General features: G+C 38.2%; 1 protein-coding gene across 2 annotated transcripts; it reads right to left on the bottom strand.

Moving 5' to 3' along the window:
* Positions 1-8,710: 8,710 nt before the first annotated feature.
* lingo2 (leucine rich repeat and Ig domain containing 2) lies at positions 8,711-44,877 on the bottom strand. Of its 2 annotated transcripts, none has more exons than XM_033974622.2 (2): positions 44,705-44,877; positions 8,711-11,621 (listed from the first exon to the last, which is right to left on the bottom strand). In XM_033974622.2, the coding sequence occupies exons 1-2, from the start codon at positions 44,720-44,722 to the stop codon at positions 9,768-9,770; spliced, it is 1,872 nt and encodes a 623-aa protein (XP_033830513.1). In that variant the 5' UTR covers positions 44,723-44,877; the 3' UTR covers positions 8,711-9,767. The 2 variants fall into 2 exon arrangements, with proteins under 2 accessions (XP_033830513.1, XP_055080917.1); XM_055224942.1 differs by lacking the exon at positions 44,705-44,877 and adding an exon at positions 25,507-25,600 and having other exon boundaries at positions 8,843-11,621.
* Between the last annotated feature and the right edge of the window lie 27,212 nt (positions 44,878-72,089).

Consider the following 72,089-nt stretch of genomic DNA (forward strand, 5'->3'; position numbering starts at 1 on the left):
AAGCAGTTCTGAGGCTTTAAATGGACACGGCTAGAGTCCGGCCTGCATGTAAATGTTGGCTCTGTGGTCAGATGGCAGCTCCCTCAGGAGATGTTTAAACTATGAGGGCCAAGTTAATTTGACACAAAAGCCTATTTAAATAATGAGAACAGTATTGCCATAACATAAAATAAAGACTTTTGTATTGGCTGGAATTAATTGAGAGACTCCCTGAATATAATGGTAAATAGTGAATATGAGTCTTGACTTGTAGGAGGTAGGTCTAGTCTTGATTGAAGGGGGGTCTTGGGGTCCACTCCTAGGATAAGGCATTATTTCACACCTACACTTTTAACATTGTTTCAGTCAAGATTCTTACAAAATCTTAGTGGAACCCCCAACCCCCTGCTGCTCCCCTGTGCTCCGCCCCTTCTCTCCAGCTCCATGGCAGTGACCGTGTGTGAACCTCACGTAGCCTCACACTGGTTGGACAGTGACACTCGGATAACATTAGAGGCTAAAACTTTTGCAAAAACACATGTTTTATGTAATTTTATAAGAACTCAAATGAAATGTTGAGAAAAGTGTTGTGATTTAGGCCAATTCAGCAGCCAAAAATTTGTCTGCCATGGTTGTAGTTGGCTGCTCTTGTAGCTGACTGCCTGGCACACTGAAGAGCATTTAAACTTTTACAATTTCTTAATTACTATTTGGGGATTTTGACCAATTAAGAATTACAGCTTGTGGAGTTCAAGAGACAGAAGTTAAGGATTATTGGTTTGTGTAATTTGAATGGTTTGTTTTTCCTGTATCCAATGGCAATTCTGCTTGGAGCTAGCTATGCTATCCAGACTTTTTACAACAATGTAACAGGCTTTCAACACCAAATATAGTAGAAGATGTTCCAGAGGAAACATCCCGTCTCATCACCGACCGAAACAGTAGAGCAAAGTCAGGCTTAGAAGAGGCTTTTTGTTGTGTCTCCAGAGTTCACCTGGCTCCCCCTGAAGGCGGCTGTGATGCTGCAGGACACAGAGGACACAGACACTCTCCTGTACTTGCACGCACACAGCCTGGATCACGTCTAGGTAAAAACAATCCACTTGCACATACAAAAATAATTTAAATTGCTGGATTCTTTATTAGTAGAAGTTGGTCCAGAAAAAAAAAAAAAAAAACAAGGTCCGGACCTCGTGAACCTCAATGCAGCATACGGCCGTGCCCCTGACAGGAGGAGATGGATGGTGCAGCTTACACCCTACAGGAAAACACAGCTGCTTCCGTCAACTCTGGGGCTGTGGGCGGGCAGCTCAGGACAAGTGTGGTGTCTGTGGTGTATTAAAAATGTACAACTTAAAGAAGGCACTATATGCTTTTTCAGGTATGTACTGTGTTTTATTAGTTTTGTTCAACTTCAATACTGATCTTTTTTACCTGGAAGTCAGCAGACTTTTTAAAATTTCTTTCTCTTACATAAGTGACCATTTTAAATCTACATCTATGAAAAAGAGTCAGATTTTTATTATTATTATTTATTTATTTTTAATAATTACAAGCATGTTAAGAAAAGTGGGCAGAGATGGGGCATAGGCGAAAACAGAATTCTCTAATAACTCAAGCCTCAAATTCAGGAAAATACAGGATAACTTAAATATGCATGAAGCAATTAACACAACTCTGAGTATAATATGTAGATTTTACAGAATATCTCCCCTTTTAAATAAACTTTTTTTTTTTTTTTTTTTAGAGGAATCCTCAAGTTTTATTTTTTCTTTTTTTTCTCAAAACATGTACTCATTTGATGTAGGTTACCGCTCAAAACATACATCACATTATTATTATTATTATTATTATTATTATTATTATTATTATTATTATTATTATTATTATGATTTTAAATACTTTTTTTTATCTGCTTGGGTGATGTTGACAATAACCAGTTTTGAGCTGCAGAGAGCATCAGAGTAAGGATAAAGTTGATAGTAGTAAAAATACAGTTAAAAACAGATGTTTACAGTACATACACTATATAAAAAAGACTGTCACTGTCTGATATGAAATCAGACTAAATCAGACTTTTCCTGTTTTAGGTCAATTTCGATTATCAAAATTAATTGTATTTATTAAATGCCAGAATAATGAGAGAAGGATTTTTTTTTTTTTTTTTTTTTAGACAATTTTTCATTGCTTCCTTTAAAGTCAGAAGTTTACATAAATTTCATTAGTATTTGGTACCATTGCCTTTAAAACTGTATGACTTGGGTCAAACATTTTGACGTTTAAGTCAAAATAGTTGGCAGGAATTTTTTCCATTCCTCCTGACACAACTGGTGTAACTGAGACAAGTTTGTAGGGTGCCTTGCTCGCACATGCCTTTTCAGTTGTGCCCAAACATTCTCAATAGGATTCAGATAGGGCTTTGTGTTGGCCACTCCAAAACACTGACTTTGTTATCCTTAAGCTACTTTGTAATCAATTTGGCAGTATGCTTCGGGTCATTGTCTATTTGGAAGACCCATTTGCTCCCAAGCTTTAACTTCTTGGCTAATGTCTTGAGATGTTGCTTCAGTGTTTCCACATAATTCTTTTTCCTCATGATGCCATCTATTTTGTGAAGTGCACCAGTCCTTCCTGTAGCAAAACGACCCTACAAACATGATGCTGCCACCAACTGTATTTTCACAGTTGGGATGGTGTTTTCAAGATAGCAAGTTTCCCCCTTTTTCCTCAAAACATTTATGCTCATTATGGCCAAACAGTTCAATTTTTGTTTTGTCAGACCAAAGGACACATCTCCAAAAATTAAGGTCTTTGTCCTGCTTTTGTTCTTGGGTTGATATGCACATTTTGGACCAAAGCGCGATCATCCCTGGGACACAGAACCTGTCTCCTTCCTGACCTGTATGATGGCTGAACATTCCCATGGTGTTTATTCTTGCATATAGTTGTTTGAATAGGTGAACATGGCACCTTCAAATTGCACCCAGTGATCAACCAGACCAGACAACCAGACAATCTCTAATTAATTCAAATGTTGTCAATGAACAGAAGCTTGACAATATCATCTGGCTTTTCCCAAATTGTTTAAATGCATAGTAATATTACTGTTTGTAAACTTCTGACTTGAAGAAAGTAATGAAAAATTGCCTAAATATATATATTATTATTATTATTATTATTATTATTATTATGGCATTGAGCAAAAAATAATTTTGGTAATCCTACTTGAGCTAAGGCTAAAGTTTAGTCTGATAGCATATCAGACAGTGAGGAAAAAAAAGGCTTATGTTTCTTTTACATAATGTATGTAAACCTCTGCTTTCAGCTGTAAGTAATGAAAAGTTTTCCAAGATTAACATGTTTTAAGATGCACTGCATTGTGTCAAATCAAAATTGCATTGCAGGTCACGTACTTTATAAACCTTCTACACTCTGGCTCTTTCACTGCAGCAAACAAAGTGTCCATTACCCCACACAGATGATACTCCCTGGGCCGAGTTTGTGCTGCAGCAGGGAAATATTTTAGCTGTACACCGACTAAATAAATGAGCTACAAGAGGCTATCAGTGACCTGCAGAATTTAACCTTGTTCATCGTTGAAAATAGGGCTAGATTTGGGTACCGTGTGCTTGTTTCTGAAACAGCAGAAGCCCAAGGGAGCGAAGCTAGGAACTAAAGTTACTGGGGACGCTAAATGAGAGCGTACACAGGAGATATTTTGCAGAGCCTGGGTGCAGAGCTTTCTTTCACTTAGGGTTGCATATTGGAACATTTGTAGTCAATACAGTGAGTTAGACGCATTTACCAGAGCTTTGACAGAGCCACTGTATCTTTAGTAATACGTGTCTTAATTCAATGTGATGTTATTGAAATGATAGAGGTAGAATTACTTCAATTTGTAATAAAAAGTGCAGTCTGGAGATTTAAGCCAATTCAGCAACCAAAAATCTGTCTGCTGTCGTTGCCATGGTTGTAGTTGGCTGCTCTTGTAGCTGACTGGCTGACACACTGAGCAGTTTTTAAACTTTTACAATTTTAATTAATATTTGGGGATTTTGAACAACTAAGAACTGCAGCTTGTGGATTTCAACGGAAAGAAGTTAAGGACTATTGGATTGTGTGGTTTGAAAGGTTTGTTTTTCCTGCATCCATGGCAACTCTGCTTGGAGCTAGCTCTGAAATTCTTTTTTGCGACTTTTTACAACAATATAACAGACTTTCTACACCAAATATCGCACAAGATGTTCCACAGGAAACACTTAGAGGCTTTCCTGTTGTGTCTCCAGAGTTTACCTGGCTCCCCTTGAAGGCTGCTGTGATGCTGCAGTTGACTTGCATTGTTGACTTGCATTGTTGACTTGTTGGTCACATGAACATTGAACATTTTACACAAATCAACTTACTTTATATCATATTTTAACTGCAAAACTTCAAATTCTAAATTGAAGTGAATGGGATTCTTGCTTAACAGGAAGTGCGACCACAATGAAAGTGTAGTTTAGTACCATGTAGAGGCAGAAGTGGGCGGGGCAGAATAAGGTCAATATGGAGTCAGGAATGGAATAAAAAATGAAAATGTAGCAGTAAAATGTAGTATCATTGCAGCTCATATGCTTTTTTCAGTAATTTGGTTATTGAATCTGTCATACATAGGTTTAGCCATCACTCAACAAGAAGGTTCCAGGTTTGATTCCCGAGCTAGGTGGAGTCTTTATGTAGAGTTAGTATATTCTCTTTTTGTCTGTTTGGCCTTTCACCTGGTAGGCCAATTCTGGTTGCCCTCATAAACCCAAAACATTCACAAAAGGTTTTAAAAATATCTGTTTAAAAATATCTTCTGATGGATTATTTCTTCACCTGGGATGCTCTATTTAATTAGCACAGTTCCCATTTGAACACTTGTATCATTTACCTGACATCTTGAGATACAAAAATTGATCACATAAACAATCGTTAAAACCTGAAATGTCAAAGATGATTAGCATTGATCTAAATTACTGGTCATCATAGGTAGGTAGTACTCAGTTAGATTTACTTGAGTAACTTTTCAGAGCACTTTTCTAGAAGCATACCTAAACTCTACTTGAGTAATATCTCTATTGAATAACAGTACTCTTACATTTGTGTATTATTTAATGTTTTACCCTTGCAATTATATTAACTTCAGTTTATAAACCAGATTTTACCTCCCAACAGTTATTCTTTAAATTACTCTTAACTTAAATACTTTTTTACTCTTGAGTAATTTCTTGGACAACTGTTTTGTACTTCTACTTCAGTAATGTTTTTAAACTAACTTTTCTGGCTCCTCTTCTTACCCCTGCTAGTCTCTGAATAGTAGGAAAATATGCATTTAAATTTCTGTAGCATATTACAAGTTTATTTCAAAGGGAGTCCTCACTTGAGGAGTAATCAATGAACAGATTTTTTTTTGTAGTGCTGAACAAATACTTCTCCCCCCTTTGGGAATTTGCGGCTTTTATTGTTAAAACGCAATTTATGTAATGTTTTCCCATGAGGCCCCCATTCCCACACATTCATGAAATCCCCTCACTGAAGCCCTTATTAAACTTTGATGAGGTTTGGCTTTGAAATGTTAACCCAGCACACTTCTAATTATACATGTTACATAAGCCCCAGAGCAGTGGGTAATGTGTCTTCACCTGCACGCACATCTTGTAGCTGGGTCACATGGTGCTTTCAAGTCGTTGCTGTTAAAGTGTGTATGACAGGTTTTCATGTATTTCTAATTATGACCCCGTTTGGTGGGATAGTACCTGTGATAAATATTTATCATAGTTTTACATCAGTCCAAGTGGAAATGTGTGGGGAAAACACACTGAAAACAAAGGAACAAAAATACAGGAAGTGGAGCTGAGTTGTAAAATGGAATCCCTTTACCTGTGTCATCAGCACTGAACATTCCATCCAAAATGCAGAGACAACATTATGTAAATTTTAATGCTGTACAGGTTTGCATTTTAAATCGTATTGTGTATATGTAAATTTTAATGTTGACCCCTCCCCCTGAGGACCACAGATGTAAATTAGCTGTAAAGCTAGAATCTGGTACAAGCATCTCTGCCATTGTGCTTAATGTAATTGTACATTGTCCTACTAAATAAATAAATGAAAAAAATAGGCTCTGTGTTCAATAGCGTCCAGCAACCTCACTGTTAGCGTCACTGCTTCCTGTTCAAAAGTATTGTTGTGTGTTTTTTGCCAATTCACCCTAAAATGAATAAATATTTAAAGATAAGGCAGTGGACAGAGAGCTGCGGGTAGATGTCACTGGCAACAATTTTAACACCACACGAATAAAATGAATATGAGAGATGTTTGTGTCTCAATGTTAATGCTAATGCTAATTGTGAGGCATAATAAATATTAAAACAACACTAAAGTATTCTACATTTTTAAATACTGGGTAGTCTTTATTTTAATTTATTTGAATTTTAATGGGTTATTTATTTTGTTTTCCTATTTAAATAAAGGCGACTGCTAGTTTTGTGACAGTGAGCTAGGAAGTGTGTTGCTGTGTACAGAGCCCTATTTTATGAGCAAAGAAGGATTTTAATGTCAGTTTAAACCTTCATTTATCAAAATAAATGCTATTTTTAAAATTTGAATCAGTCTAATCCTATGTATTGTGTAATTTAGTCGCGTTTGGGCCCTTGTTGCATTATGGTTGCTAGGTTAAATTTCTGGAATCATCTCTACATATGTCATATCTGCTGCTCAAGTCTAACCAAGAAGTACAATTAAAAAATAGGCAATTTTGATTGTCATGTTACATATAATGATGTTAACTATGCTTTAGTCAAATGAGTAGTTTAAGCTGTCATGTAGGCTTCATATTTGTATGCAGTGAAGACTTCGAGCAGAGTTGTGGATTGCAGACTTTTCTTGGGATCTACTTTAATGCTACTTTTATTTTCAGGAGCAGTGAGTGACCATGAATAGATTGAAATAGAGTTTGTTTTTTGTTTTTTTTAATTATTGTTAAAAGCTACTCATAAGGTCTAATAGAACATATTGTAATGAGATGATATTTTGTGTTTACTTCAGAGTTGAGGCCTTTAGTTGTTCTTTTAACTGTGTTGTTGTTAATGTAACTGCTTTTGTATGTGACACTTTGTTGCTATGCCGACAAGCTGATGTGTAGATTTTATTTGTCAGTTGCTGGCAATTTTGGAGACTGGCTTGAGTGAGTTGAGACTGCTTTTGTTTTGCTCTTTTTTTGGCGTGGGTTACAGCCTACAGTAGCCCTTGTGATCAGAAAATAAACAACTACAAGAAATTCAGTAGAATATTCTACATAGGCATTACATTTTACAAAATATTTACTAGAAGCACTTGCTGGATTACCAGGTTGTAATAATTCATGTGCGCATCTAGGATTCTGATGCTGTCACTGCTCCTGACAGGTTGTCCCAGTGGCATTGAAGGATGGATCAAATGCACAGATGGACAGATTTCCCAGTAGGGGACAATAAATTGTACCTTAACCTTAAAAGCTGAAGTAGTAGGTGGCGTGCCTTGAATCACTTCGGTAGATTTAAAGGACACATATTATGCAAAATATTATAACATTGTTCCTTAATATGTATCCTTAAAGTATAATTAGCTATATTTGTTAAACACAATGTGATGGATACAGAAAAACCCACTGGACATTGGCAATGGCAAAACTTTATAGAATAAGGCAAGTACTGTTACTAGAAGTTTACCAAAAACGAATGTGAGTTGTGATTCAGCAACTGCAGTGCGGCACTCATGGGACACTTTTCCAGACCTTGTGCTATATCCCTGGTAAGGAAGGGTTGAAGAAAGAAACCAAAGAAGCATCGAAAGCAAATTCATTCAGGGAGAAAATGAAAACTCGTCACACATGACAGTAGCTCAGGTGGTGGAGTGTTTGTGCACTGATTTGAAGGTTGGAGGTTCAAATCTCCCTCCCAGCATTAGCTCAGATGGTAGAGTAGTCACATCCACTGGCCCACAGGGAGGCAGTCTGGTTCTCTGATGGGATATTTTATAATTGTATATCAAAGTCTATTTAGTTTGAAAAGGTAAGTCAGAGTGGGGTCGCCTCTCCACAGAAACAGATGGGTGGCATCATCTGCTTGTCTCTTCGGAGGCAGATATATTTAAAGCCATACTGTGACACATTCTTAGCAAAGCAATATCATCGTCATGAAGACAAGCAGAGTGGTTCACCTGACCCTCCACCAGAAGAGTTATGCAGTGCACCTTTAATTTTATTTGATCATAGTTTATATTTACAATTATTATTCATTGTTTTATGTTGCACCATGTTTCTAAAGCAAGTTCCAAGTTTGTTAATTTTAGAATTTCTTTACACCATGCACAATCATTAAAGCAGCTAAATAAGAATTCATTTGAGACTATAATATATGATTTATGCATTTTAGAAAACCAGCTAAAGCTACTAATAGGGGCACACTCTTAGTAACAATGTGCCTGATTAGACAAAGTGTTGTGCGAAAACAACTGCCTAATACTATCCTGGACACTTGATTCTGTGTTGTGCTTCAATACCTGAATTGCAGAAAGTGTTAAGTGGGTAGGGCTAGCGATTCAAACTAAAACTTAATAAAAAACTTCTAAAAATGTAAATATAAAACAATCTCTTCACCTCCTTATTTTGGGCGAATGAAAAAACAACACACTGTCCCCGCTTCCCATATAGATAGGAAACACACCTGTTACAAATACATCTCGATTTATTTCACATACATTTTTAAACTTTAACTTTTTTGAATTTTTTTTTCACAATCTAAATGATTCAAACAACAAAATGAGAAACTACCACAACAAAGTTAAATTTTCCTACCGGGGGAAAATGATGCAAATGTCACTAGTAAAATTGACACATGTAGTTTGCCAACCAGTAACGATACAGTCAAAGGAATCAAAAAGACAAAAAAAGAGGACGAGAAGGTGTTTCGTGTGGGTACTTCGACCAGCAATGGGTCACTGTTATACAGATCCAAAAGTTATACGAATCCTGAACAGTGTTGGCAAGATTTTAAAAGAATTCTCAACTCCTTTACATATAAATTACCTTTTCTATATTTTCATTGATAAATAATATATATTTATTCATATCTATAGGTCAATTGGGAGATAGGGACAGAGAACCATCCATAGGAGCCCTTTCCGGTATCGTTGGAAAAGTCAACAATGATCACCAATTTTGGCTAATGCATCCCATATATTGCTATGAAGGTATTTTGAATGTTGCACGTACATGTACATAATAAAGCATTAGGTACACATATGTAAAGTACTAAACATAGGGATTTATGGTCTGCTCTGTTGATTGGTTGGTTGAATAAGCATGGCGCAAGACTAAACAAAGTAGGTTAATAGTTAGATACAAATTTTTGCCTGTACATGGTCGAGTCCATAGATCCTGCCCAAAAAATGTTCTTTTTTTGGGCATATAAATTTTAATATATCAATTTCAAAGCTCATAACTGACACTTATTCACGTTAGGTTCTTTGCGGTAAAAGTTCCATTGTTGCTTATCCATTCGAAAATAGCCTCCTAGAAGCTATTTAAAAGGATGTCTCACTGGCTATTTTTATATCTCCACATGAGCGAAAGGTATTGTTAATATCCAACGATTTAGGATAAAGTCTTTCCCGTGAAGTTCACCTTCAACTTTCTTCCATCCAGAAGTTCAGTAATCCAGTTCGAACAAAAAAATACATTGCACTGTACTTTGGGCTTTGTTAAAATCCACAGTTATAAAATAAAGTCACATCATTTTCATGTTGAATCGACGCCCGGCGGCTTGTCCCTCTGCTGAATCCACATTGGTACCGTTGGACTTCGAACGTGGAACGTATTCGACGTCAATGTTATTTTTATGCTTTCCTTTCCCTCTGCTCCACACGAAAAGGAGGAGGAAACAAAACAAAACCACTCCAAGGAACGTAAAACACCCCATGGCCGTCGACACCAGAATAGTCTTTAGGTCTAACCCCAAGGTGACACTGCTGGTTGCGTTGGCGGTGGAGTTGCTAGGGTCTGTGTAGTAGAGGGTCCTGTTTGCGTACAAGGAACCGAGGCTCTTCACAGCTAAAGAGGCCATGAGGGTGTCATTCCCTGCGGTGTTGGATGCTAGGCAAAGGTACACACCGCTATCCTGTATCTCTGCTGATTTGATCTCCAGAGTGCCATTATTGTGGACAGTAACCCTCCCGTGATTCCTACTCGTCAAGACTCTCCTACGTGGGGAAAGCCAAGAGACTACAGGCCGTGGTGTCCCTTCGGCGCTGCAGCGTAGGATAGCTTGCTGGCCTTCATCAACCGTAACCGTTTGCGTTTTATTCTCGCGGATTTTTGGCTTGGTACACGTCACGTAGTAAGACAGCAACGTTTCCTTAAATTCCTTAAAAGGACGTCCTCGGATTCCTTCAGGCGTGCTGCATTCCGGTTGTGATTCTCCGAAGAAAATAGAATGTCTTTTCTGCAATATCCACATGAGACGGCAATCGCACACCAAGGGGTTGTTATCGATCAAAAGGACTTCAAGGGTCTCCGGAGATTGGAAAACTCCCTTCTCCAGTGTGTCCAGACGATTATGGGAGACGTTGAGGACTTTAAGTTGACGCAGTCCTTGAAAAGCGTATGGTTCTATCGCGGTAAGCTGTGCCCCAACCAGGTGTAACTCCCGCAGGCGAACCAACTCCGAAAGCATCCCGCCTTCAATGTGACGAATTCGATTGTAAGATAAGTTAAGGTGGGTCAGAAATGGAAGGTGTTTCAAAGCTTGATAAGGAAACGATGACAAATTGGTGTTGGTAATAAACAACGTGGTAAGGTTGAGACCGTGCAATGTATTCACGGGGACATGATCCAGGGAAGGCCAGTTGTCGATCTCCAAATGCCGCAGTCGGAATAGTTTCTTGAAGGAGTAGGGATGCAAAGTGCTGATGCTGAGGTAACGAAGATGAAGGCTGACCAGGTTGTGCAGGTGGGAAAGCGCTTCAGTCGGTACAACGGTCAAATTGCATCGCTCCAAGGTAAGAATCTCCAAACTCATGAGTCCACTAAACGCACGGTGGGAAATGTAGACCAGATCATTGTCGCCAACTTCCAAAAACTTAAGATTGTGCAAGTCCTGGAACATGTAATCCAACAGTATGACGATTTTGTTATCGCTTATATCCAACCGGGTCAAATTGGTCAGTGCCGCAAAGACGCCCAATGGAATGAGCTTGATTCGATTGCTCTTCAGACTGAGGGAGTGCATGTTATACAACGCATTAAAAGCTCCCGGTTCTACATAACTGATAATATTCCCACTGAGGTCCAACTCTTCCAGTCCGGGAAAGTTCATGAAGTCATCCGGGTTGATCATGGTCAGCTTGTTCTTGCTGAGGTCGAGGATCCTGGTTTCTGTGGGGATGCCGTCAGGTATGGTGGGCATCCTCTTGCGGTGACAGACGACCGCCTTGGTTTGGGCGGAGCACTCGCAGCGTGAGGGGCATCCCAGCGTGGAGCCCACGAACACAGCCACCAGGGTGAGTCCCAGGAATGGTTGCCAGCATGAGACGACCGTGTGCAGCATGACTTTGCTAAAGCAGTCGACCATTCTGTCACGGTTCTGCAACAGACACAAAGAAGAGATACAAATTTGTATTAATGGAATGGTTATATTAAATGTGGTACATGCATGCTTGAAAGACCGCACACAAGCAAAGCAATGTGCCATTAAAGGTATAGTATATAATTTAGATGGCAAAAAGGATAAAAGTTTGTACATGGCAGTTTGTAATAAAAGTTAGCATGAACATTTCAAGATAAAATCCATATTTAACGGTTTGAAATCATGTAGAAGCAAATAAATTAATTAAATAATTAAAAGGTACAGTTTGTAACTTTATTGAGGTGGAACAACATCTCCATGGAAATTTAGTTAGAGTTAAAACCATACTTTGAAACATTCTCCATGGAGATGGATGAGCTTTATGTAATACTGCAGTATATTATATCCAAAGGAACAAGAACAAGAACATGCATGAGGAGACCCTCCTCTAGACCCAAGTAATGGTGGTTTTCAAAAATGTGATGATGTCATACTCCCAGATGGGGGGCAAGAGACAGTTTCCCCTATTGATTTCATTGTACTTGACCATGAAATATTCAAAAGGTAATTTCACAAAAGTTGAATCTGATCATTTCTATCAGTGACTAGACCAAAGAACTCAATGTATCACAACAAAAATCTGAATTTGACCAAGATTAATTTTACCTGTCCCCCATCAGTATTAAATAATATTGGTCAATAGAATGTTGATGTCATCTAAAACCCAGCAAAAACACAGGTTAGTTGAGGGGCAAGCATGCTCCAGAAACGTGCTATTTACAGTGCATTGTTTGCTACATTCCATACATGTCTATTCATAATTTTGATGCTTTCAAAGAGAATCCACAATGCAAATAATCACGGAAATTAAGAAGAAACATAAATGAAAAAGTGTTCAAACGTATGACTGGTAGTTTATGTATTTAGGAAAGCTATATGGGCAGTAACTTGACTACACCAGGGGCAATCTTATCTTGTTTTTTTTTCTTTTTTTTTTTTCCTAGTAAATAACATTAACCGGGGATTTCTATTTTTCCTTTATGCATATGCAATTTACATTCTCCATTGTGTCTTTACCTGCATACTCTGCATACATTTCCATTGAGAACCAGCCTCTCTGAAATCCATTTATGAATTGTGTTTTTCTGTTGTGTACTGCGTTCTCATATAGATCACACAGGAGGGAGCGGAGATGAGGCCGGGTGAAAATTGAATGCGTACTCGGTGACAGGTTGCAAAGACTGCACGACCAGGCCTGGCTCATTTGGTGTGTCATGGGCTGTGCTAAATTTAAGCAATGAGACAAATAATCCTAATTTCTCCCCGGGCCCTCAGTCTGCTCACAGATTACAGAGGGAAGAGAATGTAAGGACAAACAACCATGTTAAAACTAAACTAAAGGTTTTTGGGCTGTGACAAAGACTATAATTTAAAAGAAAAAAATATTATTGATAAATTCTAAACACAAAATTTTAATTCCAGAATAGGTGGATATAACATCAAAAGTCCTGTATCCAATTTTTCCCATGTTTTTAAGAAAACTTTGTCTTGCTCCATATTGTGAAAGCAGCTCTTGAGGTCAAAAAAGTCTGTGGCCTGCTGTCTGCATCCAATTATAAAGTGTTATTGTCCAATAATAAGGTAGTGCGCGCTAGCATGTTAAGTGTTGTTAGCTCTACTGACACAGCAAAATTCCGCCCTGGTCCCTGAAAGTTGTGAATAGCACTTAATCACAGTGACTAATTAGGATGTTGTGAATGCTTACGATAAGTGAGGAATAACGTTGGACCACTGCAAGCCGTTTAAAATGAACTACTTCTGTTTTCCACATTTTTAAGACGGTAAAAATCTGGTAAAGCGTGTTTAAAATCCAGGTGCGCGTTGGAATTCTAGGATTTACATTTGCTGTCAAAATGCAGACCTGTTTTGTGTTTAATATATCTGTAATTACTTGGTTTGTCCACATGTAACCAAAATGCCATACAGTTCTATGTCTTCTCTCTAAGCAAAATTGAAATAAGTTGAAATACAAAAAAAATCTAATGAAAAAGTGGTGGCATTATATTCAACTACACAGACAAAATTCCTTGTTGCCTGATGAAAAAATGCAACATATTCGGCAACTTTGTGGGCTCAATCCATACTGAGAAAAATGATAAGTTTAACCATTAGAGGAATTTATGTGTTATTTCTTTCAAAAACTGTGCATTGAAAAATCAATATCTTAAATTATGACCTAAGATTCTGTCTTGTGAATTCCAAAACATGTTATATCAATGAACCATTTACTCGCATTTGCAAGCTCTCAAACATTCAAGACAGTGTCTGCAGACGGTAACAGATGAAGTGTCTTGTCCAATAACATAACATATGCATTGTCAGCAGCAAGAATCAAGCCTGCAAACCAACTGCAATATCTTCACTACCAGTCAAAAATTTGGACACACCTTTCTACAGTCTAGACACATACGAAAGACATCAAATATCTGAAGCAAGATTTATGGAATTATGCCGGAAAGAAAAAAAAGTTGAATGACTTAAAATTCCTCAGAGTAGACCCCCTTTGCTTTGTCGACAGAGCTGTCTCCTGAAATGGTTTTCACTTCACAGCTGTGCCTTGTCAGGATTCATTAGTGGAATGTCAAAAGTGTGCGAAGCAGTGGTCAAAGAAATGGTGTCTATTAAAAGTCTAAAATCTATCTTGATACCTTCAGTGAGAATCTACAATGTAAATGATTATACAATACTGCACTACTGTCTTGTAAACTGTTTTGACTGCTAATGTACAATACACAATAGAAAGTTATTCCGCAAAACAAGTTAGCTTGTATGCATATGTATAGGAAAGCCACTTACACAAACACTAAATATACAGACTGCCATTATGATTAATTTTAATCAGGAAATTGTCTCTTTCATTCAAAGTACTATCATTTTTTTTTTCCATGTACAGTACAGCCATAGATGTGTCTTCAAGAATCCATACATTCCCACCGGTTACGTCAATAAGTTCCATTAGACTTGGACATATCCAAATGGCACTAGTTCAGTCTATTAAACAGTACATGCCTGTCTCTGTATGTATATATTGGATTTCAAAATGTCTTCTATAATCGTTCAACAGTCTTTGCTCTTTATTTCCGTTTTGCCAATTGTAAAGATTTCATAGTGTTTTAGTGACTCTTGGCATTTCTTAGCCTCAGCTTGCTATTTAAAGTTTATAGCTTTTGCACCATGTGGCTCGACTTGTCTTATTGGCAAATGTGTGCAAGTTTGCACAATAGCTTTTTAATAGTTCTAACCGAGGCAATGAACTTTCTGCTTTATGAATGGTATTCTGTGTTCATCTTTTTTAATTTAGCAAGCCAGTTTTTTTGCAAAGTACACTTATACATACCTCTAGGATTGTTAGAAGTATCGAAAAGCAGATACAACTCAATACTAAAACGAGTATCAAAACTACTTTCTAATTTGAGCAGATAACGATACAAAAAAAGTCACATCCGCATGACAGAAATGAACCTTTCCTGAATAGCTTTAGAATTATCTTAAACTGAACCAACCTACCTGGACGACTGAGGGATTACACAGATATAAGTCCACATGGTAATATAAAAGAAAGTACCACTGCGATTTAAGGTTGAAAACCACATTCTATTGCCTAAAGTAATCATCATTATTAACTATTATCGTGATATCGGAATCAGTATCAAGTATCGAGTGTATTCCTTAGCAGCGAAATTGAGTTGGAAATTTTAGTATTGTGACAACACTACATAGTGCTCTACGTGTTACCCGGGATAGTACAAGACATTTTTCTCAAGAGGGCTTCAGTGAATACATTAACTATTTCTCCATGACACAGTGCTAAAGACAGATAAAGGAAGTGCTTGCAGCTTGAGAACGAAATCTTTAATATAAAACTACATCAATATTGACACTGCTCTTTTGTGCATTTTTCGAGGCATCGTGTAACGTTGCTTGTATTAACATGAATAATAGGCATCATTCCGTTGTTCGCTCGCTAATCCTCGACAATCCATGCGACCACCATTGTCTCAGATATAATAGGTACCCAATCAATAGCGGTTGGTTTCAGTTTGCTAGTTTGCGAGTGATTGATTAGCATCCTGGAGCACATTGCTAATGGGAGCGAATTTGCATCATTCTGAGAGGAGATTTTCGCATCCTTGTGTTTGGGCTTGCTTGTTTCCCATAGTGATGAGCGAAGGCACAAGCACGGCGTTTGATTGGGTGGTTTACAGAGAGTGGGGCTAATCAGAATAATGATTGGTTAGAGGTAGAACTGGCTGCAATCAGGAGCGGAGATCGCGTAGTGATATGACCTCCTCACCTGGAGCACCGGGGAATAAGTCTGGTATCATGAAAGCCATTAGGCAAAGTCCACTGGAATGTTGCTGAAACTGTGGCAGCGGTAGAGACTATAAGAGACATTTATACAGGACCATTTGCCTGATTGAACTCTAAAAAGCTTTAATTTCATGCCATTACAAACAATTACATTCTCCAAATGGAAGGTTCTAGGTAGAAAGAAACTATCATTAATCATTAATTAATTATCATTAAAATAATTTGACTGTTTTCAAAAGGTATTGCAACCACAAGTGAACCTATGTTGCCAGTGCCTTAACCTGTGTATTGAGGGCACACACAGGTTTTCTTCATTCTCAGCATATAGACTGGCCATGCCTCATGTGAAAGCTCAGAACCTCCAGAATTCATGCACTAGCACTGATAAATGATTGGCAACCCAGATGAGACACCCATGTGAGGCTCATCCTGCTTTCTGATTGGATATTCATATTCAGAACTAAAACACCAGATTATAACAAATAAATAGGACAACATGTCTAACGTCTTTGGAATTCAGAAAAAATCTACATTGGAATTGTTATAAATAAAGGTATATATGACTTGAACATGTCACCGACAGATGTAGGTTTAAGTTCATGAAATTAAAATCTTACATACAAGTACACTGAGACAATAATTATGAAGTTAGAAAATTAGAAATTTAAGAGTCAGTAGGTGCAGGACTCCGATTATAGCCACCTGTTTCTGATTACAAACACCTGGCTGCAGGGGTGGAGTTTGAAGAACTGATACCTGCTAGACCAATCACACTGTTCTTCATACGCCCAGACCCCACCCTCCTCCCCCTTCACTCTCTTCTTTAGTCTTCCTGGTACTGCCCAGTTTAGTAGCTCTATTCATAATGTAGATGTGGGAGGAGGTCAGTTTTAGGTTCCACTTTAACAGAAGACATTTACTTTTTTGTGTTTACTGACCAATAGCACACATCTATTGCTATGGCACAGCTTTTCCACCCCTCCCTCTTCCTCAGTGCGCTGACAGCTGGATGCACGGCTGATTCCTACCATAATCTCCCCAATTTCTCTGCGAACAACAAATAATGAGGTGTACGCAGCGCTCCTGCCGAGCCCTGATTGATTGGGTGCAGATTGTGTGCTTGTCTTTCAAACTTAATTGTTGACAAGACAGAGCACACGCTGGTAATTTATTTTGCAATCTATAATAATCAAGTCATGGGTAAATATATTCTTTTAATATAACACAAGGCCGCCCGTATCTGTTGTCGAGGTGCTCCTTTGTTACACGGTTTCCTTCATGTAATATTTAATAGAAACTGTGGTCGCATATTGTGTCATTCTTAAGGAAGCAAGAGCAATTGAAGTAACAACAATATTCCTTATTGTGTTAGCAGAATGTTACAGATAAAGGTAAGGTACACTTTGTTTTCTTGTCCCCGTAGGGAAATTTCAGATCTTGAGCTTGATCAAGTCTCGGTCAGGACAGCTTTAGCCTATTGTGCATGTTTTGGGTTGAAGGGAGAAACCCACACAGACATAGGGAGACCATGCAAACCATAGACTGTATATATGAATGGACATAGCTAACCTGCTAGCTGCCGCGTTCCCAATAGGAAGGGAGCATGGGCGTGCGTCCAGCTCTATTGATTCTGGCTCCAATTCACTTTGGAAAATTGTCACCCCTCTCTCTGTAACTGCTGTCATTTTGGGCTTAAAATGTTCATATTGACCCACTCTACATGATCCTGTCTTTTTTATTTCACTATTGTGCCCGTAACTCGATATGAACATTACTAACAGGCAAATCTGGTGCCTTCTTCCCCAGAGGCCGCTCTTGCTAGCATTAGCAACAGGTTTGATTGACACCGTTACTTTCAACAACCTCGCTTCGAATAGGCTCTTTGGTTTATATGATACTCACGGTCGGAATCCCTAATATGCAACTTGGCTCAAAATGTCACCCCATAACTGCTAGCCTCGATGACCTTCATTTGACTTGAGCCAAACACTATGGGGGATGTCACACTCCCTTCTTCCACTTTTTTATACAGTCTATGATGCAAATTCCACACAGAAAATCTGGGTTGGCCTTCTTGCTGTAAAGTGAGAGTGCTAGCCACACCAAACCATATAATGAAATCTTTGATAGTTAGTTATTAACTTACAATTTGGCTTTATAATTTTTGAATTAAGACTGAAAGATTAATCCAGTTTGAATGGTTGCAGTTAGCTGTGTTGCTGCGCTATGCACAACTGTCACTACAAATACACGTGAATAAATGTGAAATTATGTTTTCACAATAGATTGAGAAAGTGGAGGCCTTATTCAACACCAAAGATGAGATCGTTGTCAGTTAAAAGGATTCAAAGCCATAAAGTTGATATGGCAAGTTTGTGGAGCCAATCCCTTACAAATAATGATAAGGTTCAGCATTTGCTGGTCATAAATTTGGCCATTTCTTTCAAAAACAGGGTAAGTCTCCCATAGAGTTATAGACCTCTGTCCTCCATCTGAAATTATATCAGCAAAGTGTAGAACGTAAACTGTGCACTATATTTTTGGGTTTCAAAGTAAGTAAAACAAAGGAATTTAAAACTAAATATTATAAGTTTTGATTGGGGGAAGGTTCTCACAAAAATCTTAAAATCAAGAAGGAATCATTTGCCCTGAAACCCATGAATTACTATTCCACAATTATGTAAAAAAACAAAAAAAAACAAACAACATATAAACTACATGCTAAATTACTGGGTTTCAGATGACATCCCAACATCCTGGAATGTTCAGCACTTAATGCACACATTAGCAAACACTGCCAAAAATGTGTCTGAAAACTCAACAAAAAATACAAAATGGATTTAAACCACAGATTCTCACGAGTGTGTGATCAATAAGAGCGTTCATGATCCTGTTAAGGTGTTTGATTTTCAACAAAATGAGTGTGTCTAACTGAAAAACTGTTGGCTAATGCTAGCTAGCGTGTGACTGTAATTTCATGTGTGAAATCAGTACAGGGTACTTTCCAGTGGCATAGTAAAAACAAAATCACAATATTAAAACAATCACAATATTAAAACAATTAAAAAAAAAAAAATAGAAGAACAAAATAACCTTCAGTGCAAATAAGGAAAAATCATTGAAATTAGTTGAATGCTAATTTATAAAAATGGGTTTTAAGTTGAGTTTTAAACAAATTCAGAGTCAGATATAGTCCTATTCCCCCCATACATAACTTAAATTTCATCCCTCTGTGGTGAGCAGTGGCCGTGCTGCAGTGGCTGGTGGATAAGCCCAGAGATGGAGGTGTTTCCGTAATGTGGCCCCTGCCCCACATTAGCGCGGGGTGAGCTCCTGAGAGCCTAGCGATAGCGGCTAATGGCGTCTGACTCAGCAGAAATGAGCGCACAGCCATTTCGCACAAGGCTCCCAGGGTTACCCACGCACCAAACCATATATAGCCCCCATACATTAGAGCGTACATCGGCCGTGTGTCAATCTCATAGAACAGTATAGCCTATGATGTGGAAAGGACAATTGCAACAACAAAAATTGTTCTGTACTGGCCTACCACAGGGAATTTTGCCATATAAATCACACATATAGAGTAGGCCCTGCCCATGTACACGTCTCTTTCTGTGATTTTTATTGTTCAAACTAAAAATCTATATAAACAAAACAATCAAACAATATCTCAGTCCTGCACTATGGCTAAGGATTGGCTGAAACCTCATTGGAAGTCATATGTTGCTTGTCATTATGAATTGTAAGCTAATTGTTGAAATCTAAAATGACACTAGAGAATAAACAGTTTGCTGGATGTCTCTCCCACTCTTTGCTTTCTATTTCCTGCGATACTGTCTAGTCAAAACCTCTCAATACCAAAATATTCTTTAAAAAATTATGTTTATTCCAATCTCTTCTCAGTCGAACTTACAGTGAAGCTATGAAACCTAAATAATATATGACAAATGACTAATCATTTACTTTGATCTCCTTTCCATCTGTGTCAAAATGTCTTCCAACAGTTCAAATGAAAAAATTACTTTTCAACTCAAACCAATCTTGGATTTTCAGTGACACAACTGTAATATATTCGAGTTGTAGACATGTGCATTGTGTAACTTTTCTGGTAGAAGGCCCGCTACCTGTTTGTTTCTATGGAGATTTTATTGCTTTGTCTAGTTTAACAGTTTGGAAGCAGGTAGATCATGGTAGGCAAATTTACTGGTTAGACCTGTGGAGAGGTAAGCCCACTCATAGTAAGAATGCATGTTATTCAACGTTTTTTCCAGCAATAAAAAAAAAACCTGTGATTGGTTCGATGCATACATAGGGAAATTTAATGCCATACTGTGGAACACTGCAAAGTGGCAACATCTCCATGGAGACAAGTAAGTGGCAGCCCGCCTTGAAAAGACCAGAAAAAATGACATAGTGCTACATGTATTTGAACTTTTAGTAATGTATTTTAATGTTGTGTCATAAGGGTACAAAGTAAACAATACTGTTCTCTATGTATCAATGAGTTGTAAAAATGTCAGGATGGACAAAGCAATATAAAACTGGCAAATAAATCTTAACCCAACCCAAATACCCCCTTCGATGTTCTCTGGTATCTCTATGGGTCTTCGCACCACCTGTTTAGAAACACTGCATAGAGCTTTATGAGATTTGTGACATTGAAAGTGTGGGGATGTTTTGGTCCCTTCATAATAGAGAGTTCATATTGTGATTGTGTTTACTGTGGCAGCTCGGGGCTATGTCAGAATGAGTGGGCCGTATGACGTCGGCTCTTTGCACAGGGATAAACACAGCCCGAGCCGACATTACAGCCATTTTTCAAACTATTTTGGAGAAAAGAAATGGCTTTGTCTGTGCTAGCCTTCATCACTTATCAGGATATTTGAAAGTTTTGAATGATTTTTTTCTGGGGGGATACATTTGAATCGGTTAACTTCCATATTTTCATTTGCTATTTACTGTGAAACAACTTGTAATACTCCTAGGGTCCTTAAAAGCAGCAGAAATCAGATACAAATCGGTACTAAAAGCATCGAAACTAGACATTCATTCAGGAATCGATACTAAAAAAGTCACATCGAGAGGACAGAAATGAACCTTTTCTGAATAGCTTTAGAACAATCTTGAGCTGTATCAGAACTACTATAGGCTAAATATAAGACCACATAGACTAGTATACACCCATGGACTACTATGGACCTACCTGGACAACTGAGGGATTACACAGATATAAGACCGCATGGGAATATAAAAGAGAGTACTATAATTTAATATTGAAAATGGCACTCTATTGTCTAAATAAAGAATGTGGTGTAGAAAAATTGTTACTAAATACAAAACTAAATCAGGCAATGTATTAGTGACAACACATTAGGGTGGGGTAAAATGGAGAAGAAAACAAATCCTGATTTTTGATTGGGTTATTTATTTATTTTTATGTATACAAATGTCCTTAAGTATTGAATTCATGAACATTAACAGTGAATCGGTACCATTCCACACAAAAAATAGCCCAGGTTAACCCTCTTAACTTGATCCAAATTCAATTAATGGCCCAGCGCTACAACAAATGTATTTTTTTAGGGCTACAAAAAGGTTAGGTACTATAACTAACACTGAGGCAGCTTTAGCTCTATAATCTACCAATAGGAACAATATATGTAAAATAAATTACCATATAGGAACAGTCGTCTTCAAATTTTACCACGATTGCTATCTGTACTTACATCTGCCCAGAGTAAGTTTCAAACAAAAACAGCTAAACACATTCCACACACTTCCATTTTCTAGGTCAATTCAAATAACCCTGCTCAAATATAATCTTATGTTTTATGTTAAATTGAATACAGAATATAAGTCAATATACAGATATGAGCCGTTTGTACAATTTGCCTATTTATGCAAGCAGGACAATGTCACTGTACTATCTTGGTATATCGGTTACTCTGTGCAGACCTAAATACATGCATTAAACGCGCCATATGTCCAAAAATACTCCCTCCGGCAGGCCTACTTTCTCTACATGCATAATATTAGCATTGTACTGCAAGTTACATAAACTCAGGGTAATTTCTAAGTGACATCAAAGCACCCACTGTTAAACGTCATCTGAAGATAAATGATTCCACAGATACAAACTGTCCCAGTCACATTGTCTACCATTATTATTTTTTTATACTGAATTTCATTACGATCCTGTAAACCTTTATAATACAGCTGGCAAACTGGAGCCCCAAAAGTATTTTTAAAAACAAAGACTGAACCTCCAGACTAAACTTGAACGTAAATGTGAGTAAAAATATTTTGACAGATATACCCATGGCTTCGCAAAGACCATTCTGCCATTCAGTATAATAACCCCGATGTCCTTCTGTTCACAGTTTTGAGATTGGTTAAGTCCAACCAGACTTGGACAGTACTAAATAAGAACTATGGCTAGTCAAAACCATGAATAAACCAGGTCTAAATTCGAACAAGCACTGGACTAGATCTAAATGGGGCGATAGTAGCTCAATTGCTAGTGTTTTTCCAGTGATCCGAAGGTTGGCGGTTCGACTCTCTCCCTCTCTGTCTCTTACTCTTGACATAAACATCATTAGAAGAGCAGTTTGATCCACTGACCCACGGCTGGCGGTGTGATTGCAGCTCCCACAGGTGAATATTGAACCTAGTGTCTGCGTACACCGCTGTATGTGTGAATGCGTGAGTGGTTGCTTGATGTAAAGTAATTTGAGTGCCCTTGAGGTGGAAAAGCACTCTATAAACAAGTGACCATTCATCATTTAAATTCGGCCCATGCCAAGAGTACGTCAAAACGGATTGTACCATGTTGAAACCAGGACTAAACTAAAGGACTGCAAAAAACGTATCCTGACGTATTTTAAATATTACCCAAGGCCTTACATAGACCAATCTAGACATTTCATTAAGCTATATTCATTCATAATCAGGCCGTGTGTGTTAGCATGCTAGTTGTTGTTAGCATTACTGTCACAGCAAGTTGTAAAAAGCACTTATCATTGCAGTTAATTGACACAGTTAATTAGGAATAACTTTGGACCACTGCAAAATGTATAATATAATTCTATCGTAGTTCTGGTTTTCACATTGGTAAAACTCAGGACAGTGTCTTTAAAAAAGTTCAAACCAAAAATAAACCAAGGCAGTAATGCGCATCAAAATCATACAATATTTCAAACTTTTACCCAAGTCCAATCTAGACATTCACATTTACACTAACAACCCCAATGTCCTTCTGTTGCGTCCCCATTTTGGCATAATTTGACCATTTATTTGCATTGCCACACATGCATAACTACACTAAAAACCAGAATATGGAGTCTGGAGTGGTCCCGGAGAGCTCTGAATCACTCCAGATAAAAGGCGATTTGGTTCATAATCGGTGCAAATTGGAGCCAACGATCAGGGGTCAGTTTGCTCATCAACGCGTTCCCCTGTCAGGCAGAGTGCTCACCCGCCATTCATGTACGATTCCCAATTATTTACCAACTAATTAGCCCCACAGCTCCAATATCGGCAATGCAATTATGCGCAATTGCCGAATGGAATTGGGGAGAGAGCTAACAATAGACGGGCCGGGCTTGTTGGTGCATGATCTGTTCGGTTAAATGGACGATAAAAATCCAATTGTCCATCAGAGCAAGTTGTGTTTTAAGCTTAAGGCAGGAAAGTAAATGTATTTATTTGAAAGGGTATGTTGGGTGAAATTAAATTTTGTAATGTTTTCTTGGTCAGAATACAATAGAGAGAAGTACCTTAGAATAACAATAGTAAAAGTTTAACACGTTGAAATTACTCAATACTTTAACCATGGATTTTTATTTTTTCCATTAAATAAGACTTATTTGCTTGTCTCCTGCTATATAGTTATAATCTATGACACCCGTGAATCATTATGTTTTAATTTGCACATTTTAAAACACAGTATTTATCTAAAAGTAAGCTTTTGCCTTCCACATCAGAAAGCTGTGGTGCCCAAAGGGAGCTTACGTCACCCTAAAAAACGTCATCACAACAAAGAGTCGTGTAGCTGTCGGCACCTCCGATGGATAGTTGCAGATCACACTAGCAAGCAGCAGATTTTTTTTTTCTTTTGTATCAAACTGACTACACAGCGCTGTCCAATCCTATGTGTATCATCGATTAAGAAAATAAAATTGGAGAACGAAGTACGGACAGAGCAGTGGGCCTACGCAGGTTGCGGTTGCAAGTGGCGTCTTGAAAATAAGTTATTAAAGATTGCTTAAACATGCGCAAATCACTCAAAATACAAATATGGCTGAGTAAATTGTGAGGGGAAACAATAATAACATGGTTAAAGCTCTGAAAAGTAGATTTTGCATGAGAGTTCTACTTTAATGCATAGTGCCCAGTTGAAAACACTTGTCCCCGGTACGCCATTGTATGCTAAGTGTACCTATGGAGCTATGTTTTACCCCATACTCCCACACTCATGTCACTGCTCATAGTCCCTTCACTGAGCAGCTAATCAAATAAAGCACTTGCAGCCAATTATTTTAAATTAATTTTTGGGTGGTATTTTCTGTATTGAAATTTGATTATGAGATTTATTTGACCTACACGCAAAAAGTTGCTTGTGCCGGCTAGCGAAACTTCAAGTGGCCAAAAGAGTAGAAACATAGGGTGTTAAGTATACTTTTTGTTTTAATCATGTTATGTTTCTTTATCAGAAGTATATCCTTTGTTGATTTTTGTTTTATGCTTGAGTTATGTAAACACCACATATCATGCAAAATTGACTTTTTGAGCTTTTACCCATGTTATAACATTGTTCCCTCATCAAAAACACACCTAGAGTTGTATTTGGCTTTATTCACCGTTGTTGCTCGTTTAGTAAGTTCCTCCAATCTCCCTCCAATCTCCCTCCAATCTCCAAAAAAAACATGTGATTTTGAAATGTCCAGGTTTGTGACACAACAGATGACAATCAGTAGGTCTCCTGCAATATTTTTAAGTCCATAAATCAAAATCTAAGCATTTCTGACATCAGCTTGCTTTCATTGCAACTGCACGCTTCTGTTAGCATGCGGCAAAAGTTGCTAACCCTAGCTGTGGCTTGTTTATTTCATAGCATTGGAGCCTACCTCCTATTGTCAGAAGATAGACATTATTTTACATTTTAAAACATAAAATACTAAAGTAAAGGTAAATACCAATACAGATAATTCATAATATTTGTTTTTGAAGACACATTACTATTTTGAAGCTTGCTGCTAACTTTTTAGCTTTTGTTGAACTGGGAGGAAGAAAATGAGGCTCCACTTGTCCTTTAACCACTTAGCGTTCCGGCCGTCACCTTTACGTTACAACTTTACAGCAATGTACGTGTATTTCTGCGTCACCCACACAAACATTCTACACATCAAATGAAAGCTACGACATTCATCTTTCTGAATATGTAAACCATTTACACCTCTAATCACCACAGTGCTGACAGGAAAGCCGTTTTTACAGAGAAGTCAGAAATGTGGATTTGGACTTCACTTACCATTGAGCGCTCTGGTTCTGTCAAACATCAACATATTCACACAAAGTTGGTCTCATTCGTTCCGTAAAGGTCCAGAGAATATAATCCAGTCAAGAAATTATGTTTACAAAGGAAGTTAGAGCCTCCATGTCCAATCTGCTGCAGGAAAGTGAAATCTGTTCCGTCGCTTCTCTGCATTTCTTTTGTCAGTTTCAGGCATAATAAACTTCTGACAGCACCAACTTTGTTCCTCAGTGCAAAACAAACTTGTTAGCATGTGACTGACACCAAAGTTGGCCAATAAGGTGGGGGCTGTGGGTTACTGGAGCCGTGGACAGTGAATGAGAGCTACAGATGACTGAAAGAGTACGCCCCACTCTCCCCCTTGTAGAATCAAGCTGTTACATTACACACGTTTTGTGATGTTTTCCTCTTAAAGCCCATGAACTGCGGAACACGCTGATGCGTGACATGCAGTGGTTTACTGTAAACAGACGGAGTTCGCTGCGTGCGTAAAAAGACGAGGCTGGATATAAAGATCCGCGCGTAATTTTACGCGCGCGAGTTGCGTAATTTTACGCAGCATTTTGCGTTTTAAACATGACGAAACGGACAAAACAAAGGAAGTGCGCGACCGAGGACATTGTGGATGTTTGTACAAGTTAAACTAGAGGCATCTCGGACCCAGAGCGGTTCGTGGAACCGAGTGAAGATCTCATGATGGACTGAGGAGCAGAGGACCTTATGTTTTGATGGACTGGATGCTGTTCCTGATCGGTAAATGTGGTTTATTCTGCTATTGACTTAATTGTGGGTCAAATGTGTATCATGTTGGTCCGAGTGGGACTCGATCCTCCAACCTTCGGGTTGCAGGACCAAAGCTCTAACCACTGAGCCACTGTTGCAGAATGACTGTCTCACTGTACGATCATGTACAGTGTGTTCTCAGTTTCCAGTGTGTGTTTGTTTACATTTTGAAGTGTGTGTGTGTTTGTTGATTGTTTGCAGTGTGTGGTTTGTAAATATATATTTATTTTGACCCATAGCACTTGTTTTGACTGTATTTTATATACAAATATACATTTTATATTGTGTTTTGATATGATATATAAATGTACAGTAATAGAGCAGCTGGGTGTGCAGATACAGATTCCTCTCAGTGTGAGTTTTCAGTTGAGCCTCACTGATGTCTGTGGGTTGAAACATTCAAAAGTTATTGCACTTTTTCCAAACGTTCTCCAAATGTCTTCATTCGGATAGGTGTGGAGAGGCCTGGACTTACTCATGATAAAATGATTGTAAAACTCTCATTTTTATAGGTATTGACCTCAAATTTGAAATGTAAGTGGTCAACAGTCTTGTCAGTTGAGGTATGGTGTATTTTTGTCCCCAGCAGTCCACTGCAGCTTTCTACACCTTCATTTTCCAAAAGATTTTTTGGCGAGGATGAGAAAAAAATGTTTTTTATGTGTGTTCCAAAGTGTATAAATGCTCAGCAGACAAACTTAGTGATTCTGACACCTGTGGGTAAAACTATAAGGTGTTACCTTTACAAAGACCCCAAACTAGTCCAGTTACTACTGAGGGTTCAATAATGGTGATTATTTTAATTTGGAGAGGTCAGAACAAAGGCAATTTCACCAAAATCACCCGGAATGCTAAGGGGTTAAAAATTCCAATCTATCCAATTTGTCTAACACCGTACAAACAGCTAACTCACTCTAAACTAGTACACTTATAGCCGCTGTCACTTGCCTTCGTAATCCCAACTGACTCCGCTTTGTAAACATTTTGTGTGGCCATCCATCAAGGACTCACTGCGGTACGCTCTCACCACCCACTTCTGATTTCGCTCAAGTAGTCGGAGGATTTAGATAACAACTCTGCCACGGAGTAATCAACCAATAAAACGCCACTTGTGAAATTGTCTACGGTCGTACAGGTTTTCAGGCCTGCGTCCCCGGGTTCCGATCAACGAGCAGTGTCCTCTACGCTGATACGAGCTCGTGCAGTACACAAGCTGGTACTTTTACAAGCAATGGACGAGAGGGATGCCTTCTGTGTCCTGTAATTATTGTCAAGGCTTCAGGAAGTGTAATCAAAGAGATATGCTGGCCAAAGAAGCCGATTGAGAATGAAAGATGTTGAACGTAAGGTTGTGAGCAAGGTCATCAAGTATCTGTATGGCAGATGTAATACCTATGGTAACTATAGCTGTAACAGTTGTAATGGAAGCAATAATATATATGATCTGACCTTATTAAAGGTGCCGCAGCTGATTTTGCTATCTTAAAGACCGTGAAAATCAGAGCTAGTTCATTTGAAACAATTTTTTCACCTCAATGAGCTTATAAGCATTTACAAACTCTCAGAAACCACAGCAGAGTTTTGGCTTGGTGATAACGCTAACAACAACTAGCATGCTAACAGGGCTGATTCTCAGACAATAAAACACTTTATAGTTAGATGCAGACAGTACACAGTGGACAAACTTGGACTTTATGCTTATGCACTATATCTGTACTGCACTTTAAGTAATTCTGTACACCAAGTATTTCAAGAAAATATGGAACTACAGCCATTGATATTGTTGTTGTGTCCTAGAGCAAGACACTTAATCTATCTTGCCTGGAAGAACATGTCAGTTTGTGTCTCAGTAGTTTTATTTGGAAGGGCTATGGGCACAAAATGGCAGCTAGAGAGATCCCAACATACGCCTTCTAAGAGTGTCTAATATAATGGCCAAAGAGTGGATGTAGAACTAGGTTGTCACTGACAGATAGGTACTACTTTGTACTAGTAGCCTATTTTCATTGGGGCTTCCAGCATAGTCCCTGTTTATTGGCTTACTTTCCCATGCCCTTGTTAAAAGAGTTAGATCTTCTTTGCAAATGAAAAATGAAGGTAATTGCCCTCATGGTAATGTGAGTATACACGAATACACAAAGTAGGTGACAGTCACGAGTCAATTTATCAACAGCTTCTGACCGAGATACACTATTTAACCCCGTAACTTTTCGACAGCCGTCACCTTTACGTTACAACTTTACAACAATGTACGTATATTTCTGCATCACCCACACAAACAATCTACACATCAAATGAAAGCAACGGCACTCATCTTTCTAAATATGCAAACCATTTTCAACTGCAATCACCACAGTGCCAAACATGTCACAGTGTCATACATCAACATATGCCCACAAAGTTGGTCTCATTCATTCCATAAAGGTCCAAAGAATATAATCACAAAAGAAGTTAGATCCTCCATGTCCAATCTGCTGCAGTAAAGTGAAATCGGCTGCGTCACTTTTTTGCATTTCATTTGTCGATTTCATGCATAATAAACTTCTGACAGCGCCAACTTTGTTCCTCAGTGTGAAACAAACTTGTGATTGACACCAATGTTGGCCATTAAGGTGGGGGCTGTGGGTTACTGGAGCCACGGACCATGAATCAGTGCAACAGATGACTGAAAGTTTACGCCCCACTCTCCCCCTTGTAGAATCCAGCAGTTACATTACACACGTTTAGTGATGTTTTCCCCCTCACAGCCAATGAGCAGCAAATATTGCATGACATGCAATCGTTTCCCGTAAACAGACGGAGTACACTGTGCGCGTAAAAGGAGGAGACTGGATGCAAAGATCCACACGTACAATTACGCAGGCTTTTAATTGTTTAATTGTAATTGCGTAATTTTACTCAATGTTTTGCAGCAGTTTTGAGTTTTAAACATGACGAAATGGACAATACAAAGAAAGTACACGACCAAGGACACTGTGGATGTTTGTACAAGTTAAACTAGAGACATCTCGGACCCGGAGCGGTTCGTGGAACCGAGTGAAGATCTCATGGTGGACTCAGGAGCAGAGGACCTTAAGTTTTGATGGATTGGATTCTGTTCCTGATCAGTAAGTGTGGTTTATTCTGCTATTGATTTAATTATGGGTCAAATATATCATGTGTAATCATTAGCATTAGCTAATGCTAATCTCTGACCACCAATCATTCATGCACACGCACATCACTTGGAAGTGTCTAAGTGTCTTGCCTAAGGACACAATGACAGAACTAAGGACACAATGACTGTCATACTGTACAATCATGTACTGGGTGTTTTTTTTTTTTTTGTTTCCAGTGTGTGTTTGTTTACATTTTGAAGTGTGTGTGTGTGTGTGTTTGTTTACTGTTTGCAGTGTGTGGTTTGTAAATATATATATTTGTTTTGACTGTATTTTATATACAAATATACATTTTGTATTGTGTTTTATATTGTGAGCTTTCAGTAGAGCCTCATTGATATCTGTGGGTTGAAGCATTCAAAAGTTATTGCATTTTTTCCCAAACGTTCTCCAAGTGTCTCCATTTGGATAGGTTTGTAGATGCCTGGATATACTAATGATAAAATAAGAGTAAAACTCTCATTTTTTATATATATTGACCTTAAATTTGAAATGTGAGTGGTCAGCAATCTGTTCAGTTGAGGTATAGTGTATTTTTGGCCCCAGCTCCCTACTGCAGCTTTCTACACCTTCATTTTAACAAAAAAAATTAGGCGAGAACAATGTTCCTTCTAATTTTTCATGAGTCTGAGCAAACACACAAACTCCCTGAGTGTCCCATGGACCACTGTGAGCAACATCAGACGTGCACACTGTGGTCATGCTGCATCGCATCCATCCAAGTTAAATGTTTTTTTAAAAGAATCAAATTACCACATTTACATTTCTGTTATAAGACTTTTAATTAAGTGCTTTAGCCACTTATACAATGAAAATGACAAAAATCTTGCTCATGACCTGTGTAGTATGTTAATGCTATTGGAAGTATAAATATTTAATTTTAACTATGACAAAACATGAGCTTCCAACCAAACCAAGACAACTGTAAACTCCAATGTTGAAAACAAACTTAACATTTTTATGATAAAGCTCTGACTTGTATTATGAGTATAAGCCATTGTGTGAAGCTTTTGCTGTGCACTGAGTGAGATTGTCCTACTGTGTCTGGGAGACAGTTCTTTTTCAGTATATGACATGATCATTTGATTTTTACAACTCATAAACTAGTGACAGTATCAATGACCAATACACACTGAGAGGAATCTGTATCTGCACAGCTGCTCTATTACTGTACATTTACATATCATATCAAAACACAATATATAATGTGTATTTGTATATAAAATATATTCAAAACGAGTGGTATGGGTCAAAATAACCACACACTGCAAACAGTGAACAAACACACACTGGAAACTAAAAACACACTGTACATGTGACAGTGTGACAGTCATTCTGTGACAGAGGTTGGAGGATCGAGTCCCGCTTGGACCAACTTCTGTCATTGTGTCCTTAGGCAAGACAATTCGCCCAAGTGGTGTTTAGCTGTTTACAATTTCACTGTAGTTAGCTCCTCCCTTCAGAGTCACCAGCAGTGTCCACCAGCAATTTCATCACAACTGAAGAAGCGTCTTGGAAGAGCAGCAAAATGTCTTCACAACGTTTTTGTCCAGTGGACAGATTTAACTTTGGCTTTTTACTATGGATCAGAACTGGACGACTGAGGGATTACACAGACAACATGTTAATATGCTTTCGGCAAAAATAGAATTTTCAAAACAATAAAAGGTAAGCTGGTGGTAAGCTCTAAATATGGAATGTTTTAGCAGTTAATTTCCAAACACCCCCTCTTTAAAATTAGTCACCAAACCTTTCAGCATGTTAGTTCAATTCACTCTATTTTTGTATAGCCCAAAATCACAACAGCAGTCGCCTCACAGGGCTTAACAAAAATATTGATTTAACCAACAGTAAGTTAGAAAATCAAACAGTGAAAGTCATTGGTCAATAACAGACAAGCGGATGAACCAACATTCAGAGGAATCAAACGCACTGTCCCAGAGTGCCCCCCTCTTTATCAACAAGACAAATCTCCTTGGTAGTCTTCAAATTGCCTTCTCTACAAAGCCTTTCTGGCTAATAATCAACTTTGAAGCAAGCAGCTCTTGTTTTTAGCTTCATTTAAACTGCTCCACTCCTCCATGCATTTGTAAGTGGATTTTCTCCCCTTTGCTTGCAACAATGATTTAACAGTGATTTATATTCACCCAATGTAGGCCTGAAGTAGTTTTGATTTCCATAAACATTATGAATTCATAAAACATAAAATGCCAATCCTAACTCTACAATCCAACAGTATAGTTCAGAAATATGAAATAAATCATACTTGTGTTACCAATATATCAACTCAATCTGGCATTTAGTTTATTTTTTGGGATTAAGTTTATAATTTTACTTCCTGGTTGGACACGAGCAGCAGATGCGACATACGTAGAGGTGAATCCACAACTGTTACTTAGCAACCATAATGTTAAGGGTCTAAATCACACAATAGTTATGATTAGATTAATTAAAACAAATGATAACACCTTTATTTTGTTTAAGTATGAACTGCCAAGTCAAAAAAAGTCTTTCTTGTGCATAACGATAAATATTTACCACAGGTACTATCCCACCAAACCAAGTGCTAATTAGAAAAAACATGAAAACCTGTCATATTCCCTTTAATACTTCACAGGCCTGGAACTTTAACCTTTTGTTGAATAGGGTAATCTTTTTCTTCTCGCAGTAGTTTTTGTTACTTTTTGCTGACTGGTGCATGTTGTGGGACCCGCTGAGACTCTGAATGTATAAGCCTTCTGCTGCTCTTCTCCTGACAGTGCACTATCCACACTCTGCTTCCCTCACACAGACTTCCTGACGGGCCCCGAGATATTAAACATTTACGCTTTACGAGAAAAATGTCCGATTATGAGCTCCAAACGCCATCAGTCTTATTAATTGTTCAAGGCCCAAAGTACCGCAATAATTGTTACTGTCACTATGCAAATGTGATCAATTAATGTAGTCAGACATTTTAAAGGAACTGTATGTAACCTGAGCTCTTACAAAAAGGTATTACAGTCACAACCGATTTTGAGATTGAGACAATTGGATAATTGTCTTGAGAACTAAAACATCAAATTACAACATAAACAACTTTGCCATCATGTCCAGTGTTTTTGTAATTAGGAATAAATCAACATTACAGCTGTTTCCAGTAAGAGCTATATTTGATTTGAACATGTTAACCTTGTATGTCGGGACAGAGATAGGTTATGTTTAGCATATTTAAAATGTAAACTTTACATACAGCTCATTTAAATCATTATAGTAACATTCTTTATTTTGACACAATTTAAAGTTTTCCAGTTGTAATTTATAGAGATTTTTGGGCCATTGCAAACTGACACTTGTCCCTGCGCATTCAAAACCCCAAATGATTGCCTTAATGGTGGAAAGTCATGATCAATCCCTATCTTTACATGCACAGGAAATGCAAACAACCACATTTAAATCGTCTTAGCTCCAAAATCCTCTCAGCCCACTCTTGTTCCAGTCTACATAGTACTAAAACTTTACAACTACAACTGCTCATAAAAACAGCTATCATAACCACACTTTTGACAGAAACAAATAAGCAACATCTCATTTACATTTGATTTTCAGATGTGCTACGAACTGCATTACTCATAATTAACTTGCTCTCTGCCATACAACTCTTTTGAAATTGTAATCTAGGCCTGTCACGATAACAAATTTGGTGCGATAATATTGATTCTAATTTATGCCACTGATGCAACAATCCAGGAGCAGATTTATACCACAAAAACTACTCTAAATCTACAATACTGTTAAAAATTCATGAGCTGCTATAACTAAATATCAGAATGAAACACTTTAGTACTTTAGTTTGCATCTGTAATGAGTCCTAGAAGTTATTAATTCAACCTTTTACAGCTTAAATTTCATCATATAGTCAAAAGATAACCTATAATTTCCCCCAAAAAATGACAGGCCTATTGTAATCTTTGCTCATTGTTCTTACAAATGTGAGTGTGATACATAATTTATTGTAAAAAATAATAAAGAAAGCTGGAATATAATTGACTTGCTCTCTACAGCACAAATTAACACAGTGAAGCCCCGGAAGTTTATACTTTTGCTTTAAAGTAGGGGACTTAAACATGTGTTAGTCCACGGTAAAGGGACATTGCCACTGAGAAATCGGACTGCGCGGTTAGATGCAGCAGGTATCCGATATATCGGCTTCTCCAGATGTGTTATTGGGATCTGGAAGATTCAAATTATCCTGCTCTCGACATAAACATCATTGGCAGAGCAGTCAGATCAACGGACCCAGGTTGGTAGTGCAATTTCTGCTCCCACAGATGAATACTGTCACCGTGTCTTTGGGCAAGACACTTAACCCACCTCGCCCCCAGTGTCTGTGTACACTGGTGAATGAATCGGTGAGTAGTTCCTTGTTGTAAAGTACTTTGAATGTCTTGAAAGTGGAAAAGCGCAATATAAAAATGTAACCAATGGCATGCGTTTTGAAATATTGCTTTAAATTAGACTAGGCCTGTTATCCAGTTTTCCTGACGTGCATGTAAACGTAGTTAGTGTTTAAAAGAACGGTGCTAGCACAGTGACAGTACTTATAGTCTTAATCAAGTAGCTGAATCATCTCATTTACAGTTGCTGAGAATATAACATGGCATATGAGACTATTCAGTTGAATGAAGCAGTTCTAATTCAATAGAGGCATGCTCTCAGACAAAGAGTTAAGTGTATCATGCTTTTTTAATAGCTAAAATAACACGGCTAAAAGCTCCAAAAATATGTTTTAGGATTAGATACCTTGCCATCTACATGACCAGTGCTCTCTAGTACTTCTGCTCCAGGGGATCCGTTAAGTGCACAGTATTAAATCATAAGTTGGTTTTAATAAGCCTTCTCTGTGATGCCGCGCCCCCCAAAGGAAAGATGTTATTAACGTGTAGGTGAGTTCACAGTGGGGCAGGCGATTAACCCAGCTCTGTGAGAGATGAATCAGACGAGCTGATGGAAGGAGGGCCTGATCCAATATGGCCGACTGTGAAGAGGAGAGGGGCCAGCCAAGGTGAGGAGCTTACACTGTGCTATAGACGAGGTACTAGCAAATATCTGTTCTCATTTACATGTCTTTGTACAGTCAATTGTGAGAATGTTTTTGGTCTAAAAATGTATAGTATATGGACAGTCCACGCCTCCTGTGAAAGCTCAGAACCTCCAGAATTCAGGTTAAGGTACACTGGCCTCTGCTTCTGAGGTAGGAGTTTAAAATAATAAATAAATAATAAAATAAATTAAAAAAAAACAACTTTAAAGTGGCTGATATTTGGAAGTCAAGTAATATATTACACATTAATTTGATTATAATAGTATTTAAATGATTTGACTTATTACTTGTGTGTTCTAGATAAACTATCATTGCCAAGAGGAGCACCAACTGAAGAGTAAAGTGTGAATGACCAAAAAGACTTCTGTGAATCCCATACCAAGATGTAACTGCACATTATCTCTAAGATATGACTAATTATCAATGATTTTGTTCCTTAACTAAAAGTATAGATAGAGAATGAAAAAGTTACTCAAGTAAAAGTATCACATGAAAAAATCTGCTTATGTAAAAGTATTAATGTACATGTTTTAAAATGTACTTTAAGAGTAAAAAGTAAAGTTTGTGTATTTATTTTTGTTTGCTCAAAGCTTGAACTCAAAACCTTAAGTCAGGATGTCAGTGCAGTTCAAAAATGTAATGGAATAGAAAGTACAGACAGCTGCTCTCAAATGTGAAGTAGTGAAGTAAAAGTAAAAAGTAGCCAATGTAAAGTTCACTTAAAAAAATTATACCTAAGTGAAGTACTTTACTATTTGTACTTTGTTACTGCTCTACCACTGCGAATGGATTTTGGATTGAAATATCTGGTTCTGTGCATTATTGGTTTGTATGGGGCATGGTTTTGCATATTCTGATTCACTATAATTTACAATTATAGTGAAATAGAGCCACTGCTCCTCCATATCGAGAGGAGCCAGCTGAGGTGGCTTGGGAATCTGTTCCAAAAGGGTATGTCTCACTGGGAGGAGGCCCTGGGGGAAGACTGAGGACACACTGGAGGGACTAGGTCTCTCTGGCTGGCCTGGGAGCGCCTTGGGGTCCCACCAGAGGAACTGGGGGAAGTCTGGGAGTTCGTGCTTAGACTGCTGCCCCCGGAAAAAAATGGATGGATGGAATTTGTGATTGTATGGTGAAAATACAGTAAATTACCAAGAAAATGATAAATAGCATTGTGCCATAAATCTGCATGAAACAGTAATCTACCATATACACACTTACGTTCTGTAGCTGCAGACCTTTACACAGTAAAGTACAGTTATTGTATTTACCTGTAATTTGCCCTTAATTTACTCTTTCCGGTTTTACAGTGCATATCTGAGAACACAGAATGCAGTTTAAACTCTAAATCTTACATACACTTCACTGCTACCTATACTCAGAAATCAAGACTTCAGTAGAGGCCAGTATTTAGAACATAACAGATTGCTTTTTCATTCCGCATTTTATAAAGTGACACAGCTCTTCGCTCACTGCATACAAACCTGAATGTGTCTTTATATTGATACAGAGGAGCTATTGTGAGCTCTTTATCCCAGACTCAGGCTCACAGGGTTCTCTGGGGAGGCAGCTGTTAGCCCCAAGTACCTCCACGTCCTCCACGGCAGGCTAATGCTAATGTGTAGAGCTGTGTGCAAGATTATCAAATCAAGGGCCAATTTACGGATGCTATTAGAATAATATTAAGTGCTTTTGACTCTACTTTTCTACTTAACTGTTTATTGGCGAGAGACATAGGAGATGCACGTACAGTAAATGTTTACACATAAAAGGAATAGGTGATTGAAATGTATTTGTGTAAGGAGACACATGCAAAGTTGTCTTTTAGGAGCTTTTAAGCATGTTATAATGGTTTCACTTCATCATTCACTCAATTTAAGTTGTATTTTGAGTGATTTATGCATGTTTGTGGCATGTCTTTCGTCCTGCATTTGAAGCATCATTCCTCCCAAAATTCACACTTTCACCTACCTCCTGTATACGCCCACTGCTGTTCACGGTGATAAGCCTACTTGTGGGGTTTGACAATGCTGCATAGCCTATTGGGACAAGTAAAGAAACTAATACCGTAAAATGAGACTACCAGGGTTTCAAATAATGTCACAATATTCTATAGGTCAATATAATTTAATACAGATGGTGGCCACTAGTTAATGTTGCTAAAATGCAGATTTTTGTTTGAAGAAAGCAAGTTCTTGGGTCTACTGAATAATAGAAATGATCAGGTTCAAGACTGGGATATTTCATGGTAAAGTACAGTTTAATCAATATTGAAAACTGGCTCTTTCCCCCATCATTTGCGAGTATATCATCACATTCTAGAGTAAGGAACCACCTATTTGGGCAGTTGAATCATCCCTCAGAAAATTTGTGATAAAATAAACATTCAAAAGAGTAAATTGTTTATTAGACTTTATCAGCTGCTCTACGTTCATACTCCTCATTACCTCCCATTTTAAAATACTCTTCATGTATGTCTATCTCCTGTGTCATTCCTGTGCATCCCTACAGTACTTGCGCTACACATTATTTCATCACCTGCTTTGGTAAAATGGTTAAAACACTTTTCCACCTTCAAGACACTCAAAGAGCTTTACATCAAGAAACCACTTACCCATTCACACACGCATTGATACACCAGTGTGCATAGACACTGAGGCGAGATGGGTTAAATGTCTCGTAGAGGACACAATGACAGCATTCATCTGTGGGAGCGGGAATTGCACCACCAACCTTCAAATCAGTGGACAAAGACCATAAACTGAGCTACTGTTTGCTCATCACATTGAGAACAAGGGTGGATTATCAAAAACACAAAAACTGGCTAAAAGTTTAGATGTTGTAGAACATTTATTGATCTTTTTTTCTATTCCTCTATCAACAAAATATGTGTCATGTAGTGATTAGGCCTGTCACAATAAATACTATATCGACTTATCGTTCAGTAGATGACAGATGGAACAATACTTTTGGGGGGTCAGTGTTTAACATGGTTATACTTTCCTTGTACTAGTGGGAAAATGTTTTTTTTTTTTTTTTTTGTATTATAATGATATTTGAGCTGTAGAGGGTTGAATTATGAACTTCTGTGACTCATTATATATACAAACTAACTATATACTTGTTCCATTCTGTTGTTTTTTGGGGTTAAGTCTGCTTTATGGATAAGACAGCTACAGCGCATCCAGAACGTTGCTGCTCAGCTCCTGACTAGAACCAGGAAGTACGAGTACGTAAGACCTGTGCTCAGATCTCTGCACTAGAATAGACTTTTAAGCAGCTCTGTTTGTGCACAAATCTCCATGACCTAGCACTAAAGTACATCTCCCACATGTTAGTGCCATAGGAACCATATCACACTCTGAGGGACCGGCCTCCTGCTGGTGCCCAGAGTCAGGACTAAACATGGGAAATCAGAGTTTCTGTTTTATGCAGTCTTCCTGAAGATGTGAGACAGGCCTCTACTTTGACAGTGTTTAAATCCAGGCTCAAAAAGGTTCTGTTTACCTGTGCATATGCCTGAAAGGTTTTTATTCTGCACTTTTCTTCACTTTTAATGTTAATTTTATGATGATTATTTGTGATTATTTATGTTTTGATGTGTTGTATTGTCATTTTAATATCCTTCTTATTCTGTAAAGCACTTTGAATTACTTTGTGTACAAATTGTGCTATACAAATAAACTTGCCTTGCCTTGCTTTACGGTTTGGTTTAAATATTATCATTTTTCATCAACATTTACTTGAACAATATATCGCATTTCAAAATGTTTTATCGTGACAAGCCTAGTAGTGACGCAGACGGTGTGTACGAGTCGTGTTTGCAGTAGTAACAACTCCTTTCAGTAATTTCATCATTTGAGATTTCCAAGACTCTCCATAATCCAGACACCAACTGCGCTGCTAATTTTACCTCCAAAACAACACCTAAACAAACATGGCCCTCTCTCCATCCTCTACCTTCAGTGAGGCAATGAAGACGCAGATTGTACTCATTTAGTCCCGAGTCTAGACGGTTTGATTTTTCGCTTTGCATTCCCTGACGCTAATGCAAGCCACAGTGGAGCCATTATCCGCTAAACTCTTTCCATCGTCATCTGCAACAAAACAACATGGCATCTCCCTGATAAACATCTCCAGCCTTTTATTTACCCACAACATATTCTGATTGGCCTTTGGAGGTTAGTGTAGCCCCGGGCGCGTTAATCATAGGAACACGCGCCGCTGTTAATGGGAAGAGATCTGGAGCCATCTGCTATGTCTGGTAAGGTAAACCAGTGTGATTATTTATGATCCACGGGCTAAATATAGTGCGTCGCTGGAGATTCTCAGAGAGTGGGATCAATGGTGTCACATATCAGGGAGCTGTTTAAGCGTTTAAGATAAGAAGACACTTGAATTAAATGATGGGTACACGTTCAATTGGAATATGTGATAGCTCCGTGATTGCAATTGGGAGTTCACTGTGGTCAACAGGCGAGAATTCTCCATGGAGATGTTATTACCGTAGCTGAAATGTTCCACAGTGGCATTAAGATACATAGCCACGGAGAGAAGTGAAACGATTCTGGTGAGGTTGGTGTTGTGTACTTGTCGAGTTGTAAATGGCTGAATGAACTACTCCTGTTGCTGCTAGTACTGCTGCTGCTACTACTACTATTACTGCTTCTGCTACTACTGCTGCTGTTGCTGCTACTACTGAAACGATTCTGGTGAGGCTGCTGCTGTCTGCTTGTCAAGTTGTAAATAACTGTGTGAACTACTGCTGCTGCTACTACTACTACTACTGCGGGTACTACTACTACTACCACTACTACTACTGCTACTTCTGCTGCTGGTACTACTACTGCTACTACTAGTACTGCTGCTACTACTCTCACTACTACTGCCACTACTACTGCTGCTGCCACTACTAGTACTACTACTACTACTATTACTACTACAGGCGACACCACCAAGTTAAGCTACATGGGAGAGTTGCAGATAAATATATTTAACGTAAAACTGTGGAACATTCCAGGAGAAGCAATGTCAACCACGAGGCGCACTCCCATCAGAAAGTTACATACTGCACCTGCCATTGGGTTGTAATTTTATGGTTACTGTCCTCAAGTGCTTTATTTTATTTACACAGTTTTGTCTCTACCTTGAGCTTGCTTATTTGAAAATCTTAAACTTTAAAAAGGTACATAAGTTGGAGAATGCCTTGCTTGTTCTGAGTTATAGATTTTGATTTTAAATTCCATAAACATGTATTATCTGCGTCTCCAGATATGAGGTAAACATGTTCAAATTTAAACATAATGGCTAAGGTGTTTATTTTATAATTTGGTATAATTTTTAGTCCTCAAAATGATTATACAATCAGAAAGCAGAATAAGCCTCACAAGATTATTTTATTTGGGTGGCGAGTTCCAATGATGATCCAATTAGTTTAAACCTAAAAAGACTCTCTGCTCTGAATCGTCACTACCTAAACCCCAGCACCTGCAGCCAATCACTAAGAATATATTGAGTGTATTCAGGAGGTTACATGCAGTTCCTTTAAACCTGGTTCAGTCCATGCGAGTCTTGATCCAACAGTAAACACAGTATTTACTTTCCAAAAACTTGTGAAAGGCTAACCTTGACTTTAGTTTTCGCTCCCACCTGTTTCCACCCACGGTTATTTAAGATTGAGCAAAACCTAAAGTGAATTTGCGCAAAGTTTTAGATGATAAATGCAGTAGTGGCAGCTGTTGCATGTGCTTTTGACTGGACAGCCCACATATGGTCTCAGTCAGAGCCAATTTGATCCTCGTCATGTTGCAAGCGAAGTCAGACCTTGTTTACACGCCCACACGATTCATTCTGCTCTATATTCATAGCTAAATATACAACATAGCAGAGAGTCACCAGGGACGAGGCTGCTAACAAATACCAAATGTGTTCTATCCGCTCCCCAGTATTGCCAAGAGAGGGCAGCCAACACATAGTCCAAGTGTTCTGTGTGAAAGTGAAAGAAGTTGTCCATATGCAAGTTATAATATATGGAAAAAATACAAACATAAATTAATAATAATAATAATAATAATAATAATAATAATAATAACACACTAATTATATAACAAAAAAATAATTTAAAAAACTTATTTTCCAACAAAATTAACCCAAAAAATGAGACCCACCAAACCAAAAAATGCTAATAACACAACCACTATTTTCAAATGTGTGCAAACAAAAATTATTAACTTACTAAAATTAAAAGTCAAGATATATTTCAGCTAACACTACACCAAAAATCTATGTTCAAACCAATCAACCAATGTATTTGAACAATCTGATTGGCCAAAAACATGAATTTAACTGATATATTGCATTAGCTATTGAAGTCAAAATATGTCTTTCGTGTGCTGTCTGCATCTAATTATAGCTAAAGCTTTTTAATGTTCTTCATTGTGAATAATTAGGATGTTCAGAATGCATAAGGTAAGAGAGGAACAACTTGGCCCACTTCAAACCACTTAAGATGAACTAGTTCTGTTTTTCGAGCTTGTAAAATGGTAAAAAATCAGGTACAGGGCCTTTAATCCACAATTTAATATCGAGTACACCACAGCACAGATACACCAGGGAAAAGGCTCCAGATAAGTAGCTATTCACAATAATAATCTGTTGTATTGTAGACAGCACAAACGCCTAAAGCTAAAAGAGCGTAGCTTAATGAACACATCACCGGTTCCACTGCCAAAAGGATGTTAGCTCAGACAGGAGGTAAGGAGGAAAACAAATATGAATGCATCTTTATGTCCTGCGCTTGCTAGTTGCTATGATAAAAATACATCATGGTTGTGTTCATGTTGTAGATACAATAGCAACTCTAAAAGATAAAACCTGATGATGTCATAGATGAAGCGTGAGTTTTTGAGCCTAAATATAAAAAATGACGTAAACTTACATGAATAAAACAAAACACAAATCCAGGAACCGGTTATATGTAGCGTATACATGTTTCTACAGTTTTTGCATTGTATGAATCACTCTGTAGACAGTGAACATTTCTATTAACATTTCATTACTGTAAGAGAAATTCAGTTGTGTAATGGGCAAGAGTTTTAGAGTGAAGACATTTCGCTGCTCATTCAAGAGACTTCTTCATTTCTGGCCAGTTCTGGTGGACACTGCCTTACCCTGGGTTTATACTGACTCAAGTGGGGTCCTATATGTACTTTGAATGGGTTACGCGCAGATTGCCACAGTTTCACATATAATGGAGAGCCACAGTGTCCAGGAAGAATAGATTTCTTGCGGATTCTTTCCACAGACCTGCGCCTCACCCTGACCTGCACTCGCACTCCCCTGAGGTCAGTGTGGCAGGGCACATTAATTAACTATATTGAAACCAACACGCCTATTTATTTACAGCTTTTGTTTGTTAGCTAGGTCTATTGAACTGCACTAAGTGTGAACAGTGTCTGAGTCATATTTTGTATAATCATTCAGGCCCTTAATGGATGCTCTCACACCTATTAGGATATTAGCAATCACTATTGTTTTCCTTGTTTTGATTTAGGTCTGAGCATGGAGTGATAAATAAGAGAGATGATGTCTAAGGCCCTCATTTCCGCTCAAAGATGGATTATCTTTCCTAACAAAAATGGCCATTTTAACACCTCTCTCAAACGATTTTCTGCTTTCTTTGGTGGTTAGTGGCTTTGTCCAGCTGACATAATTGCATTTGTCTTTTGCTGTGGATCATACCTGGTCGACTGAGGGAATACAAGACACAGTGAAATAACGTGTATTTCTAACATGTAACAAATGGGATGATGACATTCCAGTACTGCTAATTATACACACAAGCCTATATGTGTACAAGTCTAGTGGTAAAATAACTCGATACTGCCCATTTGTGGTGGCGGTACAGTAAGTGCCAGTCCACTGTTTGTGCAGAGTGAATGGTCCCACACTGAACACTGTGATAAGGAAAAGAGTGGATAAGTTTATGAAGCGCCTTGAGGACTCACAAAATGAAATGATAAATGTTTGAATAATACCTAAGCGATGCAGCGTCAGGTACACCTCCGAGGCACTGGAGCAACTACTTATATGGGCTATAGAAGATTATTATTGCTTGCTGTTTATCTTCTCTCTGTTTTAAATGTTCTATGGACCCTCTGGAGTCTGAAATAAAGCTTGATTGATGTATGGTGAGATTGTATGGTCAAATTGGTCAAAATGTTGTAGAGCTTTTCCGCCTTCAAGTCACTCAAAGCGCTTTGCATCAAGGAACCACTCACACATTCACACATCCATTCATACGACAGTGTACGCAGGCACTGGGGGCGAGGGGGGTTAGGTGTTTTGCCCAAGGACACAACAACAGCATTCATTTGTGGAAGCTGGAATCAAACCGCCAATCTGCTCAACCAATGATGTTTATGTCTATATTAGGATTCGAACCGTCAACCTTCAGATCAGTGGGCAAACGCTCTACAAATATATGACAAATAATAATCCACCCCTGTTTTAAGTGAAATGCGGATATTCCAAAATACAAAATGATAATAATAGAAAAATAAAAATATCTTTCCATTTATTTCCTTTGCTGTTGTCAACTTCTATTTTCTCTACTCTTTTTTCATACACAGTGATCCAGAAAATTTACAGAATATAGGCCTATGTAATATTTTTATTTTGGTCTGTGGATGTCCCAGAAAGCGCGTCCCAGAAAGCAGCTAAAATAAGATGAGTAAATATTAAATAGCTGGGAGCATTCGAAGAGGTTGCCCACATTGTGAAACCATAGTAACAGAGCTAATATAAAAAAGGTACACGGTGAACCTATGGGAATTGAACCTGTGCGTCAATATGAGGCTTTCACATGGAATTAGAGAGCTGCAGGTCTTGGATGACCCTGACTCTAACCTCTACGGGCAGTGAGCAAGATACACATGGAACAAAATATGGAAAGAGCAAAAATACAAGATTATATTATACTGTATGGTATAAAAATGTGCATAGTACCTTAAAAGATACTAGTAATCATAACAGATTTCTTAAGAGGAGGTATTGTAGTTCTATGAGGTATTAAACATGTTGCTGTGTAGGTTTCTATCACGTTTTTGTATACTTATGGAGAACTGTCATGAGGGAGCATGGATGACGTCGGCTTGTGGGCTGAGGGTTGGACAGAATCTTACAGCTAACCATAAGGAGGGTTTGAGTAGGGCCCAGGAGAGATTACTAAATTACTTAAACTTTTTTTTTTCTGATCTTTACAGAAAAAGGGGTAAAAGGTTGCTGTAACTTGAAACTACCGCGTCATGACATCACAAGGTGGAGCAGAGCATTCGGAGCTTTGAAGGTGCAGACGCACTAATCATAAAGGGTTACTCAAACTCCAGGTATATTTTTAAAGAGGTAACAACATTCTAACACGGCTTAAAGCTCACAAGACTCTATTTGCCTAATACAGGACCTTTAAGGCAAGACAAAGACACTCTGATCATACAAGCTTTCACATAGAAACACTGTTCAGTCTGCACGTTAAAATGCATTTATTACTTCATTAAACAACTTGAATCCATAAATGTATTTATTTATTTTCTCCCATTGGGGCATAAAGATCACCCCTTTAAGTTTTAACCGAATTACGTGAAATTCAGTGTTTTATGTCAATTTTGAGAACTTTAAATATGGCGCTTTTTCAACTTCAATTCACTCTGGGGGCGAGGTGGGGTAAGTGTCTTGCCCAAGGACACAACGACATCACTGATCTGTGGGAGCTGAAATCGCACCACCAACCTGTGAGTCATTGGATTTGACCGCTCAAACAATGATGGGGATTCAAACTGCCAATCTTCGGATCAGTGGACAAACAGTCTAGCATCGGAGCTCCTGTTTATTTAAATACTAAATGAAATATACAAAATCGGAGATACACTTTTTTTTATATATATATATCTCATATTTCAACAAAATGAAACAAGAAATTTTACAAAACATGCCATGATAATTTTTTTTTTTTTTTTTTTTTTTTACATGTATGTTTCCTATTCACCTGCAGTATCTCACTTTACATTGTTATATTTGTACTACAAGAAAACCCAGAATTACAGTCCTATAGAGACCCACTCTAGCTTGCAGCAGCACCGCTCTCATGTCTCTAGGAGGAGGAGTTGTAACATACCCAGGCATCTGCTTGCATTTCCCCAGGCGTCTCATTCCACTTGGCAGGGCATCAGGCGCAAATATCTCCGGGACATGTCTCCACATCTCTCCTTCTCCTCTCCTCTACCTCGCAGATATCTCCGAGCGCGTTCTATTCTCACATGGACTCTACTACTACTACAACTACTACTGTGTCTGCTGCCTCCTCTCCTTTCCTCTTTCCTTTCTTATACCTCTTGGCTCCTCCCCCTCCTCCAGCTCCATCGGCCAATGAGAGCGCGTGCCTTCTGAGCCTATTGGAGAGTGCTGTGTCTTGGGGAGATGATAGTACCTCAAGGCAATAGCTTACAGTTATATGAGAAAAATAACTTCCATTTACACTAAGCCTAAACTGGATCAAATTTAAAATAAAATAAAATCAATAAATAAGAAAGAAAAGGGGAAAAAAGTACCAAATTAGTACTAGGATGGGAAACATTTGGGATTTTGATTTATTTTCAACAAGCTGACACCAAAATAGGAATGTTTGATATATTCTATAGCAAAAAATAAATAAATAAAAATACTGTATACAAATTTAGTAATAATAATAATAATAATAATAATAATAATAATAATAATAATAAACAAACAAATGAATGAATAATGTAAACTGCAAATACAGTAAGACCATTGTGATTAGCACATCTGGAAGTCTTTTGTAAGTCTCCTACTGACATTTTGTGTTTACAGTGTTGAGGTGCGTTTCAGGGCCGTGCAGTGCAAACACTTATAAATAAAGGTTCTGCTTTTTTTTCCTGTGTCCCTGAATGCAGCATTTACAATCATCAAGGTCAATAACACACGAGAGAGAGAGCCAGCAACACAAGATGAACTTTGGAAAGTTTGGAAACACTGTTGTTTTTATACAAGAAAAGATAGAATTTTTGCTTAACTTTTGCAGTTTTGACATTTGTAACTTTTAGTTTTTGTCTGTTTGTATTCTTAAAGTGGGAGTATTTTACTTCTATGGGGTATTAACTGCACACAACACATAACATATTTACATCACCATGTTAACTTTTATTGTTTTGAAAATGCTATATTTGCTGAAAACAACGCTAATGAAACTACTGCACATGACATCAGGTTTGTCAAGTTGTTGCATACAGTTTTGTATCATGCTTTTGTATATTTATGGAGAACTGTTGTGTTGGAGCAAGGGTTTGAATAGGGCCTGAGAGAGACTGCTGCAATACTCAAACGTGGGTGACATCTAAAACCTTTTTGATGAGGGATATTGTAGAAGGACATTGTAGAAAGCAAAAATATATATATATATATATTTGCATAATAACCTCTCTTTAACATTTTTTGCATAAGCAGATGACATAGTTGAAATTGCTATATGGTATCTACTTGCATTCTAATTACAGAACACTACATTGAGACTTTTTTGGAAAAGATGTAATTACTTCAAAGGGCCTATATTATGTGTTCTTTTCTCAGAGGAAAAACGCTCTGTTCCACCTTGTGATGTCATGTGGTAATGCAGGAAGTGTCTGTCTGTTTTTAAACTCCATACAGCTTCACTAGAACCATTTGGATGATTTCAGTCCTGGAATTGCCAATCTCTACTGAACTAAAGGGAAAAGGAGCTGTTACCTTGAAAACTACCACTACATGACATCACAAGTTGGAACAGAGCATTTTGAGCTTTGGAGATGTAGACAGACGGGTTACTAAACGTGTGAATGAAACAAAAGCTGGATGCTAAAGCTAATTGTGTGAAGATGATGTTTAAAAGACAAAATGGCTGACTCACTGACATATTAACTTGGATGGACAGTTGTTCTGCTGTGACTGTGCAGTACAGATAGACCATAGACCAGGTCAGTCCTGTCCCAGCCCTCAGCACTGATTGGTTAGATCTCTATCTTTATGAACAACATTATTTATTCATGTAAACACATTGGCACTTACACACTATAAATGGTCACTTTTATTTTGCGTTTTTCAAGGCACTCAAAGCACTTTACACTAAGGAACCACTCACCCATTCATACACACACACACACTCACATAGCAGTGTACACAAATACTTGGGGTGAAGTGTGCCTGTGTCTGCTACATCGTTATAATCTATGACACCTGTGGTTCATCATGTTATAATTTGCACATTTTAAATCACAATATTCATCTAAAACAACTTCATTAAAGAAACAAGTCAGCTGATTTCTGTGTTATGGGAGCTGACATCACGGTAAACGTCATCACAACACAGAGTCGTGTAGCTGTTAGCTCTCCTATGGTGAGTAGCAGATTTGTACCAAAATGACTATGTAACGCTGCTGAACCCTACGTGTATCATCGATTTAAAAAATTGGAGAACGAGGTAAGTACAGAACAGTGGGCTTATGTTGCTGCCTGTAAAAGTGAGGACTGATCAGCAATATGGAATCTTGAAAATAAGCAATTAAAGATTCCTCAAACATGCACGAATCACTCCAAACAAACTCCAAACAACTATAACAGGGTAAAAATCTCTGACCGGTTAATTTTGCATGATTGGTCTGGTTTCAGGGCGGGGGAATCACAAGGTCCCACATGATAAGGCTGAAGGATGATAATTGCTATATTGCATATGATATATCACAGTATTTCTTTGTTAAACCACTACCTGCTAAGTTAATATGAAGTACACCTATTTTAATCATCAAACTAAAATCAATATTTCAGTATTTTTGTAGATACCTAACAACAACAACAGCACTCATCTGTGAGAGCTGTATTTGCACCGCAAACCTGTGGGACTACAGATCTGACCTCCACACCAACAATGTTTATGTCGAGAATGGGATTCAGTGTGCACCTTTAAACAAGCACAACCTGATTGAAATTCTTAGTTATCACTGTAGCCACCGCCAATCACTCAGACACCACATTTGCACACGGAAGATGTGCAAGAAGTGTTTTGCTCAAGGACATAATAAAAAATGATCTGGTCCAATGAGGTGGTTGATTTATTTTAATAAATTCTTTTTCAGGCCAAGGTTTAGTTTGTTTTCTTACCTGACAGTTTTGACTGCTCTAGTGGTCTTCCTCAGAGTGATCAAAGAATTTTAAACTGGGACAAGGGATCTTTTTACGGACTGCCCCCTGTGTAAATCAGCTGAAAGCACATGTCAGGTATGAAATCAACCCAACCCTTGGTCTGAAAAAATAATCTATTAAAATGGAGCTAGAAACCAGTTTAAAACCACCATAACTTTGTAAGCCACTGACATTACCATAACAACCAGTCAGTGGTACTAACATTAAAACCTTACTCAACCTTTCCTGTAATTATCTCTAGATCATTAAACGTGTGAATCTATTTTCAATATTTATTATTTTGTCTTAGTTTTTTTGTTTTGTTTTATGCCAACAAAATGTTTACAATCTACAACTGGTTGACAGAAAAAGTTTAACTTGACAGCCAAAGATATTGAGTCTTATTATTATTATTATTATTTATGTATGTATGTATTACTTTATTATATATATATATATATATATATATATATATATATATATATATATATATATATATATATATATATATATATATATATATATATATATATATATATATATATATTTGATTATTTTTTCTTTTTTACAATTGACATAATGAGACCAAAAAACTGCATTGACACAATATATGAATTAGCAAAAAGTATCGACTAAACCAACATCCCTGATGTAAGTGAGGAATAAGTTTGGACCAATGGAAACCATCAAAAAAGAAACTAGTTCTATTGTTCACATTTCTAAAACAGCGTAAATCTGGTACAGCTGGTAAAATTTTGGAATTGGAATTCACAATGTTAAACTGCATCTTTTATATTAGTGGGGAGGCCTTTTATTTTTGCTATATTTACCAAACCAACAAAATTATCATGTGAACTACCCCGCATTCAAACATAAATAAGAAATATGGTTATCTAAAATCCAGTACCAACCCAATACATATTTAAATTTTTGCTGATACCTCACAAAACATACTGGCCCAGAGGTTAAGATATTTTTCTCCCAATAACAGCAAGCTTAATGAACCATCACAGGAGGAGCTAATAGTCACTTTTATAGCATACTGTTAATTTTCTGGTCAATACTTCCCCTCCCTTGGGAATCTGACCCATGTACAGATTACAGCGTCTTATTGGATATTGATTGCTCACATGACAAAGGCCAGCAGCTGGACCGGGGCGATAGTGTCAGAAAATAACCAAAGCATTTTCTGCTGTAAGTCATCCAGCTCGATGATAGGGTCAGGTTAGGTTAAGGAGCATCAAACAAACTACATCCTAACTTACACTGTAAAATAATGCAAAATACCCACAAGGAATATTCAGTATTTTTTTTTTTTAAGATAAAGGCATAGAATGTATAAAGAAGTGGACTAAGGGAGTCTGATGTCACCCATAGCGTTCAGCTCCAGTCAAATGAAGCTCATCGAGGCTAGCAGTTATAGGGCAAATTTGGAGCCGAGTTCCATATTTGAAAATCTGACTGTGAGTATCATAGCAATCAAAGAGCCAATCCGGAGTGAGACTGACGAAGGTGACGCCCCTTCCCACCCGCATTGCTGATTTACAACAGAGCGGGTGCAATGCTGTCAATCAAACCAGTTGCTAATGCTAGCTGGAGTGACCTCGGGAAAAGAAGGCATCTTATTGTCTGTTATTAATGTTCATATCTTGAGTTACGGGAACAATAGCAAAATAAAAGCACAAGGATCATGTAGAGCGGGTTAATACGATCATTTTAAGACCCAAATGATGAGCCTGAAAGAAACAGTTACAAAGAGGGTGATCATTTTTCAATATAAAGTGAATTGGATGATCACTTCCCATTTGGAAAACATAAGCTAGCAGGTTAACTATGTCCATTAATATACAATGTGTTATTCACCTTATTCCACCCCAGCCACACTTCTGCTGTGGTGGGCACTTCGGATTAAGTGGGAATTCCATTTATTTAAATGGAGAATAACAATGTTGGGATTAAAAACAGCTTTGAAGTCTCTACAAGATTGTACAATGCATTTCTCGCTTCCAGGTCCAAGAAGCTGGCAACATAACAGCTGACTTTTCTTTGTTTTGACACTATGCCACAGTGCGGTCTACAGTATTGTTCAAATAGAACAGAAACCAATATAAACAGCACAAAGAAGCTTGCCTTTCATTGATTACCATGGGATAAGAATAAAAAGAAGTGACTTGAATTGGGAAAGTAAGTTAATGTTAAACAAAAAAAAAAAAAAGTATAACCTTGCTAGCATTAAAGGGCCCATATTACACTATTTTCTGATCTATGTTATAATGTTGTTTCCTCATCACAAACATACCTGAAGTTGTGTTTTGTTTATTCACATATGTTTAACACACAAATTCTGCACATTTAGGCTGAGTTCTTTCAAAGTCAGTCAGTCATGTGTAATACAGGAAGTGCTCCACTGTGTTTTTAAACTCCATACACCTTCAATAGAATCATTTGGGTAATTTCAGCCCTGGAATTGCCAATATTCTGAATTAAAGGTAAAGGTAGCTGTTAACTTGAAAACTACCGCTTCATGACATCACAAGGTGGCACAGAGCATTTTGAGCTTTGGAGATGTACAGACTAATAAAATCCCACTCTCGGCATAAACATCATTGGTAGAGCAGTCAGATCTCCCACATGATAGGCGATGCTATTCCAGCTCCCACAAATGAATGCTGTCGTTGTGTTCTTGGGCAAGACACTTAACCCCCCTCACCCCCTGTGTCTGCGTTCACTGGTGTATGAATGTGTGTGTGAATGGGTGAGTGGTTCCTTGATGTAAAGCTCTTTGAGTGCCTTGAAAGTGGAAAAGTGATTTGAATGAAATGGTCCACAGCACGGCGTTAAATTTAGTATGACATTATTAAATTTATGAAAACAAACAGTTGATGCCACAAGGTAATGAAAACACCTTTAACTGTATAAAGGTGACATTTAATGCCATGCTATGGAACTTTTCAGCCAAAGCAACAACACATCCATGGAAGTGAACAAGTGGTGAACCCTTTCCCAAAAAGTTGCATTGTGCATATTTAAAGATAATGATCAGGTGATGGAACACTCATTCATTTGGCTCCCCTAGTGGCTGGTGAGGTCTTATGAATTTGCATATCCTGCTAGTGAAAGAAATTGGTACTGATCACTACCTGACCTGAGATATGAACCACAGTGAACCATTTTCAGGTTTAACAAGTACACACACCGTTATTCTCTCTTTATGAACGCAGCTCATTTGCTTACATAATCAGTTTGCACATTAATGTTGGTATAATTAACCCAGCGCTAATCAGGCCACTAGCAAAACACAACGCGTGAACTCCCCCACAAACCTACACTACCAAGTCAACAATTAGCATCAAAATTATTATTTCTACTCAACTCTAATTTCTCTGAGTGGTTTCCCTGGGTTTACCAAGAAATATTTGACAAATTGCACTGCATTTTTCAATTAAGACAATGTCAACAAGAGGTAGGTGTTGAAACACTAATTGGAAAATCTGCAGTTTATAATGAGTTAAATTGATTTACTTAATAATATCTTGATTTGAGTAGATTTTGACTAGTCACTCGCCCGTAAATTGTTCTTTCTTTTGTTTTTTTTGTTTGTTTTTTTTGCGGTTTTAGCAGCTGAGGGGGGAAACACAAACCACAATACCCAAATCTTTATTCAAATAATTTTGAATTCATTTATATGCAATTTGCTTAATAATCTTGTAAATTATTTCAAGATTTATAATGTATTTACAGTGCAAAAATAAATTTGTGGTTAAAGTTACTTAAATTTAGGATATATTATCCTGATTGGAAGTATATTTGACTGGTCTGTTAAGTAAAATTTACCAATGCAGTAAGTCTTGTTTTAAAGCCATAGTATGTTTTCAATACAATTCAGTTCAATTCAATTTATTTTCCACAATGGTCATCATTATATAAGGCACATATATACACACACACGTGACATATACACATGGACATTTACGTAAGTGTATACTGTACATGCATTTTCAGTATATAAATGACACTGTGAAAAACATGGACAACCTAACAAGCTATGTAAACTCATGTAAAGGTGTCCATTGTATGTAACTTTTGGCTGAAACATAGACTCCACTTACCAAAAATAAATAAATAAAATAAAAATAACTCATTTTGGATGTCTTTCTTGCACTAAAAAACTTACTGTGAGCGGACTTGCGTCTCCACAAACCTGACTCTTATTTGGCCCGTAAGAGGACCTCCTGCTGCTTCTTGTCTCTATGAAAATGTTGGTACTTTGGCTATAATATCCCACAGTGAGGCTTAAAACTGATATATGTCCAAGGACAATGGTTTTAACTTTCTATTTCCATGGAATCATGCAGGTGACTTTTCACCTCAGGAAAGTTACATACTATAACTTTAAGATCAGAAAATCTTGTTCTCAAATGAAATCTACCCAAATCAAGAGTAAAATACTCTTAAACCAAGTATTTAATGTGCCTATATATATCATTTTTTGCAGTGCATATAATGTGTTGATGAGGGAAAGATGGAGAGGTTTGTGTGGCTGTGAGTTTTGCTGCTGCGCTACAGTTGGTGCAGTGTAGCATTAACTCAAATAAGAGAAACATGGGTTGCATTGTCAATATTCCAACTGGTTGATTTAATGTTTCATTTTTCAGTCCGTATAACACTTCATTGATATGGGCTTCGTCAACAGCTACAGCTAAAGGCGGTAGCTAGCGTCCGCCATGCTAGCGTCGCCGGTGGCAGCTAGGCTAATGTCTGCGCCAGAACAATGTTGACTTGTCAAAACAGCATGGAACAATGTCGCCCGAGTTTAATCAAAGCGTACAAGCTGAGTTTTAATTAAAGCTTTCTCCCGCACAGACCGCCCCTGGTCCAAACAATAGAATGAGATTAGCAAGGAGCAAGTTTAGACTGCAAAAAAGGAACATCTGCATGAACTTAAACAACTCTAATTTAAAATATTCATCTTGGTTTAGTTGCTTTTACTAAATTACATTTATTTCTTTATTAAATCTATTCAATTTGACTTCTGACCTATTTGACAAAATTAAAATAGTTTCTGACCAGATAGAGTAAACGTTTTTTACGTCAAAGGTCACATTTTTCATATAGCGCTTTTCCACCTTCTAGACACTCAAAGCACTTCACTACATCAAAAAAAACACTCACTGGGGGCAAGGGTTAAGGGGTCTTGCCCACAGACACAACAATAGCATTAATCTCAACCTGTAACTCTTGATGTTTAAATCAAGAGCGGGATGTGAACCACCAACCTTTGGATCAGTGGACAAACGCTCCACCAACTGTGCTACTGTCGCCCCAAGTGTAATTCATTTGCAGTAAAAAAAATAAACTACTACAGAACAGCAGCGATGCAAGTCAAATTATATCAAACCAGTCTAAATCAGTTAAGATACTAAAATATAGACTTTTCTAAATTCACAACACAATCCAATAAACAGAGAAATACTAATAGGCAGAATATTTATAAATGCTAAGGCAGAATACACACTCCGAAAGGACTACTTCTAGTATGCACACTTCTTCAAAACTTTATGAAGAAATGAGTCTGGTCACCGGTGAATCTCCCAGAGTTTAAATGGGCATGATTGGCAGGTGGATTAGCCAGTCAGGGACATATTTGGTTTGTCCGCATCAAAACAAATATGGCTGCTTGAGATGCGACTAGGCAATATCATTCTGGATTTTCCAATAAGTTAAGCCCTAATAGCTACATTTTCCAATTACCCTGATACCATTCAAAACAATTTTGAAACAGGGCAATAATTTGGATTCTGTAGAAATTACAAACAAGTCAACCACTACTAAATTCCAGTCTTTAGCACCTGTTGTGGCAGTGTGTTTTGGGGTGAGTCAGCTTGAGGGATGGTTTGGATGGTTTCTTGGCTGAGTCCCGAGCTGTGAGGAGGGTGTGTGAGGGTGGGCTGTGTTGGCGGTGTGGGTGGGGGATGTGAGGTGAGTGCGTGGGTGCTAATCACAATTCCCAGCGTGCAGTGGCCCTGGCTCCACGGGAGGCCGCGGTGCAAATGAAGCTAGGACTCATTTTGAGGTCAAAGGATGGGTTTATTAGAGGCACCTACTGGGGTAGGCAATGGGAAGCAATAAGTAGCAATTAGCATGCATTAGCTGCACGCAATCTGCTGGGCTATCTAGAAGTCATGAAGGAGCCAGGAAGGTAATAGCACTCTGAGATGGATTTGAAAAAAAAAAAAAAGAGGTATATATACTTTTAAGATCATCCACAGTTTTGAAAAATTGATATAATTTTTATTTATTTTTTTTAATGAATAAATAATATAACTAACCATCTCTGTCCCCAGTTACGAGGTAAACATAGCAAATGAAATATAGCTCTGACTGATAACAGTTCTAATGCTGATTTATTCTTAATTTCAAAAACAGGGCATGAGCTTCACACGATTTTCTCATTTGGAGTTGCCATTTGCTACAGTTAAACCCTGTTAGGAGTAAACCTAAAAGGACTCTGAATCCTCACTACCTAAACCCTAGCACCTACAGTCAATCAGGTTTAAATCCCAACGGCAACTATTGCTTTATGCCGTGTCACTGAGCAAGACTATACTTGAACCACCTCATTACTACTTATAATTAACGTTATTCAAGTCAACATAAAGATATGCCTTGCTAAAACTGAGTAACTACTTCATTACTACCCAATATGTGGTTACACTCATTTGGTCCCAGTATTTGTAGTATCACTGAAAGCCTTTTCAAAATGGCCGCTTATTGCTGCTCTTTCTTCTCCCTATCTGTTTGAAGTGTGCTTTGTGAAGAAGGACCACGCTAAAAGCTTTTGAATCCACCGTAGCCCTCTGCTTTTTAAAACCACAATGGCCTATGGTGATTAGCTAGCGCTTTGCAAAATGGCTAATACTCTGCTGTAGGTTTTCCCCCCAGCAATTCTGAAAGTCCTCCACTGCCTTGATAAGAAAAAAAAAAAAAAAGTTTCTGGCCAAAAGATATCAACCAAAGCTTTCAGTCAAATAACTTTTCAAATTTAGCTTCGAAATTATCTCAGCCTGCCTAGTACAACCGTTATTTTGTCAGGTTTAATAGTGTCTGAAGTTTCACGGTTTTAAACTGTGAAGTTAGGAAGGAAACAAAAAAGTATAAAGTAATCAGAGCAGAGTTGCAGATTTTACTGCATTTGACTGTAAAGAAACATATTATGCCTTTATCTTCTATATTGTTATAATCTATGATAGCCGTGGATCATTATATTACGATTTAAACATTTAATTAAATCGCAATATTAATCTAAAACAAATTAATAAAAAAAACATGTCCAGTGACTGCTGCGTTAGAAAACTGCTGGAAGAACAGTTTACTTACTTGTGTACTTACTTGAAGAACGAAGTAAGTACATAGTAAGCACCACACTGGGCGTATGCCGGTGGTGTTAAAAATGGGGGTTGATCAGCAATATGGCGTTTTGAAAATAAGCGATTAAAGATTGCTCAAACATGCAAGAATCACTCCAAATATAACTAATGATTTGCATAATAGGTCTGCTGTAAAAACATAGAGATAAGTTTAGAAATCCTTTATAAAGTCTAAATAAATAATAGCGGGAGAGGGTTGGTGTGAAAAACAATCATTTTGGAGTTGGATGGTCCATCTGTTGGTGTCTGCTGACGGCACCAGTGTTTGCCATACACATTACTCACTGTCTCATCCACTAATGTCAACAGACGTCTACCAATTATAGACCGACCCAACAAAACTGCACTGTGGCAGCACTTTATACAACAGGCTGTGAAAATGTTGGTAGGACTTCAATTCTACTTGAGCATGGCTTTTTATTTGTTCTATGTTAGGTAAAAGTATAGGAGTAAAAAAAAAAAAAAGCCATCAAGTAGTAAAAAAAAAAAGTATAGGCTGTATTTCTGAAAACACTGCATGTTACTATTATAGGTTTGATTTTTGTTGATACAATCAGATAGTGAAAAACACAGCAAAAACAGGTATTTCCAAAGAAGAAATATTTGTTGTATAGAAATAAAACTAAGCAGCACCAGCATTTCTTCTTACACATTGAAGGTACACTTTGTAACTTTTCAGGCGGAGGATTTGCATCGAGTGATGTGATTGCTTTTTTTTTTATTGCTAAAACATTTAAAAACATAAATTCTTGCAGGAACGGGAATGCCTCAGTCCACAGATCTGAGCAGTAACCTGGCCTGGTGGCATCACTTGCTAGGCTCCAAAATAGTCTTCAAGATAGATACATTTAAAGTGACCAACTGTAACTGTATTTTTTACCCAGTAGATGTCAGATGTGAATATGTATTATATATTAAGACATCAAAGTATTACTGGGTTTCAGATGACATCAAAACATTCTATAGACCAATAATATTTAGTACAGATGGAGGGCGGCTAGTGTCTAGTGACCAATAGAAATGATCAGGTTCAACATTTGTGCATTATCCTTTTAGATATTTCATGACAAAATGGCACAATATTATTAATGGGGGTCACTTGTGGTCATGACACTAAAACAATACTTAAACTTTTCCGTATCTACTGTAAGTCCCTGTGAAACATATAGACCTCTCAGTAAACAGCTTGGGGCGCTTCCTTTATATTGATATTTGCCTTCTCTGTTGACTTTCTAGGTGGTATTGGAGCGACTCAAACAAAACACAATACAATACAGAACATATAGCATCCAGGGGCCAATGTTTGCCCCAGAACTACAGCAATCTCAGACCTGGCCTCTGGCGGAGAGCTGCCAAGGCCGAGATATTCCAAGCAATATCAGTGCAGACTTAACCACAGCCTCATTTGTAGCGTAACGACTCTGTACCAAAATGTGTCTTGCCCCAGTACAGATATATTGTATACGCAGCTCTCGAGGTTAAAATGTGTCCTCCGCATGCTGTCTGAATCTAATTATAAGGCATTTTTTTGTCCGGTAATCAGGAAGTGAGTATTAGCATGCTAGTTGCTGTTAGCTTCCCTGTGACAGCAAAACTCTGCCCTGGCCTGAAAAGTGCTTATAAACACATCGTGGTGAGTAATTAGGCTGCTCGGAATGCATGAGGTAAATGAAGGAATAACTTTGGACCACTGCAAACTGTTTAAAAGTTGTGTTTTTCATGTTTTTTAAGACAGTAAAAATAAGGTACAGCTCTTTTAAACTTAGGGTAGCTTATCTCAAACAGTAGGGTTACATTCTGTGTGAGAAAAAGTAAAATTTTCACAATTATTAAAGCCATAGATAAAAGTTGTAAACCTCATCTATTTTTCATTCACAGAGCCTTAATAAGTAGTAAATAGCATTAATAACCTTCATTAAAATAGTGATCCTAAAAAGGTTCTAGGTATAAAGTACACCGTAATCAATGACCAAAGACAAATAATTTAATTTAAAATGTATTTCAAAAATTTTATAAACTGCAAAACCAGAAAGACATTTAAACACAGTGGGGGAAAAAAATAGTGACAAATACTGTATACTTCTGGAACCTAGGCAGGTTTCAAAGTAAGCAGAACTGTTGAACTCCATGGAAATTGTGTTGGAAATTTCGTTCAGCTATTGGTGTACACAGCAAGTGGCAAAACCTCCTGGCCAAAACCGAAGCTAAGCAGGGGCTGGTTCTGGTTGGGACTTTGATAGGACACCACTGGGACTACCAGGTGCCACAGTGGGGCAGCAGTGGCCTAGTGCAAACGGATATTGTGTCCTTAGGCACTGATGTTGATGTTATATCGTTCATCCACATTGCCTAACAAGAATGTGGTGTGTGGGTGAGTGGGTGGTGGTGGTCAAGGCAGATGGCTCAAACTGGCAGCTTGATGAAATTGAAATGAAATTATAAAGTGACTTTGAGTATCTGGAAGAGTGTTATATAAGACAAATTTGTTATTATTATTATTATTATTATTAATGAATAACTGGTAATGAAAAAACTAAAACTACATGTGAATTTGCATCTATTTGGTCAATAACTGTTATTCCCAGTTCATAATTCTGCCTACAACTAAATTTAGATTTTCCTTATTGGCACCAAATTTCTGAGATTGAACATTTGAATGGAGTGGCACGGTTTAGGAGATTATCCGCATGCAACCGGAGCCCCCTTTTGTCCCTTCTTCTATAGTGTAAAGGAATCTTTTAATTAGTACCACGCTCTGTAAATATGGTGAATAGGCCCCCTCCCAACACAATCCGCACGCTGCTATCAGGTTTAGCCTCGATGTGGAGATGGTCCTTATTAAAACTGCATGGGACATAAATAAAGAATCAGCCAGAAGAAAAAAAATATATTGAAGTGTGCAATGCAATCCTCTAATAGGGATGTTTGTCAATGAGATTCTGCAGAGAGGCTCAAACCACAAACATAGCTGACTTTCATACAATGTATATCAGATAAATTATGTGAGCACAAATGAAAGCTTCCCTACTAGCTCCGAGGTTGTGATGCATATGTGAAGGCAGTCTGCCATGAGGAGTCTGGAGGTGTATGGACTTTAACTGAATTACCAGGAATTGATTCACATACAGTGGAGTGGAGTGGTGCTTTTCCGCAAGAGAGCTGTTTCTGGCTATAAGACGAGATGTAAGGAGACAATACTGCAACAGTGTTAACCTCATGGTACAGTTTGCAGTGCTCTGGTGTACAAATTTTATGTTTTATATTTTAAAACTGCTATAAATTTGGTCATATTTCAAAGGATTCATATTTGGAGTCATTTATTTCCTATGAAACAGAGCCAAGGCTGGCGGTCTATGTAGTAACTTGCAAAACCATACATGGAGCGACAGCAGCTCAGTTTGTAGAGCGATTGTCCACTGATCCAAAGGTTAGCGTCTACTGGTAACACAAAATCAAATAAACTTATGGATGGTAGCGAGACAGTATAATCCCTCATTCATTCAAGAGTGGTTCAATGTAGAGAAAGTTTCAACGGTGATCATTTGGGCATTGTTTTTGTGATCAAGTCTACTCTAAAACTCTAAACTCTAAAACTCCTCCTTTTGGGGCTGTACTTTAACTCAGAGTAGAATAAATCTCAGCGCCTCAAGCCAGTCCCATCAAATTGAAAATGGCTTCTGGATGGGAGCCGAAACGTCTTGATCGCAAAAACAGTGTCCAGATGGCCACGCTTGCAAACTTCTCTACAACACGGATGGTGGCTTTAAAGGTTCTGTAAAACTATTGTGGTGGAACTTTTCTGGTGGAATGTCTGCCACCTGTTTGTCTTCAGGCCAGTTTACATGTCAGATTTGTGGAGAGGTGAGCCCAAGTTGCAATACAGCCCACTCATCTGTGCACAAAAACACCCAAAATTAAATACATGCAAGATAGGTACATATCAGGCCATACATTACAGGCAAAGAAATAGCAGACCTCGCACTGGAAAATGTACATACTGTACATGAATAGTTTGCTTAACTGTGCACTGACACATTTAGCCTAATCAGAGCAGAAATCAATTCACACAAACAGTTTTTTACATTTAGCTGACAGGTGTAAAATTGTTAGTCTGTAGCATTTTGTACTGCAGATATTTTTAACATGTTGGATTGGCCTTCAGAGACGAGACACCACTGCGTGAAGGAAGCCAGATATGACTAACATTACACCATGTCCTTTATAATATGTAGGTATTTTACGCCTGGTTGTATTTAGTATTAGATCACAATTTACTCTCACCTTCTTGCGCACCTACTGTGAGGAGCACATGCACGCAGGTAATTAATATTTGGAAGTGCTACCTCTCCTCACCATCTGGAGCGTTGATAGTCCACAGAGCGCCCTCCGGCTCGGGACTATCCTGGCAGACTTTTGGACCTTTTTTTTTTCTCTTTGGCCAGATTGGAAGCAGTGCCCTCTCTCCTGAACTTTCCCTCTCTTCCCTACACTGTCCTTACACTCTACCCTGAGGGGCACCTTGGGACAAATGGTTTAGGAAGTTTTCCGCATGGCAGCAAAATAAAACTGGGAAAAGCAATAGTTCCACCTTTGCTGAAGTCAAAGTCACTTGGATCTGGGGTTAGCACGGCATCTATTGGCAGCAGTGGCAATGAAATATGAACATGAAAACTAGCCATTTAAGCAACATGACCAGTGTGCTAATATGAACACATGAACATAACAAAACTTCGCAGGAGACCTATTCTTGGACTGTAGTCGACTCAAGACTATGCCTAAGAATGGAGTGTGACAAAACCTCTCCAAACTATGTATCTCTATGTATTGTATATGACCCAAACTGCACTCGCAAGACCTGCATCTGCATGGGAGTTCTTGCAAAAACAACTATTTATGCAGTGAAAAAGGAAACATAAATACCAAAAATACCAAATCTTCTGCAAACTCACTCACCTACTAACTTCTCCTTTCTTCCATATAAATCCTTATAATCTATATAAAATTATTCTTCAGCTTATGCATATTTTGCTTAACTAATACCCTTGACCGATTTATTGACTAAACGATTAAAAGCCTATGGCCCTACAGAATTCTACCTCTTATGAAACAATCTGGGCAAAATTGAGTGAATTCTGAGTTCTGTGTTATGCAGTCTAAAGCAGAAAGGTCCCGTTATGTTCTCTATTGGAAAAGCAAATGGGGAATTTTGAATCCTCCTCCATACTGTAAGTCAACAACTAGATCTGATTTCTATGCACTGTTGCAACTTAGCAGTGCCAAGTGCGCGGTGGCTGAATGGCTAGGATTTACAGAACTTACAGGATAGGTAAAATCCTCCAGCTGAGGTAGAGCATTGCATTATTAATTAACTTTACACTTGGTAATGGTCAACTATTGTAGCCACAGCTGCCCTGGGGTAGAATGACAAAAGCTGTTGCACCTTATATTCCAGATGGTCTCTCGTTCAAGTACTAACCTGGCCCAATTCAGTAATTCAAAGTGCTTTACAGAATAAGAAAGACATTAAAACCACAATACAAACAAATCAAAACAGCATTAAAAGAGAGGAGCACAAAATAAACAAACACAAAACAAACAAACATTCAGTCATATGCACAACTAAACAGAACTGTTTTAAGCATTGAACATTGTCAGAGGCCTGTGTCACATCTTCAGGAAGACTGTTGCAGGTTTTAGCTCATAAATTGAAACAATGATTTCCCATGTTGACTCCGGGCACCAGCAGGAGGACAGTCCCTGAGGTCCTCAGAATGCAAGCCAGTTCATATGGCACTAACGTGTCAGACATGTACTTTCATGTTAGACCATGGGGAGACTTGTACACAAGCAGAGCTGCTTTAAAATCTATTCTCTGAGCCACAGGAGCCAATGCAGAGATCTGAACACAGGACTTATATACTCGTGCTTCCTAGTTCTAGTCAGGACCCGAGCAGCAGTGTTCTGGATGCACTGCAGGTGTCTTATCGCTCATTTGGAGAGGCCAGTGAGCAGGCCGTAACAGTAGTCTAACCTACTGAAGATAAATGCATGGATAAGTCTCTCCAAGTCTGGTTTTGACAGTATACATTTGATTGGTAAAAAGCTACTTATTTGATGTGGCTATTAAAGCTCAAGTCTGAGTATATTATTACCCCTAGATTTCTAGCCTGATTTGAAGACATTAGGAAGAGGGACTGGAGGTGACTGTTGACACTTTGTCTATGTTTCTGTGGGCCAAAGTCTATGACTTCAGTCTTGTCTGAGTTTAGTTGGAGAAAGTTGTTTTGCATCCACACACTGATCTGTTGGAGCAGTGGCAGAGTGAATCCACTGGACACATTATTGCTGCGTATTAACTGGGCTAATAGCAGCATGTAGATTGAACAACAGGGCTCCAAGGATTGACAAATGGGCTCCCTGGGGCACCCAACAGGTCAGGGTGATGTGATCGGAGATGCATTTTGCAATTTCAATTTAGTGCAGTACCAGAGATGCCCACATAGTCCTTTTGTTTCTGTGAGAGGATCCCATGATCGACAGGGTCAAAAGCAGCAGATCAACACTGAAACTTTGCCTAGATCAGTGTTCAGACAGATGTCACTTGCCATTTTGACAAGAGCAGTCTCCGTGCTGTGGTGGGGTTGTTCATTTGGAGAAAGTTAGCAAGCTGTTGGTAAACAACTTTCGCAAGGACTTTGCCTAAATAACGCAGATTTGAGATTGGTCGGTAATTGTTCAGTACCTTGGCATCAAAACTGCTCTTTTTTAGGAGAGGCTTAATAACCGCAGTTTTCAAAGCTCTTGGGAATGTTCCAGATTGAAGTGACATGTGAACTATGCATGCGAGTGGTGATAGAAAACTGTTGAACACAGATATTAGAGATCTAGTGGGTAACACATCAAGGCAGCATGTAGATGAACTCTGACTGGTGACGACCTCTTGGACAGTTTTGTCAGTTACAGGTGCAAAGTGCCTCAGCTCTAAATGTCTAGGTGACAGCAGGGGTGTTATTTGCATTGTGGAATTGATGGCATTTCCTCTGAAGCTGATGGCTTAGCTTAAGGGATCAAGAATTCTCAAGGTGTTACGGCCGCAAAGCTAAAACAGCCTGTTAGCATATTATATAACCTTCAATTGCATCCATGTCTTTCTTCTCATCTGGCTCTGCACTAGTGTCACAATTCTAAAATTTCAAACTCAGTTTCGATACTAAGGAATATACTCGATACTCAATACCCATTCTGATATCACAATAAAAAAAGAAAAGAAAAAACACCATTTTTTTATACAATATAATGTGATTTTTAACATTCAATTGTAGTACTTTCTTTAATATTACCATGTGGCCTTATATCTGTGTAATCTGTGTAGATTCCATAGGGGCCATGCGTGTATACTTTTCTGTGTGGTCTTATACTTGTTCTGATACAGCTCAAGATCATTCTAAAGCTATTCAGGAGTTTCGATACTAGTTTAGTATCAATACTTTTGACACGCCTACTCGGCACATCCATCTTTGTTCTCCTCAGACAGAGCAGAGCGGTGGTGGTTAGACGCTCCTATTAGCACATTGTGGAGAGTCTGAGCACAGAGGGGAGGCCTGAGAAGTCTTTGGATAGCCTGCACGCAGTAATGGGGCCCATGGGCTTTGTCATACATGATATGTATCAAATTAATTGTCACAAGCAGCTACTGGCCAAGACAAACCCACATATCATCGGCGCAGCAGAGAAAGGAGATGTCAAAGTGAACCAATGGAGGCTTCACTTGTGCAATAACCTTTTGAATTTGAGGATGTCAGTTATGTGAGACGGATTTACTGGTTTTCTTCTGTCAGGCCAAAGTTGGCACACTATTGGACAGCAGTAACATAAAAAACGTCTAGCGAGAAAAAAAAAATAAAAAAGAAGGAAAAACACATACAATAGGTATAATAACTGGCCCTCCACAAATCCATTATCAACAAGGCCGCCATTATCTTCAGCATAAGAAAATAATACTTCATGCATTCCGAGCATCCTAATTATTCCTGATGATGAGTTTATAAGTGTTTTTCAACTGTCAGAGTCAAGAGCGGAGTTTGCCGTCACGGTACAGCTAACAACAGCTGTAATTATATGCAGACAGAGCACAGGAGACGTGTTTTGACCTTAAAAGCTACTTATACAATATATTACTTTAGTAAGATATTCCAAGTCACACAAAGACCCCTCCTAAAGTTGTTTATAAACCAGACTCCAGACTTAGTCCTTAGACCTACTGCTTATGTGTATTCTCCTGTTGAAGATCTGAAATATGAGGATGAGAGCTGTATTACTGCTCCTCTACATTCACTGCAGCATGGGCGCAAATTGTTTTCCACTGTCCTTCACTGGCAAAGACCTGACCATCACCATCTTAGAGGGACAGTAGCATGGGATGGTTTACATAAACGATGGAGTGAAGACGTTACAGACATCCACCAAAGAGAATCCAGTGTGGAATGAGTCAGCCAGTTTGTCTCTGGGACACGACAATCCTTTCTTGATCTACAGCCGGAACAAACACTAACTAAAAATCAATATTTAAGCCTTCTATTCTAGCTGCAAGTGAATGGACTTTGGAAAGACAACTACTGATCTGGATCTTAAGACCTTACGATTCACTGAACTTTTATGTGACACATTAAAATAAATAAATAAAAAACAAAACTAGGCTCCTGTGATGATTATGAAAGCTTTAATGATTCTTCATCTGCATAGGAAGTTTAAGGTTTTTATGTATTTACTAATTATTGTGTTGCTTTGTGGGATATAATTGTGTTCTGTAAACTAATGTACTTTAACCTAATTGTGCAACACTGTGAAGTAAAATAAAATACAAAGGGCATATGGTGTAATGGGAGCTGAGTACACTTGTAACTGTGGGTGTAGTGGGACTGGAATGGCTCAGATTTAGTCCCATCTGTGGAAGAGTCTCATCATTTCTGCCATTCTTAAAGTTTACACAAGAATGACCAAGTTATAAACACTGGGGCGACGGTAGCTCAGTTAGTAGAGTGTTTGTCCAATGAGCCAAAGGTCCCGCTCTCAACATGGACATCATTGGTTGAGCGGTCAGATCCACTCACCCACAGGTTGGCGGTGTGATTCCAGCTCCCACAGATGACTGCTGTCGTTGTGTCCTTGAGTAAGACACTTCACCCCCTTGGCCCGAGTGTCTATATATTCTGGTGTATGAATGTGTGTGTGAATGTGTGAGTGATTTAAAGCAATTTGAGTGCCTTTTCGCATTTGTTTGTTGTTTAGCTAAAGTTTTTGGAAAGGGGATGCATGTACAACCTCTCCCGACCTTATTATGAATTATGTAAAAAAAAAAAAAAGTAATAATAATTTTACTGCACATGCAAATACGACAATCTAGGGATAAAAAAAATAAAATGAGATTAATTACAACTAGCTTCCAGTGGGTTACTACTTTCAGACTAGACCAATACTACATCCTGGACTAACCAGAACTGAAACCGGTAAAGCAAAAGAAAAAGACAATTAGTTATTACTATCATTAAGGCGTAGCCATGAAGTAAATTTAAACAACAAATACATTTCTGAGGGGAATACACATTTTTCAGGCAGATAGTAAATAGTTATATAAAAAAATAAAAAAACGAGAAACGAGAAAAAAAAAAAAAAAAAATCCCAAACAAAAATAAACAGCCTTCCAGTATGCTAACACAATTTGCTGGGCCACTACCCATATTTTCATATATTGTTGAAATATGTTTTTTTTTTTTTTTTCATAATAAACAAAACCATAAAAAATACACTTACACTTATAGACATTTAAACTATTGCATACATTTAAAACTGCATTGCTCAATCAGCAACAATTCTTTGCCCTCCGCAACATCCTCGACACCACCATATTGCTTATATTTCAAGTATAGTTGAAACCACCACTTACCCCACATGTAGCCACCTACGCAAATCCAAATTTCCTTTACTTGTCTTTCAGCCATTTTGAAACTTTTCCAACCCGAAGACACCCATCTCTACGCACTAGCAACTCCACTTGTGATAGTTATTCAACATTAGCCGAACACCCCTCTTCCTACTTACTCCTGAATGATGTGCTAATGCTCGGGGAGGTTGCTAAGCTAGTTACCTAGTCGGACTAATTAACCCCCAGAGGTTTATCAGCAGCAGGGCGACCATTACCAAAGGCCTACTGGGCACAATCAGCGCCACACACTCTACATTGTATATGGCTTAAAAGTGTTGGAGTAAACACACTGTTGACCCCGGGGACTGCGTACACCCAAAGACAGTGGAGTGGAGGCAGGGAAGCCGACTTTTAAATGAACTCCTGCAGGATTCACCACGCACGCATAGTCAACAGTCCAACCACAGGCATGAAACGCTAAACCTGAATTTTAAGTTCTAAAAATGTGAAAAACAAAACTAGTTCATTTTAAACGGGTTGTGGCAGTTATTTTTCAGAAGGATTAGTGAAACCAGAATGAATGAAGTAAAGGGAAGTGAGTCGGCTCTTTTGAACAGTTCCTTAAAGAGTGTATTAATTTTATATTGTTTTGAATATATAATTTTGCTGAAAATAATATATTAACACGTTTTATAACTTCCACTTTCGTTTTTGATGCTTCCCTCCCTTTGCACTCTGCACTAAGTCACCCCCCCTTCAACACAATCAGAGTGCATTCTGCTAATGAACCTGGTGCACATAGCATCAGGTTTGTGAAGTTGTTGTGTAGTTTTGTATACTGCTTTTCAACATTTATGGTGAATTGTCATGTAAGGGCATGGGTGACATAGGCTTGTGGGCTGAGCATTGCACAGAAAGTTACAGTTAACCGTGAGGAGGGTTTGAATCAGGAGCTAGCACATGCATGGATGACATTTAAAACATCTTCAGGTATGTTTTTGGCGAGGGGACAACATTATATAATGGTAGAAAGCAAAAATGCATTTATTTATTATTAGAGATTCAAGAAATTCCAAGAGTGCAGCAAAGCAGTGATCAAAACAAAGTGTGGTCATTTAAAAAATAAATACAAAATCTAGAACAGGTTTTGTGTTATTGTGTGTATCGGCATTTTGAGAAATTCATTAAATTGCTTTTTACAGAGATAATCAGCACCCTCGCACACAGTTAATTAGAAATTGTAGAACATTTGAAGTCATTCAAAGTGATTTGGCATTGGGTTTGTGTTTTGCATAACTGTACTCGGAGTTGATTACGTCGAATGAAGGTGACTGATGAAGTAAACCAATGAATAATCTGCACTGATGAAAAAACACTTTCAGCTGAAGCAGTGATGTGGAGATACTTGTCATTCACTGACTATTCTCGAAGGTCTCCAATCACATTCAAATTATAATGATGAAGATGGTAACTAAATGACTAACTAACTTAAACCACCTATATTACACGTCTGTGCTATAATTTTATAAACTTTCACAGCAAGATTCTCGCAATATTTGTGAGTTCACGAACTCATGAGAATCCAATCACAGAGCAGCATTGAGGTTGTCCACCAGAAAAGATACATAGTGCACCTTTAAATCCCTTGTACCTTTCATTTATTAGTTCAGGTAAAATAATTTTTACTCCCTACGGTGTAATGTAAAAGCAGCAGCTATATTTTTGGTTGTCCTAAAAAACACCCTGAAATATTATTAAAATCCACTCCCAAAATTAAGATAATTTTGAAGTTTTCGATATTTCAATTCAAAGAAATAAGCTAAGTAAGCTATTTCCTCCTTATTCATTCGTACTTCCTGTCACCTGTCTGTCACTCAACCAATCACAGGCTGTCATCCTTTCAGCTGAATACATAGCACATTGATTTACACCTCAACAAGAACAACATATGTTCCCCTGCATTTCTTACACTCAGGTTCATTGTTATCTAGCCCCAAAATAGCAGCGGCGCTAATCGCTAACAGCTCAAATCCTTGCTAGCCTGATTTCACGGCTTACAGTGTGCTCCGTGACGCTTTCATTACAACGGACAAAGCTCATATTATCTTCAACACCAACTCCACTATATCTTACAAACGCAGCCGCATTCCTTATCAGATCCACCAATGTTTTATTTGAATCATATCAGATGAGATTAGGCATAACATTTTCCAACAGTGTATAAAGTATAATATGGTGTAGTGTCTCTAAAAATATCTCAATATTTTGTTAAAATGTTATGTAAAGACTCCAAGAGAATAGTTTGCCAAGTACCAGTGGAATCAATGCTATTGCTTACAACAACACAAGCAGATGACAAAATGTACTCTTTTTTTGAACCAATTACATGAACAAAATGTATTACAGTCCCTTTACTACATGCTTTCACTGAATAATTTAATAGGTTACACTAACCTAGCCTGCCACGACAAAACCACTTTAACGTTTTCAAACATTCAGTATATGACATGTTCCGAATCTTAGAATTGGTGTTAGTTGGTGTGCTCTGGTCTACTTTTGAATCCCATAGAGATGAGGTGTTCTCTGCACAGCCCACTCCTCTGCACACCTCAGTCCTCTACACACTTTATTCCTTTGAACACCTCACTCTGCACTCCTAACTCCTCTGCACACCTCATACCTCTGTACCTCTCCAATCTGCATACCTCTCTTGTCTGCACACCACACTCCTCTGCACAGTTAATTCTCTGCACACTTCACTCCTGCACTTTGCACACCACTCCTCTACACTCCTCACTCCTCTGCACACCTCACTCATATCCACTCCTCACTCCTCTGCATTCCCAACTCTTCTGCACACCTTACTCAGATCCACTCTTCTCTCCTCTGCACACCTCACTCCTGCACTCTGAACACCCCTCCTATGCACACCTCACTGATCTGCACACCTCATTGGCCGTGTCCCAATTCGCCAAACCGGCCTTAGGATCACGATTGGAAGTGTGCGTCGAAGGGCAGTTACGTAATTTCCGGCGCGACAAGGGCTGTCCCATTTCAACCCACCCTACTGAATGCGCCCACAAACCTGCCCTTCCCTTTCCACTGTTTCCATGGAGGTCGGACGTGGCCAAAACGTTCATCTGTGCACACTTCACGCACTTCTATATTCCATCATGCACCGCAACTACGCAAAAAAGAGAAGAAAATGGAGTCCGCTGCGCAATACACATTCAAATGTTCGTACTGGTTTACCTCATCTACAACAGTGTGACATGAAACTGTTAGTACAGGCCGTGTGTTTGATGATTAAAAAGGAGTTATATGGAATAAAGGAATGTGCAGTTATTGCTAGACAATAAGAAGACATTATTATCATGAGTAATTATTATTGCAATAAGAATAATGTAAGAATGTTTCGTTTCTATTGTAAGTGTCAAAGACCAAGAGACTGAAACATAAAGTCAGAAGGTTTAATGATCCACACAGGTAATGTGAACAATGAAGCAACGGACTCTCAGGAAAGGACAGAAGAGAGTCCTGAGACGTGCACAAAATCTTCATGAGTTCCGGTACATTCCATAGGTCTGCACCCCCCTAGTGGCACGTGTCATTTACCTTAGTGTTAGTGAGTCAAGGTACTAGTTTGATGTAGCGCTGCACTGCTAGAAAATACTTTACAATAATAATATGAAAAGAACTGGCACGGCATAGAAGGGAAACAGTGCCCTCTACTGTTATTAAAGTGGTGTAGCAACTGGCCAAAATACCGAATGTTAAACTGCAATATCCCACTATATGTACAACTAATCAGTGTTCTCTGGTTTATAGACTATGAATGTAAAAATTATATTGTTACCTCTGTCTCTGTTATTACGTTTTCACAAGGTATATTTTGTTATGAAGTTATGAAGTAGCTACAATTGAGAAAAAAATCACCTTGAAACTTATATTTGCCTATTGATATTCAATCTAAACAAAAAGAAACGGCTGTGACGACGACATCTTGACTTTTCTTCTATTAAATAATAAATCATTAAAAATAACGTATGTAATGTACGTATCTTACACTCAAAGACAGCGGTGGAAGTGCGGTCCCTGGTTTAGGCCTGTCCCACTTCAGCAAGATGGCAGCTACACTGAGGAGGACACACTCTCAACCGGAAGCTTGAAACCACACTTTGAGGAGTACCTCGAAGGGTCCCTTCAAAAGGTGCATTTGGCGAATTGAGACACGGCCATTCTTCTGCTTTCCTAACTCCTGTGCAGTCTGATGCACACCTCACTCCTCTGCATCCTGCTGTACACCTCGCTCCTCTGCGCACCTCCCTTTGCACACCTAACTCCTCACTCCTCTGCACTCCTCTACACACCTCTCTTCTGCTGGCTCTGGTACAGACTATTGGATTGTTATCACTCCACTATGTTCCGCTTGTGCCAAACTTCAGAGCCATCTTATCCACCAGGGATCCCAAACGTGGTCTACAATTTGATGATGGGAAGACTGGGAAGATTGGCTCTCATTCTTGAAAACCCTCTTAGAATCTTAAATTGCCTAGACCAGATTTAGCATTTACAAAATTGTTTTTGAATTAAAATCCCAGAACAATTAAATATGTTTTTTGGGGTGTTTGAAGCATCTGTTGTCTCTGTTGTTTCTATGCAGGCAACCAGCCTTGCAATATGGCTGACCAGACCCAAAGAGAGTTCTCCTGGAAAACTATGCATATTTTTATGTGATGATACTGTTTATTTATATATAAAAAGAACACACATTTGGGGCTGTTCTGACAATGTAATCTCAAAGGGAAGCTGCATAGCTAAAGTTACTCAGTTGTGCTTTGTTTCTTTTTCACAAAATTGTGCTCTTTTAGGTTGTAGTCATGTTCTTCAGAAAAAAAACAACTTAAAGTTGTTTCATTTGTGCAAATTTGACTTATCCTTCATTTTCAAATTTCTATAACTACACCACTAATCACAGCAAGGCAAGGGAAGTTTATTTCTATAGCACAATTCATACACAATTCAAAGTGTTTTACAGAATAAGAAAGACATTAAAATCACACAAATTAGAACAGAAATAATCACAAATAATCATCATAAAATTAACATTAAAACAGAAGAGTGCATTAATAAAAACCTTTCAGTCATATGCACAGCTAAACAGAACCGTTTTGTGCCTGGATTTAAACATTATCAAAGTAGAGGCCTGTCTCACATCTTCAGGAAGACTGTTCCAGATTTTAGCTGCATAAAACTGAAATGCTGATTCCCTATGTTTATTCTTGACTGTGGGCACCAGCAGGAGGCCGGTCCCTGAAGTCCTCAGAGTGTGAGATGGTTCATATGGCACTAACATATCGAAGATGTACTTTGGTGCTAGGCCATAGAGAGATTTGTACACAAACAGAGCTGCTTTAAAGTCTATTCTCTGAACTACAGGAGTCAGCGCAGAGACCTGAGCAGAGGACATATGTGCTTGTACTTCCTGGTTCTAGTCAGGACCCGAGCGGCAGCGTTCTGGATGTACTGCAGCTGTCTTAATGCTCGTTTAGAGAGGCCAGTGAGCAGGCCGTTACAATAGTCTAACCTACTGGAGACAAATGCATGGATAAGTCTCTCTAAGTCTGGTTTGGTCTGGTAATCATCTCTTGGGCTGGTAGTCATCATTTATAGCATAAGGCCCATTTTCATTCGGTCAGAACAGGTAGGATCTCCCCTGGCCAAGTTACAAGTGTCTACCAGCAATCTGACAGAACTGAAGAAGTGGCTTGGATTTAAGGTATTTTCAGCAATACAAACAATTGAAAAGTTCCAATAAAAGTGTAATATAAGACTGTGAAACATTCCTGTCAAAGCAATAACATCAGCATGGAGAAAAGCATGGAGGACCCACTAGTAGAAAAGTTACACAGCGCATCTGTAAAGACCTAATAAGTCTTTCTTGTTTGCACAGGTGAATTAGAAAATAAAAAATCACCAAATTCAACAAGAAACCATTGCCGGAAGATGCTGTATGTGTAACAGCTGTAGCCGTTATATAAAAATTAAGCACGTAACTGAAAATTGGCTTAAGTAAACAACCCCAGGATTCCTAATGCTAACCATATGTCTTTGTGCCTCAGGTTTTTGCAGATTCTAAACTTGTTTGTCGGCAAAATATATTAGCCACAGATGTCATTCAAATAATATTTTTTCCTTGACGCGTGTAAAGGTGGCATGAAGCGAAAACAACAAGTACGGTAGAATAAAGAGAAGGTGTTGTCAAAGTAAATGAGATTGCTGTCAGCCTCAAGAAAGGTTGATGAATGTTAAGACCAAGAAAGTAAAAAAACAAAGCAAAACCTCTTTCTCAAAATAACCACATTGTAATATTTTCTCCACGGTTTCATCAAATAATAATATGAAACCAAAGACGATAGTAGACATTCTTAAAGGTGTTAAAAAGGTAATAAACAGAACTAGTTTATATTAAATGGCTTGCAATGGTCCAAGGTTGTTCCTCATTTACCTTTTGCATTCCGAGCATGTAAATTATTGTTATTGTTATTATTATAAACAATTTTCACAAAGTCACGGTAAAAAAAAAACAACTAGCATGCTAACGTGCACTTTTTATCAGACAAAAACTAATAAAAAATTTTCTTTAGGTGGAAAAATCTGAATTTTTACCACAGAAAAAAGTGATTGGCAGCAGCCTTGTTACTGGATGTTTAATAAAGCTGCACTACATAACTTTTGTGCTTGTGTACATGGAGACATTGTTGCTTTGTCTGAAATGTACCGCAGTGACATTAAACACATCTATCTCCATGGAAACAAGCAGAAAACACCAGGCCAGATCTCTGCAGTAAAAACACCTGTAATTGAATAAATGCAAGATAATAAATAGGTTTAATGCCATATTATGTGGCATTACAGGCAAAGCAATAACAATGTCAGAAAAGTTACATATTTCACTTTTAATAAAATAAATGTAGATGACC

The sequence above is a fragment of the Periophthalmus magnuspinnatus genome, chromosome 10 (assembly GCF_009829125.3).
Source record: "Periophthalmus magnuspinnatus isolate fPerMag1 chromosome 10, fPerMag1.2.pri, whole genome shotgun sequence".
Taxonomy (NCBI): Eukaryota; Metazoa; Chordata; class Actinopteri; order Gobiiformes; family Gobiidae; genus Periophthalmus; species Periophthalmus magnuspinnatus.